This window comes from Centroberyx affinis, unplaced genomic scaffold (genome assembly GCF_046629955.1).
Source record: "Centroberyx affinis isolate AG114_WGS23_722 - 3 ecotype Tasmania unplaced genomic scaffold, CSIRO-AGI_Caff_v1 ptg001934l_1, whole genome shotgun sequence".
Lineage (NCBI taxonomy): Eukaryota > Metazoa > Chordata > Actinopteri > Beryciformes > Berycidae > Centroberyx > Centroberyx affinis.
In genome coordinates, this window is record NW_027280295.1 from 186,674 (window position 1) to 258,762 (window position 72,089).

The window sequence follows — 72,089 nt, forward strand, 5'->3', positions numbered from 1 at the left end:
ATTGTCAAGATGATGTAAATTACATGAAGATAGCTTTTTAAGTTAACTTTAAAATGTAAGTTATGCTTTTCTGAAAATAGAATTAGAATAGAGTAGAATTTTGTTTATATTGGTGCTTGCTTGCCGACTGGAGATCATAGTTTACCCACCATTTTATTTACCCCTAACTAAAAATCAGTGGAACCTTCCTTTAATATTCCTATTGGTACTTATCGCTTTTCTTTGATACTCAACTGGGTTTATGGTGAATTTATGGTATTTTTGTTTAATCTCCTTTGACGTCACTAAAAAATTCTTATATCATTCCTATATTCCTTTGCTGTATTGTTTTGCTGTGATATTTGCACAGTATACTTCTGAAAATTATTGGAGGGTTACTACTTATTTGTACTTCACTTAATGGAGAAAAGATACAAGCATCCAGAGGAGTTGCTGGCTGAAAAAATAAGTTCCAGAGTGACATCACATCTGGGATGGGAGGGGCCGGTGTGGCATGTGGACCTGTTTCCCTCGATGCATATCAGCAGCCAGCCAGCATCGGTAACACACACACTTACCGTCAACTAGGGCAAAACAAAACAGCAACAGCTGAAAAGTAGCAGTTCCGCATTGGTCCTACATATTCGGACAGACTGCCGTCAAGTCGAAAGCTGGGAGGGGGGAGAAGAAGAAGAAGAAGGAGAGGAAGAAGAAGAGGAAGAAGGTATCCGGGTTGCTGCGGGCGCTCGGCGAGAGAAATCCCCGGACAGTGAAGCCTGCAGCAGCATCAGCACCAGGATGGAGGGGGAGAATTACGGTGGGTCTTCATTCTGCTGTTACATAGACCGTATGACATGTATTGGACGCTTTGATCCAAACCCCTTACTGTACCATGAGTGCATGCTGTTTATTTATTTATTTTTTTAGCATGGGTGTCCCCAGTGTTAGTGCCATACTCTACAGAATTGACAGTACTCATAATCAACATATACTGTGTTCATGATGCTGCCAAACATGCTTGGTGGGACCATTAAAGGGACTTTATCAGCACGACAATGGTTTTTTTCCCTAAGTCACTCACAGCCTTGACATGGTCTTTTCCCCAAGTTAAATTCATGCTTGAGAATGGAAGTTAACCCTGTTTTGTTTTCACAAGCCGTCTGAAAAACAGGTAGTGTCTGAGGGGTTTATAAAAAGATCTGTGATTAATTATTGAGCATCATACTGGAGCTATGGCAGCATGGTGGAAACAGTCAAAATCCTGCACAGTAGAATTAATGCTATAAAGAATTGAGTTTTGTTCAGGGATATAAACTCCTGGAAGAGAATCTGACTTATAGGTTTTGTTTTAGATGACGCAGGCACCGTAATACCCACCCGTCAAACAGTATTATTGAAATGAACACTAACCATCTTTTACAGGAAATTCAATGACCTGACATCATGTACATGGTGACCCCCCCCCACCAAGATGATGTCAGGCCATGATTAACCGGCAGCTCACGGTTATACGATTGGAGGCTTCATCTCAATTATTTAGCAGTTTAGTTTTCTGTGAGCTTAATGCATCTCAAAATAGAACCAGCAGCAATGGCCTCATTGCAAGATTTCATCTGCTGCTCTGTCGAAGTGGAGCGGAGGGCCTGGTCCTTCACTCCACTGCCTTCAGATGAGTCACATACATGAGGCACAAGATGATGGGCGAACAAAAAAAGTTTTACACTAGCCTAAATATAAGTGTACTCTAGAGATTTGGTTGCAAATTTGCACTCCGTCACACATTTCCATACTATCTCGACTATCAATAGCTGTACATTGAGTCGTTTTTTTCTAATGTTTGCCTAACCAATCTAATGGCACAATGCACTGGGTCCAATAGTGACTTGTGGCAATGTGGCGAGCCCATGCAGCATGCTTCCCCTCACAGGATAATCATGTTTGCATGTTTGCAGCCGTCTTCCCTTGTCAGTATAGCTTCACAGTTGTACTTCAGCTCGAGATGCAGTTTAACGTTATGTAATGATCTGCTAGTGTGTGAGGCATAAGAGAAGGGACATGCTGATGCTCTCAGCACATTCAAATAACACTTTCTCTGTCCCTGACACCTCCTCAGTCAAATCAGCGGCTTGTGGATTTGAATGAGTAAGTATATGTCATATCATCCCGTCTCTCTCTGAGCGCTGTGACTGTTCAGCATAATAGAGTCTGAGGAGGAGACAGGATTGAAATAATCCGTCCCCGTCGAGACTTGACTCCGATATATAGAGAGTGTGAGACCTCCCATTCATATTATTTTGTAACAGTGGTGTTATTTTCTTTTATTGATGTAGACTAGCCTTCCCCATCAAAAGCCTTCTCTCTTATTTCCTCCTGTGCTCGAGGTGTTGCTAGGTGCCGGTGCCATAAACCGGCTATCTTGGGACTTGCTGGGCGTGGCTCTGTTTCAAGACTCACTTCAAAGGCTTTGAGCTGCAGGATGTCAGTGTATCTTTGTTTTATCTTTTTTTTTTTTTTTGTTCCTGTGCATTTCTGCCATGTTCCTGCATGTCTGTCAGTGCAGTTCAGTCTCACTTGGCTTTGCATAATGAAATGCACGCACACAGAGGAAACAGTGTAGCGGTTCAAAGGCGTGGTGCACTAGTGGCAGGTACGTGTGGTTGCCGTGGTTATAGCTCTCCTCTCTCCTGTCAGTTTGAAAGATGACCCCTCCTCCTCGGCTGAGAGATTGACATGGGAGGAGTATAGTTGTTTTCTACTGGCCTGTGTTATGTTGTTTTCTTGCCGTGTGTAGTTATTCTGAATCTGAACACATCTGACAAAACAGGTTTAACCCAGCGCTCTGCTCCTTTCACGTTCAAAGCTCCCTCAGAGAAAAAATGTCAACACTGCCACAGCAAAATCTCTGCAGACGTATACAGACATGTCATGTTTCTGATAGACAGCGTGAGAGACCTAAAACTGAAAATCACAAAAGACAAGATGTTTAAATATGTCACTTCAGAGAAGATGCAAATCACAGCAGCACTGCAGTTGTTCTTCTTACTTCCCTCTTTTAAACACTACTATCTTTGCACAACCTGCCTAGAAATAACCAAACAAAAACACCTGCCATGAATATACAAGATATTAGGTACACTTACTCTTGAATCCAGGTAAAAGCCATTATTCCTTATTGATTTCCCTTGTTGAGGAGATGTAGATAAAGAGAGTTAGAGAAGGATTTTTAAGATTTGAAACAATGGAGATGTGGATTGTACAATAGGGGCTGCAACTCAGTATCAGGAAGCTATGCTTAATGCTTTGCACATTAACTGTTCAGCTTATTAAGGTATAGTCTTTGTGGTGAGCATATTCACTTGAGTTGTAGCAGCTTAGCTTAGCTTGTACTGCTCCTACCCAGCCAGTTAGTCACTAGAGGTGATGCTAACATTAGGCTGCTATGTGGGAGTTTCGCCAACACAGAACCAAGCTCTCTGTTGGCTTTATATTCAGCTGGGAAAACCCTTTGAACAAACATTTGACTGATTTTCCTTAGAATATCTGCATTGAACTACCGTTGTTTTCCTACTGGATTCTTTAACAGTCTGTCAGCTGCTGAAGGCTTTCATTCAGTCAGCTAGTCATAATTTGTTCATGGGTTTCCCAGTCAGTTGTTGGACTTAAATTTCATAACTGGATTAATGCTAAGTGTGCTTTATGGTAAACTCCAGTCAGTGTGTGGCCGAGGCCTTACGACCTGCTAACTGGTTACATTAGAGAAAGAAGTGTACAAGTGCTGTTGCGTGCTATGTCCACCTGGTGGCATGTATGTATAACTGCTCAAGCAAAGCATTTAGATGGGTTGCAGTTCAAGGCCAGGCCTATATATACAGTACTACACAGAGGAAACCACATCTCAGCACCCAGGAGTGCTGCTGAATGAAGGTGTTGCCAGGAGACCAGGTGCACATTTAATTACTTTAATTATGGCTACACCTTATAGTCTCATGTATTATGCCTTATAAATTAGAAAATGCAGGCGGTAATGTGATACTTTATTGATTCCCATAGGGAAATTCTCTTTTCCCTTGCCACCCTGCACCTGGAGGTCAGAGGTCAGGTTCAGCTACAGAACAGCGTCCCTGGACCTGGTGGAGATTCAGAGTCTTGCTCAAGGACACTTCAGCAGGGAGGATGCTTGAACCCAGGTCCTCTAGTCATCAGGACACCCTGCCACAAACAGAATGCTATGTTTCTGTTTCACAACAAGTTACATATCCAACTGTATTAATGTCATATTAATGTCGTAAGATATTGTTCATATGAATGGGGTTGACATGAGTTGACACCAGTCTAGCGTGGAGAAAGGAGGATGTCACATGTTTTCCCTCTAGTGGCAAACTGCTGACCTTCCTCTGGCCTTTTTGGCCTATGCCCAGCTAATTGTGAGTTGAATATACTGTATGTGTGTGAAAGATGTTTAGACACATTCAAATTTAACACCATGCCAGTGTTTATATAAGTCCACACCCATCAGAGTTAATTTAACACTTTTGATAGTTTTTAACAGCCGCCCCAGAGCCATATCAGCTCTGTGAGTGGACAAACAACACTCCAATCAACACTTGTCAACTCCTTGTCAACTAAAGTCACTGAAAAATCAACACTTAATTAACAGTGGGACATTTCCTGTGTATGCTTTACTGGTTATAAGTGTGTGGAGGAGTTGTGGTTGTCCTCCCTTGCAAGTAAACCTGAAGTGTTTAACTCAAGTGTTTAACATGCTCTGCTCCCTTCAACTAATTTTGATGTCCAAATGAGTGGAGAGTGTTTGGTTACAATCAGTGCCACTCTAAGTATTATGAGGGTCAAAAGCTGGTCCTACTTTTTAAAATAAATGCCCAATAATTGATCACTCTGAGTCCTCCTGACATACAACTGACAGTGACTGCAACTGGTGCTGTCAGTCTCTAATGGTGTGTTTCACTTCACTAAAAATAACCAGTAAGCCCTTATGAGGCAATATTAAACATAATGAATTGAATTTTACTATTATTGCTTAGGCTAATTTGCCTTTATGTGTGTCATTAGGGTACTTTCAGTGTACTGTGTGGACTCAGGCATGGCCACTTGACAGCTCTGTGTAATAGATTAATATTGTTCCATTAACAGCCGTGAACTGATGTTTCTTTCGACCTTGCATGCAGGTGAGACTAGGCACCAGGCTGACAATTGCACACTACACACCCACTCGCCCTCTCTCACTCTCTCTCTTTCTCCCTCTCTCACACACTCACATCTTCACAGTTCACTCCCCTCTTTCAGCCCTATCTTCCACCCACCTGTTTACAGGCTCATGCTCCCCTGCAGGTGCTCAGCTACTTGCTGACAACGCATTCTAATTCAGAGAGGCAACGTCAAGCCCAGCGGAGGGGGGGTAGGATATGCATATTAAAAAAAGAGAGGAGAGGAGCAGCATTTGTGCTGACTTCACTGTGTGCTGTGGCACTGTCCCTGCTGTGACAGGACCGCTCCTCTTGATGACGTGCAGCTGCAGCACTTTAAACTGCGTGCTGGGGTCCGCCTCTGGCCCTCCTCCCCTGGCACTGGACTGGGCAGTGGTAGCTAGATTAGAGGTGATGTCATCCCCATGCCAGCTCTACAAGTGTATGCCAGCTCCAGCCTATGGCGTTCAATAATTACCACTGTGCTCAGTCGCTGTCATGCTGCCCTTGACGTTTGGATGCATGGCCTGATTGACAGAGAGGGAAGAGTCCAAAAACCTAATGAATGATTGACACTGAATGAGAAAGGCCACTGTTAAGGAGTGAGAGACACTTTCCATGTGATTGACAGGCAGGCGGACTCATGGTGACAAGCTGAATAGCTCCTGTGCCACAGTGGAAGTGAACATTTCCACTTTCCTCCACAGGGGGAAGTGAAAATCCAAAGTGAATTCGAGAATTGTTGATGATGAGCCTGTCTGTGGCGTCACCATCCTAATTTATTTTGTGTATGTTTGTGTGTGCATGTGTGTGTGTGTGTGTGTGCATATGTGTTTGTTTGTTTGTATGTGCTTTGTGAAGAAGAACCCCATGTGTGTTATGCGGCTCCAAGAAGAGCAAAATGTGATTGTGTTATGGTGAATAACTTTAATAGGGGAGAGAACCCTAATCAAAACAAATGCTTCACAGTGTCTTGCCCAGGAACAAATAATTTCTCCTAACCTGTTGCCAAGCAACAATGAAATCTTGATTTTATACACAAGGCTTTTGAAGCCAAAATGATGAGTGACTAAAAGCTAAAAGCAACAGAGGGTGGCTCAAAAAATACACTTCTCTGCTTAAAGACAGAGTGATGTGTTGCTGTTAGTTGCCCACCATGTTCCCATGCAGACAGTAGTGCTTTGGATTTCTTAGTCTTTGTTTATGTATTTGTTTTTCTTTTCTTTTTATTTACCTTGTGATGTAAATTTTATCACGGATACTTGCAGTAGAATTCATTCTGTTTGTGATTGCATTTGAATGATGCAAGAGAGTGAGTGAGATAGAGAGAGAGAGAGAGAGTGGGCAATAGAGAGGGTGTGAATAGTGTTAGGGAAGGAGAGAGAGGGAGAGAGAGGGGGGGGGAGAGACAGAGAGAGAGAGTGGGCAATAGAGAGGGTGTGAATAGTGTTAGGGAAGGAGAGAGAGAGGGAGAGAGAGAGGGGGGGGGAGAGACAGAGAGAGAGAGAGAGTGGGCAATAGAGAGGGTGTGAATAGTGTTAGGGAAGGAGAGAGAGAGGGAGAGAGAGAGAGAGAGCACAAATTTGTCCAGGTGTGTTTTAATATATGCTTTTAAATACAGCCTGGATTTGGTGTGTGTGCAATCTGTTAGGTCTAACATCTTGTAGAGTTATGATGTAAAGTAGCAAGAGAGCGCAAGAGGGAGAGAGAGAGAGAGAGAGAGAGCAGAGGAGGAGAGAGGGAGCCTGAGACACAGGCAGAGAAGGCACAAAAGGGGGAAGAGGGAGAAAGCAGAAGTGATTTCAACGTGCTGGAAAGTTGAAGATTCGAAACGAGAGAGAGGAAGCCTGAGAGAGAACTAGACAATTGGAGAGAGAGAGCAAGTGGAGGGTTCATCGGATCGGGGATTACTTGAAGCAGACTGACACAGAGCGGGACCTGAGGAGGAGTCCTTCCTTGGGCAGCATGGCTGGCTGAAACTTGTAGTACAATAGGAGTGGAGAGCGACTCTCTCAGCAGGGAGGCTGGCCTCCACCACTTCTCTTTTCTTCTCTCATCTGAATCATCAGGAGAAAGCAACTTAGACATTCACAAAGGCTTATACGCTAACACACACACACACATACATACATCCATACTTCCATACATAGGTACAACATTCCTCTGGAGCTATGGGGACAGTGAGTGAACTGTGCGTGTCCAGCTTCCAGACGTTCTTGTGTCCAGGAGTGAAGGCCATCCAGCAGGCTCCAGGTAATGTAGTCTGATGAGGGAACCAGCTACTGCATGTAGTAGTACAGACAGGACTGTATAGGCTTTATAATGTGTGTTGTGTTGCAATAAGGTGGCTTGTTTGTTTCAAACAAACAGTGGTTGCTTATAGACATTGCTCCGATATGCCACTGAACATACTGTACTTGCCAAAGTACCTTATTTTTGAACCAGCGTGACCATTAGGTATGAATGCGTCTGTATATGTTGTGGAAGAACACAAGGAAACCTGTTGATTTTTTGTTATTGTGGTTCAAAGCCCCACATACATCAGCTACTATTGAATGTTAGTGTGCAGAGGTGACGAGGCAGCAGTTTAATCAGTGAATGCAATGATGGAGTGTCCTGATCCTTCACCAGGAGAGAGAGAGAGAGAGGGTGTGTGTGTGTGTGTGTGTTGATTGCATGTCTGTACGTGCGCATGCCACATGGCTTCCCCGCAGATGATACCAAACAGTTGGACAGAAATAGAGAGAGCTTCTCGCTTCTCTCCTATACACACACGAACGAGAGGATGGAGCCCTCCTAATGTCATTACTGAGCAGGTCTAATCTCCAGCAGGGCACACACACACACACACATACACACACACACACACACTGGAAACGCAGAACAACACACAGCTTTGCCAGTGGCTCATATTTCTACTCCTGTCCTGCTTGACTTCATTTTTTCCTTAAGATAGCTTGCACCCTTGTGCAAGAGACGGTCTCTTCTTGTCCAGTGGTAGTTCCCGTGTCCCTAGACAACAGGCACAGCAGTGTTTACTTGAGATCATCTGCTAAACCCGGATAAGCAACTCTCAATGCTTCCACTGTAATGACAGACCGAGAGGCAGGCAGGAGGGGAGCTGGCTAAGACATTACTCTCTGTCTTCTGAATTAAAGGTTTTAGGAGTTTGTTTATCCTGACCATCTGTGTCCCCATAGTTCCAGATTTTTTCTTTCATTCTCTAGTATTAACAAGACAGACAGATCAGATTTAAATAGTGACAGAGCTTCATTGTGATATGTGTTTGTGTGCAGTCCACTGGTTTGGTTTGGTCGCTGTGGGTGGTGCATGGCTTTTCTTCGAGACTGTTCGGGACAAAGTGTGTTCGCAGACAGTGTTGACATGACTCGAGGGCTTCTCTGGGCTTGTGCATTTGGTGAATCAGCTGAGCGCAGCTGAGTGTGCACATAGCCGGAGGAAGTGGTGCTGTCTCAGTAATGTCGAAACACCTGAATCAGCACCAGGGCTACGCGTGAGGAGAAGAGGGGACACTTTGGTTTTGGGTGTTTGAGGGGGAAGTGAATGTATGAGCCAGATTGTTCTGGTATCAGGATTTGCGGTGCCAGCAGTGTTTCGCTGACTTTTGTCACGCAAACGAGAAGGAGTTATGTGGTCATACTTTGGGTAACAATGAAGAAAAAGTGAACGTCAGGATATTTTGTCACAGTTGAGTTCCAGTTCAATACAACACTGATGTGTCATTTAACGTTTTAGCCTCCTATCCAGTTTGTGGGCTGAATGTTGCGAGATTTGGTTTTGCTTCTCGCGTCAGTTCTTTGCATGAACTGTAACGACGGGATCTTAAAGTCTGGTGATGGGGACCGGTACATGTTGGACCCCTCGGGGTGAGGAGGGATTGGATGGTGTACTGTAAGTGTGTTTGTGCTTGTGTTTTTATGTGTGAATCATACCAGTGATTCATGTGTGACTCATCCAACGGTGTGACAGCAAGCTCCAAACGATATTAGCAACACCATCAGATCACTCCTACAATATATAGCCAAATGCTGTTCCACATGGGCCTTTAAAAACACAAGAGAATAAAAGAGCTTGGCTCCTTCACTGGGTGACCTCAGGCACTGACATCTTTGTGGGGGAACATGAATAAATATTTCAGATACTCCATGCTCCTTGGGGGATTTGAGTAGATATTTCAATCTTCTCATATCTGAATCACTCCCCTTGGCCTCTAAATTAATTAATACAGTGCAGTAGACATACAGTACCCTTTCATCCGTAAGTGACACTGCGAGCGTGAATGGCTCATGTGCTATGACTCAACAAGCCTAATTAATCTGCACATGGCACGGGGTGAGAGTGATGGTGACAGTGCACCGCTTAAAGCAGGCATGATAGTAATTTAGCCGATTAATATCAGTGCAATTACTAGTGCCGCCTGCGCTGTGAGGCAGGTGGGCCCGGCAAATAGCTGCTTTGCCTGTGCTCTCTGACATGGAAATTACTTGTGTGGGCTCCGGGGACAGCTCTGGATACAGTGATCTGCTCCGGCTGTGTTGCTCTGGAGGCACAAACTAGCACATCAGCAGCTTTCTATATTAGAGAATGTTTGCCAAATCAGCTTGTTGTAAAGGAGGCTAGCAGGGGGCACTACAGCAGCAAGGCTGGCTGGTGATGATGCACATGTGATTACTGGATGCAAACTGATAACGTAGTATGGGGACAAAGTAATGGAGATACACACTACTGACTGAGTATAAGGCCTATAATTGATTAGTAAACTCATTGCATGAGATATTGATGTCAAAGGCATCCATATTTTGTGGCCAACTTGAGTGCACAGTTTTGTTGTTGACTTGAAGGAAGGTCATATGATATTAATGTGTCATTAAGGTAGATTTTTCACATGTATTTTGCTTCCTCACTAGAGCTAGGTGAGAGAGAGAAGGGCAGTCACATAGTTTGATGTGTTTTGGATGCTGAACCAGACAGAGTCAGCGAGCCGCTTCAAACAGACTAGTATGTGGGAATCCAAACAGAGGCAGCTGCAATCCACAGAGCCTTGAAACCCCAAGTAAGATCTGCCAATCTGGTTGCTTGGTAGGATTTTTTTCGATAAAATGACATGAGACAAGCAGGCGCGCTTACATGCAAACATGCACACACACATGCATGCACGCACAGCATGGCTGCAGTTGTTTTGCAGCTGTTACACGCAGACAGGGAAGTGGTACTTTTCAGACAGAAGTTTTTGAGGCTCCTCAGGCTCCTCAGATAAAGTAGCTGGGAATTGGCCCGGCAGGAGGCCATTAGAACATCACCCTGGCCTTGAAATCATCAAGCTTTGATGACTGCAGACATGGCGGCATGCATTAATCTATGAACAGAAACAGAAAAAGCAGGGGTTTTATTTTGTGATTCCATACTAGTCAGACTCATACATAATTAATTATAAATGAACAATCGCTCTGTCTGCCTTTCGCCTACCAAGTCATCCCATAGTCTAACTATACTGAGGGTTGCTGCTTGTGGGAGTGACCGAACCCGGCACAGTAATGTATTCAGTGCAGAACGCTCTGAGCCTCGCCCAGGGCAGACCCACTTGTCCCAGACAGGCTCCCAGCAGTCCTACTTAGTCAGGAGCTGTCTGCATTTCACACTCTCTGGCCAAGACTGATCAGTGAATTCACACAGTGGACCAGGGCACTTATGTGTGTGTGTGTGTGTGTGTGTGTGTGTGTGTGTGTGTGTATCTAGGTGTGTGTGTCTAGGTGTGTGTGCAAGGCTTTGCTATTCTGTGGTAGGCTGCTAAAAAGCGAAAGACCCATAATACTGGGTGGCTGTGGCTGTCTGTGCTATCATCTGTACTATGGTACTGCTTTACTATACATCTTAAGGTACTTAAGGTACTGCATATAGTACAGTGACAATTTACTGTCAGCTGTAACTGACAGCATTTGACCTCCCAAGCATTTATTTTCTGACACAGGGCTAAAATGAGAGAAAGTAAGGAAAAAGGTCCAGCCACATTAGATGTGTGGAACATAATAATTAAAGAAGACAGAGCAATTTATTTGTTATTGCGTCTCTCTCTCTCTCTTTCTCCCTCTCTCTCTCTCTCTCTCACACTCACACTCACATACAAAAAGTGACGAGCGAGGGCGAAATAAATTCACATATTATTATATGACTCATGTCAGCAATTAGACTTTCATGTCTACAGCCCCTATCGCCTGGGAAATTACAGGTTGTTTGGATGGGTACATGCTGTGGATTGATCCAAAGGTCTTATTACCTCTAAGTGCACCTGTGAAAGGAAAGCGGCGGTTCCAAAATCCACATGTGCAGTGAGTCATGGAGTGCCGTGAACCTCCATCCACAGCCGATGCCAGAGGATGTCAGCTATGTAGCAAGGCTTAAACGGTAATGGAGATGTTTTTCACAGCCCTGTTTACTCGTTTTAAGTTGGTATTAGGACACTAACCTCCCACTTCCCCCACTCCCACTGTGTCTCTTATAGGGATGAGTTTTGTTAGCATTTCATCGAGCCAGAGCAAAACAGGCCTATCATCGTCTGAAATGAAACGGCTCCCTGCAGTGCATCAGCTATAAATGTTGGGAAAAATGAGGCAATTATGGAGGTAATTATATATTAATGTCTGGCCCTCAAGGATAATTTATATCGTTTTACTGATGTGCGACCTCCAGCCACCATTTATGAAACCCAGATATACTATTTTAATTTCCCTACATGATACTCTTCTTAACATTGCCCCCTCTCCTCATTATTGTGCTGTTAGAACTGTAATTTATGCAAATGACCACCAGGGGTCACTCTTAACATTCATGGTCATCAGTTGGTTAGAGAGGATTTACTTTTTAATTCAGGCCATTTAAACCCCAGATGTAAAATCTTCCCACATTACATTACACCCCCCCAACAGCTGAACCCCTTCTATATTATTTAAACTCTAGGAATTGTCCATCCATTGTCTCCTATGGCCTTATGGGCTAGTACAACCAAGCCTTGTGATTTGAGGAATGACCTCATTGTGCAGGTATAATCATCTCATCATTATGGGGAGTTGACCACTGCATAACCCCAACTGCAGACCGCTAGAACCAGTTATCCTCACCGGGCATAACACTGCATTGAGATTGGTTATTAGTATGTAGAGATAGGACGACATGCTTATCCCATGATACGATTCAATATGCAATATAGGATTCATGATTCCATACAACCACGATACGATGTAATAAATAAAAGTTCAGTTCAAGTCTGACTGTTCAGAATTATGTTTATTTCTGAGACACAGATCTTTCTAGCAATGGCATTGGTTTGCTAGAATGTAAACAACAATTTAAAAATGTCATTACAAAGTGCAAATAATATAATTTGGATGGAGAGTTTGTGAAATTGTGATGGTCAAGCCGTCTCCTTTGTGATTACTACAGCAGATTAAAAGCTATCACGATTAATGTTTCTGCCCATTGTCACATTTTTGTATTGCGTTATGTTAAATTTCAATATATGTCGTCCTATCCCTAGTTATATCTGTAACTATTTCCTCAAATTAGCAAATACATATTTTGCTTTTGACAGCTCCATACATCTTTAAGTACACACACTATACACACGCTGATTTGTAAAGTTAGCGTTGTGCAGGTCCTCAACCAATGGTTCGCCGGCCAGCCAGCCAGACAGAGGCAGACTGGCCTGTTGTCTCAGTACAGTGAAGAGGCAGCTCCTCTCTAACGTGAGAACAGTGATCTGTCCAGAGGATCCACTCTGTCGCTCACAATAACACCATAATCCACTGGCTCAATTCAGTACGCTTAGACTCAACAATAGCTATTTCACAATGTGAATGGGAGTAAGACTGCTATGTGAGGTGAAACAGGGAGAAATGTTACAGGGTTTTATTGAACTACTTGATGTTTATGCCAATATAACTGCTTAAGAATTGTTTTCAAGCTGCTGGAAAGTTGTCTGTAAAAGTTCTATCTCGACTGCCCAACCTAACTCACATTTCTCCGTTGCATAAGGAGCAGATGTGTTCTTGAGGAACAGTACAGGGAAAAACAACACAAATAGCCAGGCATAAATCTGTCCTGCTGTGAAAATCAAACTCAAGCATGCTGTGTGAGAATTGGATTTTTCACTCTGCAAACTGTCATACTGGTTGGAGCACTAGCTCACATTCAAAATTAATAACTGAGTGAAACTCAATGGTCTTTTTCACTAACATTATGAAAAAAGACCATGAAAGTGTGTTGATTAACATTACCACATTCACATTAACACATTCTCTCAGACGCAACCTGTTTAATCCAACAGCAACACATGAATAAAGCAAAAAAAAATAAAAAATTGCCTTTTGAGGAATTTGTCCAACTTATTAAACCAATCGGCTGCATGTTTTAACATGTAGGAACAAAAGCCTCCTTACACTGTACGATCCAATATGACGTTGACATGATAATTTGCGACCCATTTACATCACATTTAGTCAAGCATGAGCTTTAGTGCATCTTTTGTGCATCAGGAAGTGGCCACAGCAGAGAACAATAAACTTCATGTACTGATATCAGTTCATGATCCTTTGATTTAAAGGTCAGCCTGCTTTCTAGTTTGGCTTGTTTCGGGTTTTAGCGCACATTTACAGCAGTCCTCAGGGGAATGGATGAACTCCTAACAATGAATGCATCTTTATGTGAGCAGGGTTTGCCTCACACAACGTGCATTGTCAGCTCTGGAGATCAGGCAGCACAACTGAGGCATTCACAGGCCCTTGGAGAGGAGAGGAGAGGCCCTTGTATAAAGTGGCCATGTAGCGTGCCGTCTTTTCAAGGCAATATGATCTTCAAACAAGGGGTGAATCTCAACATTTGGCCTTGATTCCCAAATTTCTGGTTACTTGACACAGTTAAAATACATGTAAACTGCTGCAGGACCGACTTTTCCCATCGAGCCTCTTGCACCTCTTTTCTCCCAGATAGGATCGGAGAGGGAAAAGAAGAGAGAGGAGCTGTTATTCTTCTCTCTATACCTCCCCTCTTTCATTGGCTGTCAGCATTGCATTCCTCCTGGCCTTCCTCAGTTCATCAACAGGCAGGGACAGGCTCAGTCCGCTCCTATCTGACAGCAGCACAGTTGCACAGGTGTTATACAAACAGCAGGGTGATTCATTCAGCTTCAACAAGGCAGACGGAGGGCAGACTCTGCTGCCTCCCTAAAATATCGAGCTAAGAAATGGCGATGTGGTTCATTTCTAAATGTGCATGCACTGTCTGTTGATGAGGCTTTTCTCATCCAGCATAAACATGAAAAGTGTCAAACCAAAGATAAGACTCATTTCTCTTTTTTTTCCAAAGTGGACGCTGGTAACTAGGCTGTTACGTCAGCTATAAAACATGTGTTACTCAATCTCTCCATGATATGGCGGAACCAGTTTCTGACGTTTCCTTATGGGCGTAGTTGTGGGTTTGTCGGAGTGATTTGACACTCCAGTGTGTAATAATAACCCAGTGATACTAATAGCAGCCAAGACTTGAGCTGCTGGCCTCTTTGCCTGCTTCTGGGTTTGTGTGTCAACTACACTGAACAGGGCGAAAGGATATAGGATCAGTTTATATTAGCAGACTGAATGTGCATTATCCCAGGCTCAGTTTGAGTGAAAAGTCTCCTTGACTTTAAGAACAAGCTGTAGATTTAATGAGGGTTTTTGCCTTTTTTTTTTTTTTTTTTTTTTTTAATGATCCCTTAGGAAAAAGAATTATAGGATTTTAGAAGGATATTATGCAAATAGCACAGCAAAATATGAGTAAAATTTTGAATCTGAGTATAATATGAAGTGTAAGTAAAATATAAATATAAGTCCTTTAAAGTTCTGTAAGTCCCTGTAGGAATATTATAGTGATACAAATAGGAGCTACAAAAAATAGCATAACTTAAGGTCACTAGACTCACTACTGAGTATTACAGACTAAGTCCCTATGGGGATATTAAAGAGATTTTCTTTGTTAGGGACACTCAACAGGTGTTTCATAACATAACAGCAAGTATTATTTTCACTCCCTCAGACAGATGTTTTGTTGGTTTCTAGAGAATGGTTAGCATTCACCTCCGAGGTGAAGACTGTGAACACATCTCTGCTCTCAAGGCGGATGTGTGAACAACATGCGGCAATAAGCTCAAGTCAGCAGCAATGTTGCTATCTGTGTGTGTCAATCACTCTCCCTCCCTGCCCCTCTCCACCCTCTTACTTTCCCAACAACCGTTTGTGTGTGTGTGTGTGTGTGTGTGAGAGAGAGAGAGAGAGAGAGAGAGAGAGAGAGCGAGAGAGAGAGAGAGAGGAGAGAGAGAAGAGAGAGAGAGAGGAGAGAGAGAGAGAGAGAGAGAGAGAGAGAGAGAGAGAGAGAGAGAGAGAGAGAGAGAGAGAGAGAGAGAGAGAGAGAGAGAGAGAGAGAGAGAGAGAGAGAGAGAGAGACGCCCGAGGCAACAGGGTGGAAACTCACAGGCGGCGGACGCGTCATCTAGCCCATTTGCTCCACCGACAGGCTGAGCGCCGTCAAGTCAGGCAGAGATAGACAGATTTATACAGGAAGTAGGGCGACTTTTCGCCTTCAAAATAACAGTGTAAAATTTGTCACTTTTTGAAAAAGAAAAGACTTTCTTTGTGATGTGGCAGCCTAGTCTATAAAGTATTGATTAGTGCCGATTTGTTGGGTGGGTTAGGGTTAGTGTGAGTGTTGACCAAACGGCCTGAAGATGTCGTTGCAATTTGCATCTTGAGTCTGAATGCCATCCATTCAAAACCTCAGAGGAAAACTTTGCCATATACTGTGCTGCAAGAAGCAACAGATCAAAGATGGGCTCTGATGTGATGGGTTTCTGTGGGTGGATATGCTGAAAGATACATGTGGAAAAACATACAATTAAAAGTTTGATTTCATTGTTAAAATCAACTTATTTGAGTTTCTGTGATGACCACCCATTCTCCAAGTCCTGTATTTCCTCAAATTTGCCCTGTGCATGCCTCTTGCACAAAAATACTGCTTCCAAAAGTGGCTTGATACAAATTAGCCTACATGTTTTTTTTTGTTTTTTTTTAACTCCAATTAAAACAGCAATTACAAAACACGCAAAAGCAACTCAATACTTATTCAAATACATTTGATTAAAATAACCCCATCTTTTTGAGTGCCCATACATTGCCATACCCAGCTGATACCCATTTGTACTACTTGGCATTACTCAAAAAACGGTGCAAAGCGTTCGTCCATTCATGTTTTATTTTGAAAGTCATGGCCGGGAAGCGTATTTCCTTGTGGCTGACTTGACAGAAGCACTGCGGAGGAAAGATTGGCTGTCTAAAGTCCTCCGTCTCGTCTAACCACTCCCTTGAGCTGTACAGAGAACACCCTTCCTTTACCGAGGAAGCCATCCCCCGTTGTAGTCGACACACGGTGGTAGAAAAGTAAAGAGTCAATACATTAATCGATACTGGCATCGGGTCAAAGTTTTGACGCACAAAACTACTTTAAACTTCTTGATTCAGACCTGCGAGGCGCAGACAGCATGGTGCTGAAATCGGAAGACGGAGTCGGTAAGTGAAATGGTCAAGAAAAGACTGCTTTGATCTAAATGTTGTCGAATTGTTATCACGAGATTTTAGTTGGATGATAAAATGTTTAAGATAAAGTTCACCGGCAGGCTGAAGCCATAAGACAAAGTTTATGAGTCACAGTCGTACTGGGGACTAATGTCTGGACTGGACTTAATGCGGAGTCGACTCTCACTCTGGCCTTGTTTACTCTATTTACTGTGGTAGTTGTTGTACCATCAGTTTCTATGGAGATTTTATTTATTGAATCAATGATGTAAGAATCTCTGCGCTTTCCTTACGAAACAGAATTTATCCTATAAAAAATGTAAAAGAATAATATACAAATATCACAAAACTATGGACTATATTTCACATTTTATAGGGATATGATGCCATAGGAAATAAAAAAAAAATATCATGAATTCCAGTAAGATCACTTTAAACTCAGTATTGAGTACCACACACATACCAAAAGTTCTTTAGATATGTTATACTGATTTTTAGTTTGTGTTATGTACATGTTTTATCGTCTACTTCTATGTAAGTGTTATGAACAAGGTGTTACAGTTTGAAACGTGTAATCTAATATATTTGAGTTTTCACACGTCTGTCACAGCTCGATGAAATAGCTGTAAATACGAGAAATTTGCAGATTTCATTGCTTTGTGTTCACTTATTTAAATTTTAGCAGTGGGAATGTTGTTTCTTGTCTACCTCATCTACAGTTTAATAACACAGTTTAACCAGTAAGCTAGCTGTGTGCTTCAGAGAGCACGTGCACAGTGTCATTTTTCAGTGAATGCTGGGCTATCAGCAGGACCGGACTTAGCAACAGGTGTGTGAACAGACCTGCAGCTCCTCCAGTCTCAGCATGGAACAGTGTGGCACTTAAAATATTTCGTCTCCATTCAGTGTAATTATTATTAAGGCTAAATCTAAGTTTCCTTCAAGATTACTCCTGTCCTTTAATAGGTTACCCTAACAAAAAAAAAAAAAACTGTAATATTCCTATAATATTCCTACAGGGACTTAACAGTGTGCATGTGATACTCAATAGTGAGTTATGACCTTATTATAATTTATGGTATTTTTATCTCCTGTGCTCTCACTAATATTCCTATAGGGGAAAATAGTTGTGCTGTGATATTTGTGTAGTATCCTCCCTAGGATTGCTGTAGTGTTGCCTTTGACGTAAACAGAAAGCGTCCTCCTCCCTCCTTTGTTGTTCAGTCTGTCCTCTCTCGTCTCTTTGGGCTGGTTAGCCTGGCAGCATTAATCAGCACCCTTGACTTGCGTCACTATTAATCGCGTTAGAGGAACAGTGAACCTCTGACTGACTGATCCTGTTATGTGCTGCTGCCTTTGTTCCCTGATGGAGAGGGAGAACTTACACAGTCTCTGCCTCATTGGCCATGGCAGAGTCTGGCTGGCACACAGCTGCGTTTTTTTTTTTTTTAGAGATGAGAGAGGGGAACAGTCGATGCTCTGCGAGTCCATTTGTCTCTGCCACTTAGAGGTGGGTGGTCTGGGAAGTTAGAGTATTTGTCACTAATGGTTCCCTAATGAGCGGCGCTGAGAGGTCTAATGGGCCCTCCAGAACAATGTGCCCTGCCTGGCACTAATGCCCCGGCGGTTTGATAACCGTCATCCCCTCTCCATAATCATATTTTGTCCTTCTTTCTAAATCAGTTTCATCCCTCCTTTCCACTCTGGGGCAGCATGCATTTGGTGTAGTTACTGGTATAATCCAATTGGACTAATATGTATTTACAGTAGAGTGTTGTGTGTGGCTGTAGGTCCCATGTTTGGTAACTCTGCAACAATATCGTACACACACCACAGTAGTAGGTCACATTGCTGACATAGTTTTGGGATATAGTATTAGTCGGTTGTTAGGGCTGAACAAATAATCATATATATTGTGATTTTAGGTTCCACAGTTAATGATCCTAGAATACTGGCATATTATGTATAATATTCCTTATTATGTATGGAAACAATTAAATTCATTTTGACTGTTCACAGTAAGTTGAAAGTAGTCAAGATGTGACTCTAAGATGCCTGAAGTGTAGTAAAATATGACAAATGGTTGTCATTAATAATCAAAATAATACATTTTAACCATAATCGTTCAGCTCTAGTCTGAGTTTACTGCTGGCTGCTACACTTCTCCACTCATCAGGACGGTATGAGGATTAGCCTAAATGCTAGACTGGTATTACCTGATCCGCTGTAAACTTCACAACATTTACTGTGAACACTGTTGAGGCTTGTGGTTGATTTGTATTGGAGCTGTATTTCCTTTTACCGGCTTATCATTGCACAGGCTCATGAATAGCCATATCCTGTGTTGCTTGCAATATCTGTGTTCCACAAATAGATCGTCCCGTCCAAACTATTTAAGTGCATGAGGAGACAGATTAGAGTGCGGCAGGAGTTTGCAGCCATGCAGGGCCAGTTCTTTGTCTTGGGAACATTTTCCCATGGCTCACTCTCTCTGTCGGTGACAAGGAAAGTGTGCACATTAAACTTTTCTTCCTCCAGGGATGGAAACTGTACTGGCCAGACAGCCCTTGGCCTATAATTTTCACACCACGCTAATGCAAATTCAAAACTGTCTTCACTACCTAGGGTTTGAATGGGGACTAATAGAACTGGTCTGATAACTCCGACCGTGAAAGTTCCCAAAATCCTTCAGTTGCATCCCTGACTTTTTCTTTCTCTGTCTTGCACTCACTAAGTTTAGATTGCAGGTAATTTTCCTGTCTTCTCTTGCAGCACTGAGTGATTTGAGTGATTTTCAGGTCTGGAGCAGGTAGCGACATGCCTGGAGTAATTTCCTACAACAGAAACTATGTGATCAGTTCTGTTGATAGGGCCCAGAAATTCAAAATGGCGCCCAGCGGGACCTCTGTAGCAAAAGCATTTCAAGAAGTCCTGCTGATTTGCCTACCAAAAATGCAGCTCTGGTGCAGCCTGTGGTTTGGTTATGGTGTGCTGCACAGCATTATTTGTGTATAATTTGTTTGGGCAGTGGGAAAGAGAGATAAAACTGAAAGGATCGATTCATGACATTATCTTTTGTTCATGATGTGGAAGAACGGATGCTTATATTTGCTGATCTGATCTCGTGTTGACGTTAGGAGTGATGGGGGATAATGGCTGTGCGTGCGTGTGTGTGTGTGTGAGTGGTTGCTCGATGAAAAGGAAAGAATGCATGGGGCTATGAGAAAGAGCTGGCTGCACCATAGAAACTTTGTCAAAGAGGTAAACAATTCAGCCCTGCGTGCTTGGTTGTATAGCTGCCTGTGGATTGGCTATGCAGGGTCAGAGTCATCGTACGACCCCTGGCCTTTAGGCGGCGCTCGGACAGCCACAATATGTTGTCAGACCGCAGAACACACCTTCTTGTGGTGACAGGGCTGAAGGATTGCGAGTGTGAAGGAGGAGGAGGAGGCTACTTTATTGTCTTTTCCCACAGCATGGGTGTTTTTTTCACTCCTCCCCAGAGCTGTGAGAAAGCTTCACAAACAGGAAGCCAGAGAGCTCGACAATCTGCCTGCCAGGAAGTGACATCCCACAGCCTGGGTGCTGGGTGCAGTCTCTACAGCACCTTACTTCCGTAGAGAGAGAGAGAGAGAGAGAGAGAGAGAGGTAGAGAGAGAGAAATAAAGACAGAATAAAGAGAGAAAATTCTGGGCTGCATGTTGGTGGCAACCGAAACTGGGGAGAGACGGTTTCCTGCCTGGCTGCTCGATTGTATTGGTGGCCTTTGTAACTGCTCCATCATGTGATTTCTGTAGGTGTGTGTGTGTGTGTGTGTGTGTGTTTTACTGGCGAGAGAGGATGTTGATAATAGGACAGCCCCGATAAGAATCAAGGGCAGCAGCATCAGGGGACAATGGCATGCATTGTAGTTAGGCACAGCACTTCCGTATTTGAGGAAAAACACAGAGAAGCCTCCACTCTGGCCTAGAAAAACAATTAATATTGATAATACCAATGAAACAGAATTGATAAATAAAGAAAGCTGATCTTCAAGGTCCATAAGGTTTGTTTGTGTGTGTGCGTGTGTGTGTGTGTGTGTGTGTGTGTGTGTGTGTGTGCCCGCATCTGTGTGTATGGCCCTCATGCTGCAGGATGTTTATGCTGCAGAGCCATGTGTGTGTTTTCTCAACACCGAGGCTGTGTCTACTGTGGCGGTCGCCTCTACTGTATGTTTTCCAGCTCTAGTTCCCACCCCATCACGTCCCCTTGTCCATACATTCCTTGACAGCGGCTTTACCAAAGCTACCAGACTGACTGGGTACAGTGTAGGAGACATTTCTGCGCGCTCTCGGCAGAGCGATGGGGTTGTTTCTGTTTGAGCAGCCTTCCTTTGTGTCGTTTGAACCTCATGACTCTCTACTGTGAGGTAAACACACCCCATGCTAGCACAACAAGGCTAAATCAGTGATGTGTCTCGCTTTCTCTGGACGGAGTTTGTATTTTGCTCTTAGAAGAATGAATATTTAAAAGAGCATACAGAGCTTGCCAAATGTATGTCTGTATCTTCAGGCAATTGGTTCCAAAGTTTTGTCACTTTGAGAGCCAAGGCACGATCACCTGTTGTCATAAATCTCAACTTTGGAACAGTCAAAAGCGTCTATGTACGTAGGGAGATAGAAGTTCAGAAATATACGCTGGAGCCAGACCATTTAATGCTTTAAAAGTAATCAATACAAACTTAAAACTTTAGCCAGAGCACATATATGATCATGGTCTACTGAAGTTGTTGGAGGAGAAAATAGTCTCTCTGCCTCTTCTGCAATGGATTTTTCCCTGTATGATCATTGAACGTTAGTGCAAAATGGTGAATCTAGAGAAAAGTTCTTGCTCTTTGATTCTGAGGGACTGACACCAAAACCTGCCGTTCACCGAGCTGAACATTTTTCTGCAATCCATCACTTTGATTCATCACTTCCTGTGGGCTGAGAAGTGTACACACCTGACACCAAAATTTCATTTAGGCAAATTGGGCGAATCTACAAATTGGGTGACTCAAATTGGGCGAATCTATCTCAGTTAGAGGGAGAGATGAGACGCTCTTCTGTGTTGCAGCCCTACTTTGTGATTTAGGCTGATAAGACTGATCTACATAAAAAATCTTACCTAGTGCAGCTTTAATTCTGGAAATAAATTGTCATCTGTGGACAGTCAACTCCATGTCAGAACAGCCAGCTAATACTAGCTATAACTCTACTGACTCATGGGTCCCATACCAACCATAACGTCAGCGGATGCTCTGTTATTTGGGGGACTGCAGAGTGCAGCCAGCACAGCAGAGGGCTCCAGGCTGACTCATCCAACTCCGTACAGACGTGAGGAGCGTGCTCATGTCTGCTCTCCGCTGCAGAGGCATCCAAGGCAAGCGTAGACTCATACTGTACAAGCACGCCGCTTGGGACGCGACGAGGAGGAATGCTGGGAACCTTGCGCAATCAGTCGGCGTGCATCGTTTGCATGGAATGAGCGAGCCGGGGTTAGACTCATGCACTATCCTTAAAGAAAATACGCGATTGTCTTAAGCACAGACTCCATTGTTAAGCTGGGGTTTCGAGGTGATAGTGATAGCATGACTGGTCGCATGACTGGTCAGGAGAGAGAAGACCTGGCTTGGAGGGCTGACTCATAACAATAGCTCATGTTGGAGCCTGTGGCTACCTCACTGTCCCCATGGGAGATGACTGGATGTTTCAGAGAAAGAAGAACACGTCCTTATATAAATATATATTCACCATCAAGCACTATTCATCCTTGTATTTTAAGTAGGTTAGCTCTGGAGTCACTGTCTGGGGAAATATTGTATATTAATAGCTATCAGTATGTTGACACACAGCTTTGAATTTGCTCCTGTTTGAATAATGACCCATTTTTGAAATAACCCAGTCTTTATATTCTTTTTTTAACCTCTGGGCCTTATGATATAGCATATCCCCTTCTGAAACACTGTGTTTAGTGTGTGTGTGTCCATCTGTGTGTGTGTTTTCGGTGTGTGTGTGTGTGTGTGGCAGAAGAGGAGGCAGAATAAGGAATGACCACTGGGTGGAGCCTCTATGTTAATGGCAGTGACAGCAAAGGGGAGAGAGAGAGAGAGAGGGAGAGAAGGAGGGAGGGAGGGAGAGGGAGGGAGTGAGTAAGGGTTCTTCTCAGATGGACTGTGGCAGTGTGCTGCAAGCAGGCTGGGAGGTGATACAGTAGAGAGCTCGGCAGTTTTCTCTGTCTCCCACACTGGAGGAGCCGGCTCCTTCTCTCCCTCACTTGCCATGTGGACGTCAGGCTTGCCAGTACTCACCCACAGTAGCTGACAGGAAAAAAGGGACTGCTGGGTCTTTTTTTTTTTTTTTTTTTTTTTATCAAAGAGGAGAGATAAGGTGGAGATAGAAGAAGGGCTATCTGGAAAGACATAAAGCTGACACACACTTTTCAGGATTTCTCTCTCAGGTTAGTTGGCACTGTTTTATTTTAATTTGCTGATGCTTTTTATGTGTATTTCGTAAGTTGATCTGCTGTTGCTTTTTTCATAGGCTTGTTTGTGTAGGCTGTTCTCTCTGGGTATGTCATGTGGGACTTTGCTCAGTTTTCGTTGAGTCAATATCCGCACCACTTACACAGTAATGGGAACAGAAGTAGCCCAGCTTGGGATAATGCACCATGCCCAGATCAAGATTGGCTTTGATGAGAATTATAGATAGTGTAATGAATTTCCACACTCTCTTGGTTTGACTCTCTTGCCATTGGGCTGTATCTGCTGAACTACCCTGTCATTGCCCTGCTTGACCCGGGTTAAGGCTTGTTGCAGTGTGGTTAAGGCCAGGGAATGCCGTTTCATTGACTGACACACATAGATGATTGAGTACCGGTGTAGCAGGCTGACGGCTGGGTCATGTGGCGCTGTCAGTGGGGGTGAGGTGTGTGTGTGTGTGTGTGTTGGGGGATGGTAGGAAGGGGTGTATTTATTTGGCTCTCTTGGGTCATATGTCTGAGCAATAAAAGTGCAGAGGTTCATCCAGAGGCAACGGGTTTATGACCGCAGTTGTAGAATACAGGGTTTCATTTCATTATGCAGCTTTATGGCACAAAATAGTGAAATGGTGTCCAAAAGGGAGGACTTTGATATTTTCAGGAAGCCCTGTTGACCAGTGGATTTGCAACAAAGAGATGCACAGCCTGGACGGAGAAGTAAAGCCAAGGATGCTGAAGACAGCAGTCCCTGTGCCTGGGCCTTGTTGAGGAATGTCCTGAGAGGCTGTTTCTAGACACAAAGGGAGAGCTGTGATCGTCCCACTGCTCTTCCCACTGTCCCTGTGTTCTCCTGCCATTCGCCATCCCACGCCTCCCCAGCCAAACACAGAGCTTGTTCTCCTGCTATCTCCCCCCCCCCCCCCCCCCCACCCCCACCCCTCTCTCTCAAGCCACCTCCACCTCCTCTCACTCCTGGGCCTGGTCAGGTTGGACCCATTGTGGCTGATCCATAACTGGGGGGTCTAGTTGGGTTCTGTGTGTGTGTGTGTGTGTGTGTGTGTGTGTGTGTGTGTGTGTGTGTGTGTGTGTGTGTGTGTGTGTGTGTGTGTGCATGCAGGGCAGCCCACGGAGACCCCATGGCAGCCAAAGATCAGGAGGTCAGAGGTAAACAAGTGCTTTTGGGCCGGTGCCCACATTACTGACTGGCATTCCTTCACAGCCCCTGCTCTGCTTTGTTACAGGCTGTCTACTTCAGAAGCTGAAGGGGCCTGTGTGTGTGTGTGTGTGTGTGTGTGTGTGTGTGTCGTTTCTAATATATATGAGCAAGAGTACCCTTGGGATTTGCTGTAGTAATGAGATTCAGTCTTAGATCAGAGATTAGAGGATGAGATGGTTGCTTTTTAAATCACCTTTGTTGTTCAAGCAGGCAACAGCAGGGATGATCAGAAGACCTGGAAGGAATTTAATGGACCTGGGCATGCGTGTGTGTGTGTGTGTGTGTGTGTGTGTGTGTGTGTGTGTGTGTGTGTGTGTGTGTGTGTGTGTGTGTGTGTGTGTGTGTGTGTGTGTGTGTGTGTGTGTGTGTGTGTGTGTGTGTGTGTGTGTGTGTGTGTGTGTGTGTGTGTGTGTGCATGTATGTGTACGCGTACATCTAAGGTCACATAATCAATGGTGTGTGTGTGCATGTGTTTTGTGCTGAATGCATTACACCTCATCATGAAGTACACTGCTCCTTGTTACAGCAGGCCCTCTCATTGGTTTAGGCAAGGGGTCGATTGATTGGAGCCTTCAGGGACCTGGGGTAGGGTGGGGTGGGGTGGGTGGGGGTTGGCAGGGTTATCGCGGCTTCGCTTTAACAAGTTTGAAGGGAGCTTTCCATCTAACTATATGAGCGAAGGCTGTACCCCAGCAGCAGCCTTGAGCCATGGGGGGATGGGAGCAGGTGAGGGGGAGGGGGGGTTGGAGAAAACCGATGTTCTTGGTTGCATTTGGGAGATAAGATAGGCCAGAAGAAGAGGAGGAGGGGAAGTGGGGAGGGGGGGTACAAAAGAGAGATAGCGGCAGATGAGAGGAGAAATGATTGAAGAGAAAGAGAGGAGGAGGGTAATCAAGCCTAATGGAAAGTGTGTGTGTGAAGGCCAGATGGGTGCTGTTTCTGTAGTAAAGATAAGGATGAAAACGCTGTAGACGCAGAACGGATGGAGGAACCTCACTCAAAGACAGATCGCTTCTACCAGTGTCATTTATCCACCTCGATCGCTCTGTGCTCTTCATCAAAATGTAATCATGCACACGCACACACACGTGCACACACACACACACACACACACACACGTGGCTGCAGATATGGATGTGTATCTCTTTGAATATCCCCTCACTCAGCAGATCGTAGTCAGTCTTGCAGAGTAAACATATTCATTGATGTTTCTATCTGTGATCGGTGTAAAACCACCCAAACCAGTTTAGACCGTTGTGGGATTGCATTGGAGATACCAAGACCTTTGCATCCGTGTAAGCCTGACCACACACACACACACACACACACACACAGCATTTTAGTGGAGTACATCCAGAGACCTTCTGCCCTGTCTGTGCATGTGTCATACACAGCTGTTCCCATTTCACCACGTGGATATGGGATAGGCCTAGACTTTACTAAGGTGCATTTGTGTGAGTGCATATGTGTGTGTGTGTGTGTGTGTGTGTGTGAGAGGATCCCATGACCCGGGTAGTAGCTGTGCCTCTGCAGGGTGGCCTGGTGTTGAGGAGGAATTGCAGAGGGGCTTATTTTGGTTGATCAGGTTTTATTTATTTAAAAAAAAAAAAAATTATTGGATCCGTGCCTGCTGAGAGGAGCTCCCTGAATTGGGTCACATCTGAAGGGAGGGGGGCGGGGTGAGAGATCCTACAAGCACTCGGAATTCTAATTTCCTTATTTTCCAAGGAGAGTTCTCCAGTGATCTGGGTGGAAATGAGACGTCTGCTTCCTCCGCCAGGATGGCAATCAGGCTCCGTATTAGTGGGCTCTGTCGTCGTGGGAGAGGGAGGTATAATTGGCGTCTCCCTTGATGCCACCTCCCGGCGCTCTCCACTGACCCACCCCTTACTAAAAACTGCATCGCTCTGCACACGCTCTTACAAGCTGGTCACCATGGTACAGAAGCACAGGATGAGGACATGCACGTTTGAACGTTACCATGGCAAACTAAACTTGATTTTGGGCTCAAGTCAAGCTTTGGGGGAAGTGAAAGGCTTTGGTGTCTTATTCATGAGAAACGGAGACAAAATCCCCTATTCTGTCTGTCAGCAGCGCACCGTAGAAACCACCTTCTCCTAACCACAGAGCATCATTTGCAACACTCTTCAATTGCACAAACACACTGGATAACCTGTAAAAGCACCATGGTGTTTGGGTTTTACAGTGAAGTGTGGTTTGGTCTCGGGGATGCACATGTACGTACAGATGTGCGCACGCTTGTGTGTGTAGCTGTGATTATATTCAGGGAACGTATTGAGTGATTTGAGTTATAGATTTGGGTTAAACAGCACTCAGTAGAAATGAGGGCTAGGGCATGGCAGGACAAAGCTCAGATTATACTGTCCCAGTTATGGTGAAAGAGCACTTTTCAGAATACATTGTCTCAGTACCTTAACACAGAGATGCTGTCATTACCTGCCTTCCCCAGCACATTGGGAGATCAGTTTGCACTTTGCTCTGCCTTGGTCTCAGACTTTAACATTTGGACTTATATCTCACCTTCTCGTGAGATACTTACAAGCTCATCATGTACACTACAAAACATATCCATCTTAGCAAGTCATTTAATATAGTGTCGAGACTTATTTTTAAAAAAATTAATAGAAAAATTCTGCAGGTTTCCAATATAAATAAATGTTTTTCCAAGTACTTTATTGAATCAACTGTGTTAATCGAGTGATCTGCCTTGTTTCACAATACTGACCCTAGAAAATTCCTGAAACAAGTGAAACTGACTAAATATGAGACTAAATAAAAAGACGGAATTTTTTTGTAGCGTAGCCATCATTCGGTATTCGGTCTGAAAATATAGCCTACAGCCTGGGTTGTTATGAGTCAGATGGTGTTACTGTTGTAACGGCTGAAAGTTCAGATGAAACAAAAAGCGAGTTGCCGAGCGCTGACACAGCGGCAAGCACCGCGGGAGACGCACTGTGTCGGCCCCGGGCGTTCGTGTGTGGGTGTTGCGCATGCGCGTGCGTGCTGTGCGTATGCAAGTGCTGTGGAAGTCTATGTGCGTATGTGCCTGTAGGTCTGTGTGTGTATTGAATGTGTGTGTTTGTGTATGTGTGTGATTCCCCTGAATGACCTGTTTTCCAGGCAATGCGAGTCCCCAGAGGAGAGCGGACGTGGGCGGCCTGTGTTTCTCTTTCAGCCCATGGAAATCACTTCGCACAGGCTCACCCCAGTCAGATTGCTGTAGGGGCCCTCTCCATTCGAGAGGCTCCTGTAGAAGTCAGATATTGACGGGGCAGACGGGGAGTAATGCACCTTATGAATATGGAGGGACAAATACCATATTCCCCCACCCCCCATATCTGCTACCTCTTTCTCTTACCACAGCATTAGCAAGAGCTTGTGTCTCGGTGGGGCATCAGTAAATCTGTCTTAATAAACTACTCTTTCTCTCTCTGGCACTCTCTCTGCCTTGTGCTTTCTCTCTTCCGTCTCTTCCGTTACTCTCCATCTCTATCTCTTTCTGTCTCTCTTTACCTCACTTGCCCTCTCTGTCTCTCTCGCTCTCTCTCTTTCTGTCTCTCCTCTCGCTTTCTCTGCTGACAGCCTCTTCTCATTGGCTGTGCCAGTGCACATGTTTGATGAATGACAGCCAAGCAGCGCTCCCAGACTGAAGGAAAACAAGCCCCTCTCAGCAATTAGTTAAGTGGATGGGTTTTCCCCCCCATCTGCCGTGTTCTGGGAAATGACACCCACTTGGTGCCCACTGCTGCCACCCACCCCTGGCACGGCCTCGGGCGGGGCCATTCCCCTCCCTGATGTGGTTACTGGTCTCGAGTGTTTTGGGTGAACCCAGGAAGTCAGGGAAGGGGCGTACTTGATTGACTCCCTGAAAAGCCCTGATCAGCAGCGGGTGTCGGTGAACTCCTGGTATGATGTGTGGGGTGGCAGGGTGGCCCAGCGGTTAGAGAGCCTGTCCTTCACCTGGAGGACCTGAGTTAAAGCCTCTGTGTGTAGGGTTGGGGTTCGAAAGCATTTTATTGAATCTGCTTACCGAATTTGCATCCTTTCGAATCCCTTATTGCATTTCGCCATATTCTCATTTAATTTTGAGAAGTGTGCCCACACTTTCGAACACTTGTGTCAATCAGACATGTTGATTGGGGTTCGTTAAGAGGATTCGTTCGACACTGGGGATTAATGAATTGGGTATTTTGCTAACTTAGTACCTGGGGAACGGAACCCAACTGTACCTCTGTGTCATCAAGCATCTGCCCTGCCGCTGTGTCCCTGAGCAAGATACTGAATCCCTACCAGCTCCAGTGATGCTGCTCCCCACGTTCTGGAGGGAGACATGCGAAAAGAGAATTTCCCTACAGGGAGCAATAAATTACGACACGAGCATTATGAAGGAAAATGATTATGTTCCTTTCCTCTATTCCTCTCTATCCCCTTCTGTCCTCTCTTTTGGCATGAAATCATAGTCCTGTCTTTGTTCCCAGATCTCTCTCCTGCCTCTCCTGTCTGTCTGAAACTTTATGGACCTCTCTGCCCCCCATCTAAGTCAGGAATGCTGTGGGTGGTTGTGTTGTGTTGTGTTGTGTTGTGTTGTCTTGTGTTGTCTTGTGTTGTGTTGTGTTGTGTTGTGTTGTGTTGTGTTGTGTTGTGTTGTGTTGTGTTGTCTTGTGTTGTCTTGTGTTGTCTTGTGTTGTCTTGTGTTGTCTTGTGTTCTGCTGTGTGGCATGGCTTCCTTCAGCGTCCGCCAGCCACCCGGTATGACATCACGTCTCCAGAATGAGGAATTGACTTCCTGCTTTAAGCTTGTCCTCCCCGTCGCTCTTGTTTGCGCTGTTAAACATGCGGCCCCGCTCTGGGTTTACTCAGCGTGACATTAACTTGTCCAATCGATCGGGAGACAAGGCCATTAAATGCAAGAAGGCCCACGCAATCTCAGGCCTATCAGCGCTCGCAGTGTGTGTGTGTGTGTGTGTGTGTGTGTGTGTGCGTGTGTGCGTGTGTGCGCGCATGTGGGGCGGGCAGGTGTGTGCGTGCGCGTGCATGCAGGCGTGCCTTCTTGTGCGTCTGTGTGTGTATCTTAACTCCACGTCTTCCCCGACATAGAGACGCTCTCGAGGGAACTGTCTGTCTAAATAAAAAAAGGTCAGGCTACTATTTATTTTGCCGTCCGTCTTCGCTCTCTGCGCCCCAGCCTGTCAGCCGCCCTCCCCTCTGCAGGTGAGGATGGTTCTGCAGAGCCCATGGTTTCCATGGATACCCAGAACATTTGGTACTGGTGCGGCTGGTTTGTTGGTGATACTGTGGAGCAGAACGCAAGGCTGGGAGGTGCGATGTGTGAAAGGTCAAGCTTGAATGGACTGCCATGCTCTGCTCAGCTGGCTGAGAGAAAGACAGCAAGACAAGATCGCTTTGTTTTGGAGCTTTCCTCAGTCCCCCTCAAGGCCCCACTGTAAGGTTCTTGTTTTGCAGCTCTGTCCTTTGTCCATCATCCCCATGTTAAATATTAGCAGACATTCCAATGAATGTTATGGGTATTTCGCCGCAAGATATTTAGTTTGACATGCCTTCTATTATCACTCGACATCATTGTAAATGAGGGCAACCTCAATGGTTATTCGAGTTTAAATAAAGGTTTGAAATGAAAAATTATTAAAATGAATAGTTTCAATTATGCAGCATGATTTCGTTATTTGTTTTTTTTTTCTATCAGTTGAATTATGCATAGCCAGATTACACATACATTTAAGCTTTTACATTTGCATTAACTGTGCTGTGTGGGAAGATTAAAAGAAGGATGTCGCTAATTATGAAGCTTTGTGTGTGTGTGTGTGTGTGTGTGTGCTTATGTGTGTCAGAAACCACAGTAAAGCTCATAGCTTACTTTTTGGATGGCTGACCACATCCTTGCCTTATTGATTACTGTGCCAGATTGTTTTTTGCTTTTGTAACCTTCCTTTCACTGACCCTTTACTGCAGGTACACTGTGTCCAATCAGAGTTCAACCACTCTCATTCCGGCATTTCAGTCCTGCATTTTAGCCCTGCGTTTTATATTAGGATTATGTAGAGCTAATAGTCTGAGATGAACATAGTGGGTCCTTTAAGACAAGAGCGAAAAGGCGGGGGGAGGGAAAACGGCTGGTGGATGTTTTTTTTTTTTTTTTTTTTTTGGCCATCAGTTGACCGGTATCTCAGGATAGTGTTTTGGAATGAGTAACATAAGCCCTTGTGTTGATGTGGGTCAAGCGTCCTCTGCCCACGGCCTCCAACGCTCTATAACCATTGGCTTGTTAACCATTTGCGGAGATCCACCAAGTCAGCCCTTGCCACGACCCCGTTTGACCTATGAACCCTGCTGCTGAGGTAATGAGACACGGAGAGGTCACTGGAGGTGCCTACTGCCTACTGCTCTGCCTAACACTGTCAGGCTCAGGGGTTTGATTCCCACTGGGGCCACCCATGCTAAAAATGTATGCACTCATAGTGCTGTAAGACACTTTGGGTGCAAGCATCCACCAAATAGCATGTTACTTTGCAGCAGGGTGGCTTGGTGGTTAAAGTGACTGTCCCCATAGATACAGAGGTAGGCAATAGTCACTCTGTATAGACTGGAAATGAGAGGTTTCTGAAATTAGATCCACCATTGGAAAAAAAACAAAACATCTACTCTACTCTTGAAAGTAAAGCACATTATGGGTCACAGTTAAGGCAATGAGTCATCTTAACACCCTTGCTTACCAAGTAGTTCTGAGGAGAGGATCATCTGTGGTTTCTGAAGTATTGACTGGTGAATTTTGATGACATTTTTCCAAGAAGAAAAAGAGGAAGAGAAACAGAGAAGAGGGCCTCCAGTGTATTGCATTTCTAGAGCTAAGATAAATGAAACCGAGAGATTTTATCAGGCTCCCCTGATACTTTGACCGCTGTTGTGATCGAAGTCCTGATACTAGGGGTGTCACTTTATGCTTAGAATGCGGGGTATGCAGGTCTGTTTGCTTGGCTTTCAGCTACGCACACACACACACACACACACACACACACGCGCACACACACACACACACACACACACACAGCAGCAGCCCATCAATCAGGACACATTGCTCACCCCTCAGTCCTTGGCACAGACAAAGCTAATAATAATAGCCTATGGTGTGAGAGACAGGCAGACTGACAACGCTTTGAGACCCGTCACAGTTGTGCTACTACTGATGCTCAGCACTGCCAGGCTGACCTGAGCTCCGTTTCATTTAGTTGGACTGATTACACACCAAAGTTAAGTCCTCCTCAGTGCACACCTGGCTCCTGCTGGGACCACAGGTTCAGCGTTGGCCCTCGGCACTCGTGATGAATGTAAAGCTGACAGACAAGGAGAGAATCCATGGCTAAAGCCCTGCACAGTCTGTTTTTGAGATCGGGTCCATCGCACAGAATGCTGTTATGAGCTGAGTACATAGACCGGTTATATGATCACAGAGAGTTGGCTTTGGGACCCAGGCCCTGAGCAGCTTTGGTTTACTGTTGCTCTGGTGCGGATGTTCCCCACGCTGAGTGTGTTTGTAAACATGGGGCAGGCTGCCTGATCCATTACTGATGCTACAACTCGAGGGTCAGTATCCTCCACCATCTCCGAATGGAAGGCATGCGAGAAACCCTCTCCTCTCCTCTCCTCTCCTCTCCTCTCCTCTCCTCAACTCTCCTCTCCTCACCTCTCCGGTGTTTTTACCGCTTATCGACCTCCTGCTGCAAAACAAACATCTTTCATCCACCGACGTCTTTGCTTGCTCTCTATAGCTTAGCTCCACAGCCCTCGCCTTGGGCATTCAATCACCTTGTGATATCAAGGAAAATAATGGAGTATAATGTTCTGTCTGTGCTCCAGGATATCCTCAGGGATATGCCTCGGAGGAATAGATATACAGCGCGAAGGATAAAGGTGCATTATATTTTGGGAACCTCTGTCCTAACCCTTCATCCTTTGTCTCTCCTCTCTCCCCCCAGTGCCTGACGACCTCACCCCAGAGGAGCAGCAGGAGCTGGAGAATATCCGCCGGCGCAAGCAGGAGCTGCTGGAGGACATTCAGGTAACATTGAGAGTGTGTTTGTGTGTGAGTGGGCCAGGACATGGGAAGTATTGTGGAAATCTTGAAACCACCACCATGGGTCAGGTAAAAAATGCATGAACTTCATGCACTGCAAAAATGTCCATCTTAGCAAGTTGATTTAGTCTCATTTTCAGTCTTAAAATCTGTCAAGTCATTCTGCCTTTGGGGTGAGATAATTCCACTTTTTTGAAATACAGTTTTACTTGTTTCAGAAACAAGTGTCAGTATCTTGAAACAAGGTAGAATAAGGCAGATAGCTTCACTACTGTCAAGAAATTGAATGATTGATTTTCACCGGAAACAAGTATCATACCCATTTGTAGAGTTTAAAAGAAAGAAAATTAACTTAACTTAAGAAAATTGTGCTTTTGAGACTCAGTACTAGATTAAATAACTTTGAAATAGATTTTTTTGCAGTCTTCCTGACCCATATAACCTCTGTCTCATTGTGTGTGTGAATGTTGTTGAATTATAATAGCCACTCATTCCTTTGCAGCTACAGATACAGTTTTTAGGCTGCTTTAACTTGGTCTGACTATAAAAGCTTATATGTCTAATGAAAGTTGTGTGGCACTGACCCAAAGAAATGTCATATTAGGAAAAATCATATTAGTAGAACTAAGTGCTCCACCCTATAATGTGACCAGGCCTGAGATTTAGAAGCTTGAGGGGTGAGAGGGCCCTTTGTTTTTGACCTAACAGGCCCAGACACTTGGCTGACCTCCTCCAGCTTCGGCTACAACTCCTCTGCTTTTTGATTAAACATTTACCTCCTATCCAGTTTTTGCAGCCTCTGTCCAAATTCTTCTTTTCCAAAGGGTCCTTCAAACATTTCATCCCAAGTGGAATGTGAGGCATTTCCTACCAAGTACACACTTCCTTAGTGAACTGTTTATGTTTATTATTTGGCCATTTGTGTGTTATAGATGTGCTGCCTCAATGGAGACTAATACAGATCGGCCAAAAGTTATCTCTTTTGGGTGTTTTATTGAATTGCGGTATTAGATAAAGCACGCAAGTATTAAAATAATACAGGCATAATATTCTGCATGCATAAAAAATAGGATTATGTTCTTAAGAGGAATATTCTCGTGCAGCACGTAGAATTTCCCTCATGCACTCTCCCATTTCAAACTGAGCCGCGATTCAAATCAGGTTGAATTTCCCTATTTGTTTGATTTTCTCTCGGTGGCCTCTAATGATACGTATGGCCCTTTCCTTGAACCTAGAGCACAATTCAATTTTGTAGCTCCTTGCTCAGGTCAGTCCTGTCAATCTAATATTCAGCCCTGTAGTCAAATGAAGTGCTGTCTGTGATTTGGCCTCCAGATGTCCCAGAGGGCACCTCTCAACTTCCGGTGGCCCTGATAGGCAAACATTAGAGGCGTGATCCAACACCCTCCTCCTTTATGAGCCTGGGCCACCACCGCTGCCCCCAATCCCCCCCCAGGCCACCGACCCTCCTCACCTCCTCTGTGTCCCTGCTCTGCACCCAACCACCCCACCCACCCCTATTCCTCCGCATAAGCACAGCCTTAGCCTTTGTTTGTGGAGGCAAGCATCTGAGGAATGTGTTGTGATTGCGGGGCCTTGAAAACACAGATGTTCCCTTTGTGGTTTGGCCCACGGTGAGTTGGTATTATGCATCAGAAATGATACACAAGCAGTGCGGTTGGATATGAACGGAGAGCCTCGGTGGTTGGATCCTTTTTTGTTTTGCTTGGACCCTTGGATCCTCCCATGGTCAATACTAGCCAGGTTGTCCCTGTATACAGGACTGCTCTGACGCTGGAGTCTATTATTCCACTCTTTGATCAAGCTGACATCACCCTTTTCCGCCCGCTGCCCTCCTCAGCGCCCTCCCCGCGCCAGTCTGGCACCAGTGGGCCCGGCTTGATCGACTGGATCTGCCTCTAACGCCATTAATCTCTGAAACGCCACACAAAATATAATCCACTTTTACGCTCTCTCGCTCCATTTGTATTGAGGTTATCCCTGAATGTTCTCCCCCTAATCAAATTCAGAATGAGAGGATTGTTTTGGAGAGCAGAGCAGAGCACACACACACACATACACACACACACACACACATACATCCCTGTGACTATGTCAGTTTTTGGTTGATGAGTACTGGGGGAAACTGGAGTGTGGACAGACTGTACAGCGGTGTGTGAAGTTGCTGGGGGCCCACTGGAGTTTTGTCCCATTCACATGACACCCGGGGCCAGAGTCGACAAGTGACTCTGCTCTGTTTGTTGAGCTGCTTACTCTGATGTGTGTGTTTGTGTGATAAAAGGCCACCTGGCTCACAGACAAACACAAAGGCAAACACAATTCAGAGATGATAGCCTCTCCCTTGGCACTGTTCAATAGAGCCCTCACTTTTTTTTAAACAAATATTTTGCATGTTGTTTGCGTTGTCCTACACCGCATGGCACTAGGCAAATTGGGGGATAGGCTAGATAATGAATTCATAATTTCATACAGAGTATATTTTATTTTATAACACTCCTCCCTTGTCTGTGTCTCCAGCGGCTGAAGGATGAGATAGCAGAAGTGACCAGTGAGATTGAGAACCTGGGTTCCACCGAGGAGAGGTAAGAGAATGGGATCCGGGACCCCACACACACACACACACACACATTCCTCTCTCTCCGTCTCTCTCTCTATCACACCATGACCATCTAAATTGGCTTGTTGTTTGCCTTCTATTAACTTAGCAAATGACACTGTCAATTATTAATGTTTAATGGCCAAGTAGGCCATACCCTCACACTACTCCCCGAAATTGGCTATGCTTTTAAGGCAGTTTAAATGTTTCATCAGTCGACCCCGCCCTCCCCAACCATGATGGGAGGCCTCATTGAATAATGCAGTGGGTGTACGGGCAGAAGCAGACAATGCAAGGTCCCGGGGGAGGGAGGGGTCTGGAGTGCTTGAGTTTGGTCTACTCAAGTGGATAGGGATCCCATCACCTCCAGAATATTCCTAAAGCACTCTCACTTGGTTCTAAAACCCATTAAGGCTTACAGTACTTTCATAGTTTCATAGTTTCCCGTGATCCATTTATTGGAGGCAATACATGATAGGTTGTCTGCATTTCTGCTCTTAACGGTATTCGTCTTCGCAGAGCATCTGTTTAGCTGAGTGGTGGAGCTTGGCAGACAAAAGCCAAAGGAATGCTGGGTAGAGTAAATCAGTGGGAAGAAGTGGTGACCTCTCACCGGCTGGGGATGGTGACGTAACCATGGTGATGGCGGAGACTGAGGGTGCACTTTGACCCCTGAGTAACTCAAGGCCTGAGAAATGGGCCTTTCCCATATGCGTGATGTTAAGCTCTTTATCAGCGCTTTGTCATCAATGGCCAATGGGATGAATAAGGCCACTGCCAAACTAATGGGAAATGCTAATGGAAAAGATATGTTAAGGAAATTAAGTGAACAAATTTATTGTAATGGTCTGAGTCTGGTTGAATAAGCAAGATGATGGAAAATCAATTTGATTGATTTGTATGATGTAATTTGACTGATTTGTGGGAGTCATATCCAAAGGGTTTCTATATATACTATTTCAGTTTCAGAACCAGAGTTTTGAACCTTGTTATCAACCGAGGTCGTTTCTCATATCAAAAAACGCTAACAATGTACGCTCTGATGTTCCAGGAAAAATATGCAGAGGAATAAACAGGTGGCCATGGGCCGGAAGAAATTCAACATGGATCCCAAGAAGGTAAAAGTAACGATAACGAAGTCTCGATTCTCTATAAATGTGATTTCTCCCATATGTTCTCATAAGCAGGATTTAACCTGGGGCTCTTTCTCTCTCTCAGGGGATCCAGTTCCTGATCGAGAATGACTTGCTGAAGAACACCAGCGACGACATCGCTCAGTTCCTCTACAAGGGAGAGGGCCTCAACAAGACCGCCATCGGGGATTACCTTGGAGAGAGGTCAGGATGATGACGACATGACGCATTGCTTTGCTCTCTCTCTATCTCTCCATCTCACTGTCTCCCGCTATTTATGTATGTGTGTGTATGTGTTTTGAGCACATGCTCAGCCATACAGTAGGTGTGGGTCCAACTGTGCGGTTGATAAAGGCGTCAAACAGCGATGACCCTCTTCCAGATCGCATAGTTTCCGTATTGCTCTGTTTCCTCTCGGTCAGGCACACACCCATCCTTTCCCAAACACAGTTTATTGGTCCCACATTTAGACTACCCTCTAAAGACGATGTCCATTACTCAATAAGCCTCCATCTGTCTTTGATTTTCCTACTCATCCATAAGTAACATGATTAAGAGACTCACCATTCTGGAATGTCTTCGAGGCAATTACAGACCGAGTCGTGAGCAGATACCGTCTTTTTTAGATGGAACCCATAATACAGGGAACGCCCAGCAATGGCTTGCTGCATGCACTGCCCAGGGAATATAGGGCAGGCAGTGTTACAGTCAGGGTGTGGTCTGCGAGGTCAAACCAGGAAATGGAGTGCAGGCAAAAGCTCTCAATGGGCGCTCTCCTTTTGATTGTTATCAAGGTCTCTCCATGTGTTTCTGATACGGTAAGGGGGGAGTTGGAGCAGCACGGGAGCCTTGAGATACGATTGGTCACTTACCCACTGGGTGGCTGGCTGGATATGACCCTGACAGCGAGAGCTCCTTAGAGCCATCCCATGATCCCACAGGGCATATCATTAACTCTGAAGGGCATAAAGGTCTGGAGTGATGTCATGATTGAGATCAGATGATGAATGAGGGGGGAGGTCTGTCCATCCACTAGTTTTGATTAGAGAATGCAGCATATCACAACCTTTTAACCCCCTATGAGTCAGATCACATCCTGAGGTTAGATTATAATAAAGAGGCAATACGTTTGGAACCTGTCTGAGAAGCCTTAGCCATCTTTTATTAATTGATTTTTATTGTTTTATTGTTTACTTTGATGTTTCTTGCCTTGCTTTTATATTTCAATTAAATATGATGATGATTTTATTATTACTGGGTATTCAGGATATAATTTTTTCAAAGTGTCAGTGACAATTCACTAATAAGAAAATATGCCATGCTTTGTCTCCTATAGAGATGATTTCAATATCCAAGTCCTCCATGCCTTTGTGGAGCTTCATGAATTCACAGACCTCAACCTGGTTCAGGCCCTAAGGTAAGTCAAGCTGTACCATCAGGTCTACTATACACTCACTTTTTCCTTGGCTGTATCTTCATCATTACTTCCCCTTTGATGCAAACCACCTCAGCGTGATACAGAGTTAGCCCAGAGCTAGTTTTTTTTTCATACGTGTCACCTCATTTGCAATTTATAGGGACACGACAATCATCATCAATCATCACAATCATTGACAGTCTCGTGCCATAACAGAATTCATTCAGCTTATTCACAGTGTTATGTAGTTGATGATTATAGTAGTTGATCTTTGGCTGACTGTGCCGAACTGTTTCCCCTGACAGACAGTTCCTGTGGAGTTTCCGGCTTCCCGGAGAAGCCCAGAAGATCGATCGCATGATGGAAGCCTTCGCCCAGCGCTACTGCCAATGCAACCCAGGCGTTTTCCAGTCCACAGGTAGGGCCGTCATGCTGGCTGTGACCCACTGCTGTCTTTTTACATGTACTGCTCAAGATCACATACCGCACAACCCAGAGCGAGAACAAAAGGACTTCAAAGTTTATCGTCTGTCCTGATAAAATGATTGGTAGTACAGAAGCAGAATGTATATATGGGAATACATTTTGTTTACACTAAATCTAAACTCTTGCCATGTCCGTTAAAACCATTGACAATACTGAATACAGTACACATCAGTCTTTCTGAAGTACTTCGCATGTAACTTCTCCGTCGTCGTATGCAGGGTTTTTTCATATTGCGCCGAGATCTAACGGCATGTGAGAGCGACTCTATCCCCACTGCTTTATTTAGCAGACACAAAGTCTGCTGAGGTGAAGTGTGTTACAGAAGCATGTCTGGCTTTTCGGCTGGGAAATAATGTCCGTGGCAGACGACTGCCTCTAACATGGATGCAGATGGATGTGAATAATGCATTGGTTTTCTCAACAGCCTAACGGGCCAGATAAAGTGCTGCTGTGTCAGCTGACCGCATTGTCTTTTAGCATACACACACGGAAGCGCACGCACACAGAAGCCCACATGCATACTTAGCTGCCCACGCACAACCTTTCACTGCCGCCCACTCTCAGCTCAGCTAATTTACATTCATATTTAAACACTACATTAAACACAGGCAACGCTCTGCATTTTTACAGTAAACAGCAGCCGACACATTGGCGATTGCCACCGCACAAAGCTTATCTCCCTCTCTTATGGGTGTGAAAGTGTGAAAACGGTATTTACTGATGCTATACCATTGCTGGTTCCAGACTCATTGATCTTTCAAATAGCGCTGGTGGGTAGAGGTGTGACCATGCTGTGTGTGTGTGTGTGTGTGTGTGTGTGTGTGTGTGTGTGTGCGTGTGCATGTGCATGTGCGTGTGTTCCAGACACCTGTTACATCCTGTCGTTCGCCATCATCATGCTGAACACCAGCCTCCACAACCCGAATGTGAAGGACAAGCCCACGGTGGAGCGCTTCATCTCTATGAACCGAGGCATCAACGACGGGGGAGACCTGCCTGAAGACCTGCTCAGGGTGGGTTGGGCTTCCAAACTCGCTCATGTTGATTCCCCTGTTTGCGTGTGTGTGTGTGTGTGTGTGTGTGTGTGTGATCTCTCCGACGTTCCTCCCCCATTCTCTCTCCTCCCTCCATGTCTCTCCCATTCCCCTTCTCCATCCTCCTTCCCCCTTCTCAACCCTCTGTATCTACCCACTGTCATTCTCCTCGCCTTCGTAGGCCTTCTACCCTCCTCCAATGCTCCCCCCCCCCTCCACCTACAGGGGCAATCTCAAGCCTACTCTGTATTCACGGTCGAACTCTCCTCCTCCTCCTCCTCCTCCTCCTCACAGAACCTGTACGAGAGCATCAAGAATGAACCGTTCAAAATCCCAGAGGACGATGGCAACGACCTCACACACACTTTCTTCAACCCAGACAGAGAGGGCTGGCTGCTTAAACTGGGTGAGTGACACCAGAAATATGCAGGCGCAGTTACAGTGTGCATTGTTGAATTTCCAAAATGGTGGCAGGCATTCTCATCAATGTAGGTAGCTGTGCCCACAGATGCCTATCTCTTTATACCCTACAGCAGATTTTGGTGGATTATTTCAAGGTTGAAAATCAGCCTGCATAAAGTAATAACCAATGTCTCTTTGAGGTCAATGACCTGTGTGTGTGTGTGAGAGAGAGAGAGACAGTTTATGTGCATATGTGAGAGTGTGTGAAAGTGCGTGTGTTAGCGTGTGTGTATAGGTGTGTACACACCCGACTCAAGACATCTGAAGACATCTCTGCCCACTCTAATGTATTATGAATGTGGCCTTGAGATCAGACCCCCACATGTGGAGGTCTTTGAATTATTTAAGACTAGGCATATTCATACACTCTGACACACACACACACACACACACACACATACACAGACACACTGACATGCATAGCTGCACACTGTGTGTAAATCCAGTGGGTGCGCATACACAAACACACACATGCAGAACATACACAGAGGTAAGACATTAACTTTTGTTTTGTTCTGATTTTTGCCCCCTTGATCGATTTCAGCATTTTGGTTTTGCAACTGTATTGAATTATTAAATAATACATTTACATTGTATATTGGCAAGTAAACACTCAATTTGTACTAGTAAGATTCTACTGCTGACTGCGTAGCGCCAAAAATTTGTTTTACTGCTTCAGGCTGTGTATTTGGTTGTCAAAAACCGCTTCCGTTTTTCTTGCCCAGAACACACTAGAAAGAAACGTCATAGGCTTCCACGAACCACCTGCGGTGGCCCACTCATGAATATTTGACAACAACAATATTTCAGAGGTGAATTTCAGAGGCATTTGTACCCTGTTAATTTGTGACCCTGACATAAACACAAACAAACACACACACACACACACACACCTTGTCCCTGTATCAATAAAAGTGATCCACAGGATGTCAGTTGGTAATTCTACTGGTCACAGTCAGTCCTCTAGAAACGGAAAAGCACAACCCTGGACTTCCCAACTCTCCATCCTCTGGTTTCCCTCTAAGATCTCTCTCTGTTTGTACAGATTCACAGTGAGTTTAACAGAAAAGCAGGAATGTGTGAACTGGACTTGAATCTTCCAATCACTGTGAATCTTTACAACCAGTACACCAAGGAAGCACATGATTACTCTCTCTCTGCAGTGACTCCAAACTGGCAGATTTGAGTGTAATAATCAGGGTGGAAGGTAAATAATTGGATATAACAGCACTGGACCCAAGTGGAGGCGATATCTAATGTAGTGCTTTACTATAGCTGGCACAGTTATCTGCATTGAGCAGAACTCCCCCTTGTGGAGTGAAATTGAAACAGCAGATACATACAAATCAATATAAAGTGCAGTCTTCCAAAATGAATTTGTCTTTGCCAGAGTTGTAAAGTGCATCAAAGCCCCCTTGGAACCAGATTAGCAGGATTGTGGTGCTATAATTCCTTATCATTTAATTTGATTTTTTTGTTTTCTTTTCCTCCTCGTTTGTTTGTTTGTTCCCATGATTTTGGCTGTTGTCTTTCCTCAGGAGGTATGTACACCTGCTCTTCCCAACACTAGTCCATCTCTCAGCTCTCAGGTGCTTTTGGTGGTCTGCCATGCTTTTGTTCTCTTTCTCATTTATTTACGTTCGGCCGGGGTTTTGTTTGTAGTTTTTTTTTGTTTGTTTGTTTGGTTTTTTTTTTGTCTCTTCATTGACTTAGTCTCATTTAAATTTAAATGTTTGTTTGTCTGTTTGGTCTCTCATCGAGCTGGTGGTTTGTCCACATGCTGCTCTTTTTATCTCTGTGGGCAGTCGCCGGGTGCCTTTGCCACCCCACGGGCTCGGCCCGGCGAGCCGGTGCCAGGTCTTTGCTTTGTGGCCACTCTACTGAGCAGTTTGACCCTCTCTCTGTATGCTGTGGTGGTCAATCTTTCTGATCTCTGTTTTTTGGAAGCTGCATTATACCTTTATTTCCACACAGCGAGCACAACAAAAGGACTTTTAATTTGACTCTCCGGATTGATCATGCTCCTATTTTATAATTGGCTCACAAGAAATGAGCTGCTGTTGTTTGCTCTCTGATTGCGTGGAAAGGGAATAGTGCACCTTTAAAAAAAAAAAAATGGCTCTGCTCTCCTTATCTCATGCTGTAAGTGGATCTGAAGGGTAATGGCGTGGCTGCGGCCTGGCGTGGTGCTAGACCGGACTGGAGCGGCTGTGGGCCTGTGGGGAAAAGGAGTGTGTGAGAGGTAGTGTGAAGGGAGTCAGGGGCTGAGATCAATTGATTTGTGCATGCATACTATAGACTTAAAGTGCACATGAGTAGTACTTTGGCCATGCATTCCTGTAATTTGTTTAAGGAATGGTAACTTAATCATCTAAAGACACCACTGGATTAGATGCAGATTCTAAATAGTGCATCCTTCCTATCAGTATAAGTAGAAGTTTATTTATCTGTATAAAAAGTGGTAACTGGATGTGATTTATAAGGTTAGTCTAGTTTATTTGCACAGTGATAAAAACCTAGATGCAAAGTGATCACACTATAATATGGTAAGAAGAGAGGCAAATTACTAATTTGTGCTGGTGTGATAAAAAAAATTCCAAGGGTCTTATAAAACCATCAACTAACAAATGTGATTTACAAGTTGACCTGCTCCCTCCTAACTTCCACTTGCCCCGCCCTCTACAACCCCCCCCCCTTCCATGGGTGATTTCCTCCACTCAGCTCCACTCCAGCCTAGCATCCTCCACACCCCTGCAAAAATCTCCCGGGACACCCCCGCCTCTTGTCCCGGACATTTCTGCAAGGGGGGGAGGCCTTCTCTCTTTCTTTGAGTGACAGGAACTGACGTGACCATCAACCGATCACAACCTCCAAACCAATCAACACTCTCCATCAGCTGTTTGATTCTGCCATAATGCGTGTGCGTCTATTTGTCTGCTTTTTGTTCTGACATGCTGAAGAGTCAAGAGATGTGGGGAGGGGGTGCAGTTCTCTGTCTCCGTCTGTTGAGTGAAACGTGTCGATGGACAAATAACACCATGTCTAAAACGTAGACTGTTTCAACTGTGTGACCTATCATGGCCTCTGTGATATGATGGGCTATCATATACAGTGCTAATGCTGTTATATGATAATACAAGTGTGCTGTTTCTGTACTTTTATTTATTTTAAAAACCTCTATCATGGTAGATGGGTTTCTAGATGCAACGTTTTACTAACATTGGTGGTGATGGCATAGCTTATTCTAGACGTGCCTTAGGTCATCATGCTTTAGACCCTGTTTACCAATCAGATTATGCATCAGACACGTGTTCAGAAAGCAAACCTCTTCCCACACTTATTGAGGACTGCTCCTATATTACTCTCATTGTATCCCTCCTCTCAGAAGTCACTTAACAAAGCCGAAACAGGAAATTCTAGTCTGAGACGCCCATAGTGAAGCATAGCTCCAGGCGCTGGGCTTCCTGCCCCGCTCGGTTTGTCGGCATCTCATCCTCCCAGTGCGAGGCTGCCATCTGCTACTGTGATCGGGTTTCCCCTCAGAGGAAGTGGGGGTGACAAAGGGGGTCAGAGGTCATCCACAGATCAGCGAGCGCGGACTTAACCAGAGAGCTCCCACCAGGCGTGAAAGAGGCGAGGATTTCAGCCAGGGCCGTGAAAAGACCTCTCAGTCTCTCCTACCTTTCCGAATTTGGCCCAAGTATAGTAATTTGATTGTTTTCCACACCTAGAAGTGTCTGCTAGTGACTTCATTTGGATGGCAGTTCATTAAGTTCACTGAGTGCAAAAGCGCATAGCTCTATATCCTGGCTATCGATCCTGCCGTGCCTCACTGCTCTGAGAGAGACTGTTGTTTCTCTGAGTCAGCGACTAAGGAAAGAGACGCAGGGCAAAGTGGAGCGAGCACTCCGCTTCCAGACACATCTCGACATTTCGGTAGACGTGCTTTAACCTATAGCATCCATACATCCGCTCCATTTAGCCTTGATAGGGTTCTGCTTCTGGGATTACAGCCCTTAAGCGGTCAATACCTGTTAACAACGGCTTGTATCGTGGTGATCACTGTGATCCGAACAAATACAACAGAATTAGGCGATAAGCGTCAGGAGCTGCAGATAGATGAAATGCAATAGCTTTGTCTCAGTGGAATTCAGTCTAGTCAACCAATTCCTCAAGTCACCAAGGTGTAAACGAAAAGCAAAATAGGTGTAAAAGAAAGCAAAATACCCAGATAGCTAAAGGCTCTGCAGTTGTGGTGATGGCAAGCAAGCGCATGGTCTGGTGTGGTGTTGGTGCTGGATTGGGGCAAATAGTGGGACGCACTGGGGAAGGGAGTATTCTGGAGCCGTCATCTGTCTGTCTGCCCATACATCTGTCTGCCTGTCTGCTGCTCTGCCCTCCGCTGTCCGGTGCTCATCCCTCTATCTATCTATCTCTCTCTTGCTCCCTCTCTCTCTCTCTCTCTCTCTCCCCCTCTCCCACTGAGCCTCTCTGACACTGGGTGTTTGCTCCACAGGGGGACGTGTAAAAACCTGGAAAAGGAGATGGTTCATCCTCACAGACAACTGTCTCTACTACTTTGAGTACACAACGGTGAGTACAGCTCCTGACACAATAGCAATAATTGTGCTTCTGATGTGTGGCGCTATGTTATTTTTCTCTCTTCATCTGCATCATCTTTGCATATTTTTTTCTTGTGCAGGACAAAGAGCCCAGAGGAATCATCCCGTTGGAGAACCTGAGCATCAGGGAGGTGGAGGACAAGAAGCCTGTAAGAACAGCCCCCTCTGCTGGTTCATTTCTTGACAACACACACTAAGAGCAAGGCTTTTTCAGGGTTTTTTGTTTCAGGACTTCAGGGTTTTTGGACTCACAACTCACATTCATTTGTCATGGGAGATTGCTGTTTTTTTTCCTTTTATGTCTCACAGACAGACAGACAGACATTTTGTCATGGTGGCATCTGTCTGTCTGTCTGTCTGTAGACAACACAATAACTCAAGTACAATATATGATATTAACTGCATACTTACACCACAGGTTCCCCAATAGAGTAGATGATCTGATTAGATCACCTAATGCACCTTGCTGCATAAATTTGCATATTAATGAGGAAAAACAGATTTTCTTGAAACTACTATAACTCCTTAATGCTTTAAGAAACAGTTCATATTAACACTACCCATGTGTTATGTGAAGACAAGTATGTTGACATCGGAATATTGGCTAATTAATACATTAATTAATTAATTAAGACCTCATTAGCATAGCTGGTTATGTTTAATATATCATGGTGATTATTGCGGCACATTAGGCAGCTCAAGTGCTTCTTGTTTCTTACTTTTCTGTGTTGCTGTTCACTTTGCCATGTTGCAATTTCATTGACAATCTGCTCTATAACCTGTTTGACAACTGGTTAATATCCTCTTACCCACAATCTGTACTACTCATCTATCCATACCATCTGCTCATTAACTCACTTGTAAAGTAGAACCTTACTGAGGAAAGGAAGCAGTGAGGTGCTGAAACGGTTTGTTAATTTGCGATCAAGACACAGTGTGTTGTCTCCTGCTGGCGTTCCCTCTGACCTCCCTCGTCTCCGCTCTCTGTAGAACTGCTTTGAGCTCTTCATTCCTGACAACAAGGACCAGGTGATAAAGGCGTGTAAGACGGAGGCAGACGGACGCGTAGTGGAGGGCAACCACACCTTCTACCGCATCTCCGCCCCCACTACTGAGGAGAAAGACGAATGGATGAACAGCATCAAGTAGGCGTTCTTCCTCTACTTCTTTCATCACTGCCATACAAAAAAGAAGTATTACTATAGACACTTTGCAATGCAGTGTAATTTTAGAACTTATGTGTGGCGGTAGATACTAAGGCTGGGTATCAGCACTGATCTCCCGATTTAATTTGATTTTGATTCACATTGATTCAATATTGATTCGATTCAATATCAATTAAATTAGGGGTACTTCAGTTACAATACCAATACTGGTTAGATATGAAAGAAATTCTCTGAGAATTAATGCTGTGAACTGTACAAGAACCCTCTATAATATGGTGCATTAATATGGTGCAAATCTATACACATCCACTGAAAAAAGGCATAGATTAAAAGATCGATCTCTGGATCTTAAGAATCGATATTGGATTGTCCAAATGAAAATGGCAATTAATCTGACATTTTTTTCCCGGTCCTAGTAAGTATGAGCACAATCATTTGCACGCTTACAAAAATGAGCAATATACTGTATTTTGCCAACAAAGCCTACAGTGGATTGCATTTTGCTTTTGTGTTTTTGTTTCTGACAATTCCTTGGCGTCTGCTCCCACAGAGCCGCCATCAGCCGGGACCCCTTCTACGAGATGCTGGCAGCCAGGAAGAAGAAAGTGTCGTCCATGAAGAGGCACTAGAGCCACTTGGCGCTCCCCACATTGCACTTGACAGACTAGGGGGACTGGGAATCTGCTCGCCCTGCTGGGGGGGGGGGGTGGTGCGGACGCAGGGGGCCGAGGTCTGACTTAGACCTGTCCAGGGGATTTCTCTAGGATACATAGCTCTGGCTTTGGGACTCTTACTAGCTATAAAACAGGAAGCATGCTGGGGTTTCTAAATAAGAGTCAGGGCCAAAGCCTCCCCAACCTCCTGTCTGAATGTTCTCTCTCTCTCTCCTCTCTCAGCTTTGTGTGTACTTTGTGTATATGAGGCAGAAAACGGGGGGGTCTCGCTGTGTCCCCCTTCAATGAGAGCCTTTTCCCTCATGCTTTACCAAACAGAAATCCTCTATACATTACACACACATACAGAACATGCGTACAGTACACTCATGCAGTCTCCCTCGCACACATCGTTTAATCTCAGCAGGTCTGACCGAGTGTGGCACCCCAACCAAATTATTCCTAGCTTTCTGGAAGAAAAGTTAAAAGAGCTTTTCTGGTGTGCTTTAATATGTTTGGGCAATACGTGTCTATTTTTACAGCTTTTACTGTGGATTCCTCTCTGAGTCTTTTTTGTTTGTTTTTGCTTTTTTAAAAATGATCTGGTGATGAAAACTGCGGGGTGGGGGGGTTGGGGGGTTATTTGCCAACTGTTTGTGATTTTGTAGAAAACTGAAAACAAAAGGTTTCTGTCAAAAAAAAAAAAAGTTGCCACTCAGGAGATTGTTACAATGTTCTGAAACTTTGTGTCAGGATAGACGCGGACCCTGTTCACATACGACAGCCATGCAAGGAAATGAAAGCCTTGTTTGTGTCCTGAACTGAACCGTAATTGTAAATGTTTTAACCGCAGTTTGGGACGTATTACTGCAGTTCAGGCTCTCGTGACTCGTGGTTGTTTGGACGGGGTTTCAGCGTTACGGCTCTCACTGTTCATTTCCTGAAGGTCCTGGAGATGCGTCCCGGGATTTAGTGTCTCTTGAAGTGACGAGTGTCTGTCACTCTAGGCCTCTGTTCAGGGTCTTGCAGGGGGTCAGGTTGTCTGGGAAACAGCGCTGTCGGCCCCTGTCTCTTTATTTTCTCTCTTCATGCATTTCTCTCTCGCTCTCTGTCTAAAACACACACACTTTTGATTATTGTATCATACAAAAGGCTATTTAATTATCAGAGAAAGTTACTTTACTGCTACACATTGTCTGCCTGGCACTGAAATGTGATGAAAAACGCTGCTGGTTAGCTACAGTAATTCACAAAGATATTCTTTCTCAGTCAAGTTGTGTTTGACCTTTTTCTCCTACCCTAGGCTGCCTCTAAATATATTTTCCCTTTGCAGAGGGTTACCTATTTAACGGTAGAGCAAATCACATTTCATTTTCAACCCCCAGCCCAACCTCATTAAGCATACTTTGAAATCGTTGTTTCATTATTTCCGTGTGCTTCAGGCTCTTATGCATAAAGACATATGACATATTATTCTGGAGGCTTTAAAGCAGTAAATCACAGATGTTGTGATGTTCATTTCAGCTACTCCCGGAAGAGAATGGGCTGTCCCTGTCTCAGGAGCCAAAGTGTGACATGAAATAATACAAAACTACTTATTGTATCAGGAATGTACTGTATGGTGAACCAAAAGACCCAGGGGGGGTGGTGGTTTTGTCACACTGAGGGCGCAAATCAGTGACACATCATCTTGTCAAACACAAAGTTGTTTTGCAAAAGCAGAATTGTACGTCGAAGTACAATATTGCAAATGCATTCTCAGTTGTGCATCAAGCAATTGTCTTTTCTACTCTGTCATCAGTTGTCTCTTGTATCATCAGTGCCTGCTATTCATTACGCTCGCTCCCTTCCTGATTATCTTCCTTTCTGCTCCTCTCAGCGCACTAATCCTAGAGAGATAAGGCAAAATGCAAAACAATCATAATTCTAGACAGTATTGGTTTATTTATCAAAGTTGTATATACTTAAATGTATAGTGGGTATTTGTCTCCATTTTATGTCATTTTTTGAGTTCAATATCTTATTAGTTGTGCCATTTTTCTTTATCTTTTTTTCCCATGTTTGATTTGAGGTTTCTATCATTGCCCTGTAATAAAGCTGAAATAAAAGACAAATTTGTCACAAATACTGGTTGTGAATCTCTCTTACATGCAGCATAACGGGGATACAAATTGCATGTCAATATAATCTTTGTTGTCAGAGAGTAGTAGTATTAAATATGTCCAGCAGGTGGCAGTGTGTGATAAGGACACACTTGAGTCTCTTGGCCCCAGGTAGCTGAGGAACTCTAATGCAAATACAATCTAATGTAAACAATGGTGCAGCGAGGAGGGGAGATTTATGTGCATTTCTGTATAGCTTGTTAATTGAAGTTGAATTACAGTCTTCCCCAGTTAATCACTGATTAACTTGTGGCTTTACAGTGAGGCCAACATATTGTGTGCCTTGATAGTGAATGCTGCTTCCACTTGGGGGCAGCCTTAAAATTGAATTGTAGCAGCATCACCCCCTCACCCACAGCACACAACTTACGACCACATCCAAAGTTTGCATTACTCAAACCCCAGTCACAAAAAATCTAATCTGTTACTGTTTAAATGCAGTCCGTATTTACAGCACCATAACATTTCATATCTTTTCACAAGCTTGCCTTAAAAGTATTTACGGCACAACAGATGGGGCAACTGGGAAAGGTCGATATTTACAAGTGAATATGTATCATATTAAATGATGCCTGGAAAAGGAATCAATAGAAATGACTTTTCTCAATGGAACGGGCATGCTGGAAACAGCAGGGAATAAACGCTACGATACGGTGTGATGGAAGACATGTTTCACTCAGTCCTCAGCAGGAAGACAGAGAACACAAGAATCCATTTTGGTAACCCACATACGCATCCTTGGTTCCCCATTAAACTCTTAACACAAGTTCCACAGTTTATCAAGGTTGTTCAGCTTCTGGCAGATGGTATGTACTAAACATTAAACTCTGACGGAGAGCTAGACTCTGATATTATGGATGATATGACTTGATGAAAAAATCCCCTTTATTGGTACATCGTGGAGCGAAAATACTGCATGACTTGCCCTGCTTGTGCTCCTGCATTACTTTGGAAAAGAATAAATGCCTCATTAAGAAACTACACACAAAACCAGCCATTGTTTTCACTTGCAACATGAATCGGGGATGGACAGTTTGGTAGCAGTGGGGGCCAAAAAATTTTTGTGGTGACCACGAGGGTCTCAGAGGATGCTGAAGCCAACACATGAAGCTGACTCTTATATGGTGTTGTGCCTGCAGTAAACACAATATTTTTGATCTAATGTTGGAACAATACGCACATTTGGTACCAAAACAAGTCTGTTTTACAACATCTTGTGTATTACAGACTGCCATTCATTTGGGTATACCTCTCACTAATACTGAAATGGGGAAATAAATTGTCCGTCTGCCTCGGTCTTACACGGAAAATAAAAAAAATATGTTTACTTGCACTTGCCTTTAGGGAACTTGTTTCAATACCAATTGTGTATTGGCAGAAAATGCTAAATTGTGCTGACAGACTTATGCATTGTAGTTGCAGAAGACCTGCAAAAAACCTTAGGTCATGTTCAGCAAGTAATAGATAGTACAGTGATATAAGATTTGTGACGACTCTGTCTTGGGATTTGAAGGCCTCAGTTTATGGTAAACTCAAGTAAGAACATAATTATCTAAGAAGAAATAGGCAAGGTAAAAGGAGAGGATGACTTCCAAAAGCCCTATGACCTGTCAGTTTAAATGAAATATATAAAGCCTATATTTCCAACAAAACCAAATTGGCTAAACAAATATTTAATACATACAAATTTAATGTACGTTCTTAAACGTTTTACACACAGAAGTATGACATTTTCCTATGGGTCATATTTTGGGGATGTAGGTGCAGATCATTATTGTGAAACTATTTGGTCCAGCTGTGCATCATTGTTACGGGTAAGACATTTTAGTTCGAAATTTGCAAAACAGCATTCCAACATTGCATCAAAACAGTGTGGTATTGAAAGTAAATGAGTAATAGTGTTTTAGCTTGGACTCATGAGGAACTGAAGTGATGAGAGACTATCCATAATCATCTTCACACAACTGAAGTCTAACATTATTTTTTTTTTACCGCTGGTGTAAAACAAGATGATAATGACGTTTTCGAGAATTACAGACTAGGCCGAGGAGGTGACCTTGACTGATGGGAAATGAGAGGCATGTTGCCATGGCAAGAAAAAAAAGAAAAGGGTGGGAAAATGTGCCGCGGTGAAGCAGGAGGGAATTCTTTGTGCTTCTTTACCTTCTCCCCTGTTTTTCACTTCTCATATTTCTCACAGCAATGTGGATAAACAGGCGCTTGAAAAGGCAGTGTGCACGTAGGATTCTTTAGTTGTGAGGTTTACGGATGTATGCATGAGAAAGGGAATGTGATATAGGAGGGAAAGTCTCATCTGTCATGGCCCAGGCTGAGTTAATAGTGCTGTGGGAACAACAGGAGGAGGCTGCACATACAGAAAAGAGACTGCTGGAACAAAGAGCTGCTGGTCGCACCCTGCACACTGGCACCTGAAGAGAGCTGCCAAGCTGAAAAACACAATACATAATATCATCATGGCATAGTGTAGCACACCTCACCTTACTGTACTGAACCATGCTGAACATACCAGACCACACTATACAGTCATGCTCTCATGTCAGGCCTGTTTGGTGATGTGCCTGCTCTGTGGTTATGCTGATGAAGGGGAAAGGCCTGGGCCTGCAGCAGCTCTCATAGGCCCAGCAGCGGGATCCTCCGTCTCCTCCTCTAAGTGGAGACATGTGAGACCAGTCAGGCTCCAATTAGGCCCAGACCGTTTCCCAGAAGCGGCGGAGGCCTCCCCCTGCCTCGCGGCCCACCACGACGGGGAGAAGGGCGCACCCCACGGTGCCCGGGCCTGACCTCAGCTGGCATGAGAAAGGCCTTGCTTGTAGGGAACACACTGCGTCCCCTCCCACCATGACAGGAGCCCAGACAAAGAATCTTAGACACAAAGAGGCGCACACACACACACACACACACACGCACTCTCACGCAAGCATGCATACAAACACAACAAACGCAATACTGTCTGGTAGACATTCTCATGCAAGCCAATTCACAGCTGCATAGAATTTGCTTTAACAGGTCTCTCAGTTTTCAGCTGTATATACTATTACCAAGTTGAAAAATGCGCGAGGGAGCTTTGAAGTTGATGTCTGTTGGAGTCCGTCTTCATGTGCAACAAGACAGACAGACAGCCTGTCAAGGCAGATTCTGAAAACAGCATCCCGTCGCGTATCAGATCTCCAGTAACACCGCTGTGATGATCACGCTAATAAAACAACCACATCACACACAGACAGGCTGGAGCCCATCACAGCTCATACTCACCATGTAATACAGGAAAACTCAGCATTGCATAGCATGACAATGAGCAATACCCTACTCATTTTACAGTGTTTTTCGGTCTATGTATGTGACAAGTGGCGCTGTGTTGACAGACATTTTGTTGTCTTACAGGAAGGATGCTGTTGAATCCTGTTCAAATCTCTACAGGAATCTTCTGCTCCACTGAGGGACACTAAATTCATCCTCAGGGCAGGATTTCTGAGAAAGGGAGTTAAAGAGCAGCCACAACAAAGTCTCTCCCTCCCCCTCTCCCCCTCCACCTCACTCTCTCTTTCTCCCTCTCTCCCTCTCTCTCTCTCTGGCTCTCTGTCCGACATGCATATACACACAATATACACAGAACATCACAATACATTAAGCATTGTGTGTGAGCCAGTTGTTGAGAGTGCAGACACGACACTAATGAGACACCAGAAAACACCAGAAGACAAATGCAATGTAACACCTTGGTTTGTGTTCAGTGCAGGAGAATAAAACAAGCATTGCATTGTCATGGAATATGCAGGATGATTTACAGATTTAACTGCATTTCACCTGAAATTCAGTGTTTTCCCATAAACTTGCAGTTATGCAGCCTTGAATTTGCCTGTATAACAATAAAATAATCTCTTTGGTTCAGGTAAATAATTGAACATTGGATAGCAACTGAATCTATGGGCTTGTAATGGCCTGAAGGACGTACGTCATTTTATTCTTCATTTGAAATTTTGATTATCATGAAATCTTATGTTTGATCATTACAATGGTGAAAGACCAGTTGTGCCATGCCTGTTTGGATTTGATATGTTTAATGAATTGATCAGTTCAGGCATATATTTGGCACAAGATTCCTAATCTATTATCTCAGTTTCGTTTAGATGATGGGTGAATGAGTTTTCTTGTAACAAGTCATTACTTTCCCGAAGTACTAGATCTCTTTTCCTGTTAAAACCTCATGATGTCTTGTAGCTCACACACTGACCTAGATAACAGCATTAAGGAAATACACAGGTTGTATAAGCATGCTACACACTGCCTGGCTGGCCACCAGGTTAAATGATATCTTTACCCCAGAAGATAAAATCCTTTAAGCTAACAAAAGAAACTGGAATATTCTTAGAGCTATAACCCAGTTACAGACAATAAACACAAAGTTCTTTGGTCCTGAGTAGCTTATAATAGATAAATGATTCAACCAATAAAAAACTGCAGTTACTGGTATTCTTGGATGACGACTGAGAAATGATGTAACCATCCTATCATACGTCTTTGCAAGTATCTGTTCCTGAATCTAATATATATACGGAATTACATTGAACTGAATTGAATTGAACTGAGAATTAGACACCAATGTCTGGGTCCTACTTCAATTAGGTTTACCAGGAAAGGGAATCAACATTTTCTTTTATTTTGCTGCTAAGGAGCTTGCTGAAATGCAGAATGACTTGCTCCTTTGAAAGCCTGTGTGAACAAGACAGAAGGTTCACAGTTGTTTGTCCCAGAGGGATAATGTGACTGTGGGATTTTCTGCACATTCATTGAAGTGTGGGTGGCTCCCATTCTGGGAAAGCACTCAGTAGTTTTAATGTGGTGTGAAAAAAGTACATATTTCTTTTGTGATTTTAAGGTTTATCTCGTGTCTTCATGGAGCTTATATTCATTGTAGACTATAGCTTATTGTGTAGCTTGATAACAATTAAATTGTGTCAACACAGCATATCAGTAGTCCCAGATGAGAACCGCTGGCAGCGGGACAAGCAGGAGCGATTTCTGGAATAGGCAGATTGTTTGTTTACATGCAGGTTGAAGATCGGGACAGACTGTACCCTCCTTCCAAGAGTTCTAGCTAAGACCGGGAAAAGAGGGAAAAGGAGGCCGTGGTTTGGAGCGGCTCCAGAAGAATTTCCTGTCTGCAGGGAGTGCCCAGTACGAAGGACAAAAGGAAATGCCTTGGAGAGAGAGGGGCCTCAGTGCTCTCCTCTGATCTCTGATCCAGGACCAGCTCACTGCAGCCGTGTAGAGCGGGGGCGCTCAACCTCAGAGCTGATGGTTTTGGGGGGGGTGCGCAAGATGATTCATGCAATGTGAAAAAAGAAAAAAAAGACTGTATGCATATTATTATATCTTTGATCTTTGTGATAAATGTCTTTTTTCTTGGAAAATAATGGATATTTGCAGACTTTTGGGGTCAGGAGCAGGCATCAATTTTGGTTCAGGGAGTTAAAAGGTTGAAAGTCACTATTGTAGAGAACTCCCATAGAGTTTCTCTGTGAGAAATGCACAATCAGAATACACATCTGACAGATGTAGGAGAGGCACTGCATGGGAGCATACTGTCCAACCAGGCACAGACAGGGCCCCTCTCTGTTCGGCCTCTCTGGGACACTGGCTTGCTGTTTTCAGAGATCGCGGACCTCAAAGTGTAGGAGGTGTAGATCTACAATGGAGGTTCCAGAGAAAAATTGAATCATTGCATCCATTTTTCTGAGTATCAACCACACAAAGAGAAAGAGGAAGAGAATAGAGCTATAAGGGAAGGAGACATCTATAGCTACTGACCAATAATGTGTCTGCAATTTCTCTGAGGAGCAATCTAAAACACTGAAACACACACTCACAGACAAAAGATGAAAGAGCGCTGCTGCAACTCCCTCCCAAGCAACAGGAACACACACCTGCACCAACAACAATAAGCTCTATTCAAAAGGCCGCCAATGGCTCATGGTTAGTTTATAGTCCTCTGATACACCGTCATTGTGTCTGCCATCATTTCGTGCATGGTCATCTAAACATAGTCATACACATATGGAATCATTTACTGATAGAGGGGATAACTGGCATCAAAGCTTTCCTCTGGATGACTGATGCATCCTGGGTAGTATCCTCAAACATCTGTGACATGAGTCAGGCCAATGTGGAGCATGTAAGAAAAGGCGGCTTATCAATGGATGATGAGCATTGAAGGTCTGGTTCTCCTAGAATTACAGGGCGTCTTCCAGGTAAATTCTCCCTGAATAATTGCGATGTCCCTGTCCTCCACCAGGCAGTTATCACTGGCTGCTGGCAGCAGCCTTATCTGTACAGTAACAACAGCACCGGTGTGTGAACCTTGCACGTATGCACTAAATCCATCCGGAAATGTCAGACACTGCTTACTGGCACCGCTCAGGATCAGGTTACTACTACTGTGTTATAGAGGGTGCGTGTTTGGGCGTGCAGGTTTGTGTGTGCATGTGCATGTGTTTGTAGATGCATGTGGATAGCCTGGATACTTTTTCCCGTTTGCATATGAATACTCTTTGCATGCTTGTGTGTGAATGTGTGTGTGCATGCACACTTACTGTAGGTGTGTGTATGTTTGTGTGCACACACACACTTGCATGTGTATGTGTTTGGGTGCACGCGCTCTTGCGTGAGCACGTTTACACAAAGTATATTCTCAGCCTCTCTTAGCCAAACTGCTATTACAGTGCAGACAGATTATTTACCATCTGCCCCATGACATCAGCCGGCTATTTCTGGGATTTGTGGGAATCAAAGTCCATTTTGAAGATCCTGATTATGTCATTGGCTCCTTTGTCTCCAAGCATTTGATACTGATAAACGGATGGTGGCGGCAGTGGCAGGCAAGCCGAGATAGGTGGGCAGGGTCAGATCAATCATATTATCTGCCATGATGCAATCAGAATATCTGATGCAGCAGTTGATCATGATCTGGCCACTGTCCTTTTCTGTAAACTTAGCAGATGTGCATTCTCCAGACGCAATTCAGAATAATGGACCCTCATGGTGGTATGACCTCACGCACTATATTTCAGTGGTGAAAGCGACGATTTCAAAGATGGAGAAAGGGATAGACTGTAAACCTGGACATTTCTCCTCCATTAAGTTTATTACTTTGCCTCCAGTTAAACTCTGACTCATGTTTTGTTAATTATATTAAAAGTGAAAAGTCTCTGTGATTTTTAGAACTTCTGCAATCGTCTGATAAGATGATTTCATACCTTAATAATTTTCTAACCTTTTATCGGCTGTGTGGTCTGAGGTGATAAGTCTGTAATCCCCTATCATAAAAGAGAGAGACTGAGCTGTGGATCAGCTGAGATACAGCCTACAAACTAAAATACCTCATACTAGTATGTCTTAGTATTTGTACAAACATTCAATAGTGAAAGCACACCTGAATGTCACAGTGAATGCCTTTATTTTGGAACAAAAACTTTCCAGTAAATGTTAAGGTGTCAGGTGCCTGGCAACCACATGCACAATGTGGCATAAACTGGAAAACCATGACACACTGGAAGCCAGGCCTGAATGACGTTTGTGACGTTAAACTGCTTCCTCAACACCATGACTGTGCGATCGAGCTGACAGATTCACATGTTGTCACAGTGTGCGAGAGAAGTTTCCTTTGTCCATTTTCTCAAGCAAGCGTGAAATGTCAAAATGGGTATTGCCACACTGTGTCAGCTGTATGTGATTTAGAAATAAATGTTTTGAAATTCCAGTGCTGGTCACTTGAGAGGTTGGCCTCAATAATAACCCCAGAGAAGCTCCCAGCTCATTGTCACATGGCTAAAATGAAACATCATTGTTCCCTGTTGGTAAATGGCCCACATGTTCTCCCAGTATTATACCGTATCACAATAGCACTCTCCATTCCTCTTATTGTGTCACTGGCTTATACCAGGAACATAAAATCTAACAAAAGGAAACAGGCTGCGGGAAGTCACCCATCGCCGAAAAGCCTGAAGTAAACAAGTTTCTCCCTGCTCTCCTGTTGGCACATCAAAAAGCTTTTCCCCACACAACAAACAGCTACTTTCTTCTTAACCTTGAGAACGACAGAATTGGCACTGGCCCTGTCAATAGACCAGTTGTGTGGGATGATTTCAATATTGGAGCTATGCCTGTAGTTAAAAACTGTGCCGGTCAATCGCTGGCAACTGAAACACCAAACAATGCCAGAAACTATGTCACAAAACAAAGAGATCAAATAATCGCTGCAGCATTCTTGCCACTTAAAATATGCTACTGACAAAAATCCACACCTGTCTGGAGATAGATAGACACATTTTTGGGATGTGAAATCTAGTCAGTCTATGTGTCTGTGGGATTAAAAGATAATAGATAAACGAACAAACAAACAAACAAACAAACAAATAAATAAATATATAGCCTACATAAATAAATACATAAATAAAAGGGGGCTGAGGGGTAGTTTGGGGGGTAGTTTAAACTCTCTCACAAAAAGTAGGAAATATTTACCTGTACAACCTGAAAAGTGAACCTGAACAGAGAATTTTGTAGCAATTCCCACAGAAGAAAACACAATAAAGTCGTGGATGGCATTGTGAGTGTGAATGATAAGAACAAGTTAATGTCTCAGACTGCAGATCTTGGCTGTTGCCAACAGGCAGCTGTAACAGTGATGATACCCGAGGCCATAAATAGACTTCATGTGATATGGAGGAAGGAATGCTAAGTGGTGCATGTGCCTGGCATGCTACGCTGGATTGCATTGCTAACTTTTACACTCAACACATTTTTGGATCACCTAGTGCCAATTTTGCAAGCCGGCCAACACAAGTAGGCCTGCCCCCCCAATTCAGAAGCAGAAACACCCGTCTCTTGTGCAGGTTAAAACTCTCTCCCTTCTCCCGTAACAGTGGAGGAGATTTATTCACTCCCCCTCCATATTCCAGATAAAGAACCATGCACTGGCATTAGCAGTGTATGATATATTCTGCAATAAATGATTCAGGAAAAGGGTTGAATGTCAAAATAAAAATGATACTCAGCGGTATCATTTTTTGTTTTTGCATGATACAACATTAAAATGATGGATTACAACAATAGGATCTCAACTTTTCTCCAAGTTTAGAGGTACTTATATTGTAGAAATTAATTGCATACAGTCTGATTCTGTGTGAGCTTGTCATTTGAGGCCATTTCAAGTTTGTTTTTGTTTTGTTTTTTTGTCTTGTGGTTTTTACTACTATGTTTTTCCCACTAACTACAGTGCTCACTTGATACTTACCATCATTTCCTCTATGAAGAGGAAAATGAGAGAGGAATAATAATGGGATAAACTGTTCTTCCCTGTACATTTACAGTAATAAGACTTTAGACTTACGTAATCAACCTGAAGGGAAAAGCAAAACAGCCGTGAACAAAATGTTCTTGAAAAAAATCTTGGCCTCATTCCATATCTTAAGACATAGTGACATACACTACATGCACAGTGTACTTTTTAATATTTTTCTTTTTGCTTGAACAGAGTTGGAGTTTGTGAATATTCACTTGCTGTCTTTGAAGAATGAAAAATGTTGATGTTATGGTGTGTTGGTGCGTTTTTTTCTGCGGTGGCATATACTTCTCAGAAATGAACAAAGGAAGACATTGACAGCTACCCAGACAGAGAGAGAGAGAGAGAGAGAGAGAGAGAGAGAAAGAGAGAGAGAGAGAGAGAGAGTTACCAGGAAATTATTACTGGATGATTGGTAATCACACAGAGTGGTCTTGCCCAACCAACAAGGAAGTCATGCAGTCATACAGTGATGAATGGGGAATATGTGCATCACACTCTATAGCAGGCTAAATGTGACTTCAAAAAATTACAATGTACTGGTTTCCTCTGATCTTACCCTGGAATTACGTATTCCTATTATGCATCGGGACACCTTACAGAACAGGATATGAAAAACTCAACCAGTTAAGGCTTACAGAGACTCACAGAGACTCGTTACTCAGGAAGTGAAACTACAGTACACAGTGTCCATTCTGTGTTAACAGGAATTACATTGACTGATAAGCAATCTGTGGTGCCAGGAACCTTCCTGAATCTCTCAGATCACCACCAGCTACTAGTGACAGCAGCACCACAATATTGTACCTGTCATTCTGATTCATTTGATATACAGTACTTAGTTTCCATCTCAGAGCAACAACAATTTACTCTTACAACTTCTCTTCTTTTTTTTTTAACATACAGTATAATTTAAAGGTTTCACCAGGAAGTAAGATTAAAATTAAGAAATAAAAGGTTTAAGTTTTCCTCATGGATGCCCCCCCCCCCCCCCCCTTCACTCCATAATGGAAGAAGATATTCGATAAATAACATTATTTGCTCAGATGTTGTACACTCAACTTGAATTCGGGGCTCGCTATTCAGCTGTACAAACAATAAGCGGCGCCTTTGTAATTGCTAAGACCACAAATAATCTCATAAAATTGGCAAAACACACAAAGCTCTTTAAAAGATCTCGCTGCTCGGTCAAATATTGCTAAACCAACGAGCTCAAAAATATTTTGTTGAATAACATTCTTTTGCTTTTTGCTCCTCTTTTCAATAGAAAATTCTGCCTTTTTCCCTCTTTTTCCCCCTATGCCCAGTCGGCTTACGGGAACCATGAGCTAGAGTAAATTTCTGAGTCAGTGTGGGAAAACCTTAACAGCTGCCTTTTCCACTGAACAGAACGCCTCAGACCACCAAACTGCTGCACAAGACCTGGTCTCATCCTCCAACACAGGACAGATTCATTCACTTTTATGTGGGAATGGATTTTTGTGAATTTACATTTATTCACTTTATGCGCCATACTTGGAAAAATAGATAAAGATAAGGAAAGATATTAAATTACAGTAAAGAGAGCCTGGATACAAGCACAGAAATATTAATAAGAAGACAAAATGTGTTAGGGTTTTCTACTGATGTACTGTAAACCTACTAGAAATAAAAGACACACATGGACACACACACACACACACACACACACACACACAGAAAGAGAGCCAAGTCATTTCTGCCAAGCCTCACACCCTGTGCCTCAGATGTTTGTCCAGAGGCCCACAGCGCACTACAACAACAAAGAATAATAGGAAGCTTTCTCAGATCCAGGTCATTTGTTTTGTCAGCAGACTTGACTGATCAGCCATTTGAGGGTTGACCTCTGGTTAAGTACATGCTGTCTTTGATTTTTTTTTTTTCCAAGTCTTGATGTCTAGCAGCAGTTAGGTCTCCTCTCGATGTCTTCCTCCTTGCTGCCCTTAAATTTAGCGATTAAACATTTAAAAGGTCTCTCCCTCCCCCTCCCCCATCACAGAAAGTACTCTAGCTGGGAAATGACAGTGCTGCAGAGAGTAATTGTTTATCCAAATAAAAGTATTTAAAATTCCCAGTCCATATGCTGTAATGATGCCTGTGGTTTCTATGGAGACACGATGTGCTAAGACACTGTGCTGTGTGGGAGTTTCTCTTTCCCACTCGAGCCAACTCACTGCTCCTTCCCTCCCATTCACTTCCATGACAGTCCCAGGAGGGATCATTAGGACGCTGAGGACGTGGCTCACAATGATGACACAATATATTTTCTGGAACAAGTGAACTGTCATAGGGTTATCCTAGTGCTCCCCTACCCCCATCGTGCTGGTGGTCTGAATCAGACAACACCTGACTCACCTCTGTGGACACAGCTGGGCATTTACCAAAGAGCCCATCAGGCTGTGTGGCGTCAATCCCCTTCCCCTCCCTGTCCCAGCCGAGGTTTGGTAAAACTAACACCAAAACAGACACGCTGTACCCTTCTGATGTGATGGGGCTGCTGCTGTTGTTTCTGCTGTTCAGCCGCACCTCAGGTTTTCACTTACTGGGGTTTGCATCCTAAAAGGCCGATGAGTAAACCAAGGCAAGGTCTGACACAACTGCTTAGCCTGGAGTTAATCTGCACCAACCACCTGAGGCTCACAGCGGTCATAGCTGAGTCAGCAGGGAAGGGAGCTGTGGATAGCATGAGCACTCCATCAGTCACACGCATGTTGCCAAAGATTACCTTTTATTATGTTTGTGTAATGCTCTCACCCCTCCCCCCCAAAATAAAAAAATGTATATACTACAAAAAAATGATCTTGTCTACTAATAATACAACACATAGATATTTAAATATTCAATGAGATGCTAACATACTGTATTTGGGAAGAGACACCTTCCTCGTTTTATAACCCCTTTCTTTTAAATGGAACTTAGGGTAATAACCTGAATGTTAGGAACTTTGAAACACTCATAAAATATGATCATAACCATTGCAGGGGGCCTGTTGTAAAAAAAAGACATAAACCTCCACAGCAATGGGAAGTACTATACTGGCTTTGGCCACCAGCTGTTGCTTATGAAAAAAAAAAAAAAAAAAAAAAAAGTTTTTATGTCCCAGTTGTGAAGCCAAAAATACTGGCGCCCTCTATATGGAAGTGAGCGGAGCTGCATACTGTAAGCGCTCCTGTGAAAGGCATTACACTAACAGTCTCTACAATGAAGAAAATATCACACAACCTCACAGTTAATGGTAAAGTTGAACTTAAGAAAAAAAGATTTGTATCAGGTGATTTTCTCCATCTGTAGCTGATTCTAAAACTATACTCTATCCTGATGAAAGTTTATTCAAAAGGATTATTATAATGTGATTATTAAATGCATCTTTATATCACTATGGAGATAAAGGCTACTAAAGGAAAACTTGCTGCTTGGAACTCTCTCCATAACTTCATTTTGGAGGAATCGCAGGGGGAGGGGACTTCTCATACCAGGAATCCTTAAAAAAAAAAAAAAAGAGAGGCCTTCCTGGAAGGGGGGAGGAGCGATCTGCTCCCAACACATATGAACGCTACTCGGTAGCAACCACTTCACTAACAAGCAACAGAGCAACGCGGCAGCACGGGCTTGTAGCACACCGAGGAAACAAGTCACAACTCTTAAGTGCATAGCCGAGAATACCTTGAAATACATTTGTTTCATCCCGACAGACGCTGGACAGCTGTGAACTACATTAACCAGCGACTGAAACACTTGGATATAATTTAAAGTTGCAAGTTTGGAGAAACAGTGAAGGTGAGGATCGCTTTTATGTCACATTCTTATTTAAATGTACTTTAATTTTAAAGGAAAGAAGTACTGTCATGAGTGGGGTTTTTTTCTAAATTAGTAAATTTGTTTAGTGGAACCGGTCATAATATGTAGCCTACATTGCGCAATCGGGATTACGTTGTCTTTACTGGAACTGACCGTGGTGCCTGATTCCCGAGGGCAGATAAAAAAAAAAGTTTCCAAGTTTCCCCAACATTGCTAGTAACTTAAATGTAAATATTTTACTGAGCTTTGATCTCTGGATTAGTTAAAAAGAAAAGCAAACAAAAAAACAAAAAACGTTAAAAATGTAAAACCACTCCAGTGTGTTGCCAGTAAGAGAACTGTCTTGGAGAGGACTCGCTCCAGTTGGGTCATCTCTTGTTTCTAGAGACAAAAAAAAAACAGTCAGGGCACTCATGGGCAATTTCCCCAATATAACCAGAGAGCTTTTTTAGAAACATGATTCACTTCCACATTTGGAATAACCAAAGCATAATCTTTCCCCAAGAGCTGCATGGGTCGAACAGTATCACATTACTCACCCTGTCACTATAAATATATCAGATCTGGACTATCATATCGCAGTGTAATTAAAACATGGACAGAATGAATTGTAACAGTTTTTCTAATGGCTATTACAGTATGTTGATCAGTGCTACATGTTAAAGTTTAAATCCTATGCCCACAATGTTCAGCTGCTCTAATTCACTTCTCTCTCATCTTCTCAGGTGTTTCATTTCCAGACACACTGACAGCTGACCTAGAAGCAGCTGTCCTCGTCTTGCCCTCCCCCTCCTGGGAGCTGTGAACCTCTGGTTGACCCCACCTCCTCTTCTCTTGTCTGTGTGGTGCTCAGCGCTCACCAGGCAGCCTAGAGTGCGGGCACAGCGCCATGGTAACTCACAGCAAGTTTAACTCCGCAATGAGCAGCAGCCCCTTCGACGCCAGCATGCGGCTGTCTCACCGTTACAAGACCTTCACCAAGTCGCAGTACCAGATGGTGCTCGCCACGGCCCACAAGCTCCAGGAGAGTGGCTTCTACTGGGGCCCCATCAATGGCAAAGAGGCCAACGCCATGCTGGCGTCCGAGTCCACCGGCACCTTTCTCGTCCGGGACAGTTCGGACAACCGGCACCTGTTCACCCTCAGTGTCAAGACTGCGTCGGGCACCAAGAACCTGCGCATCCAGTGCGACTCTGGCTCTTTCTTTCTGCAAACGGAGCCCAAGAGCATTCAGTCCGTCCCCCACTTTGACTGTGTCCTCAAGCTGGTGCATTACTACATGCCCCAGAGCAAAGCGGCCCTGTCGGTGGGGAACACACGCAGTGGGAATATCTACTACATTTACTCCGGAGGGGAGAAGATCCCTCTGGAGCTCATAAAGCCACTGTCCTCCAGCCTGTCCACCCTGCAGCACCTGTGCAGGAAAACGGTTAACGGACACCTGGACATATCTACCAAGAGAGACCAACTTCCACATCCTCTCAAGGAGTTCCTCCAGGAGTACGACGCTCCTATCTAGAAGCTCGGGACGGACTGATGCTCTCGAAGGGCAGAGACTTAACAGTGTAATGAAGAAACTTCCTAGCAGGTGGGAAGACAGTCTGCCAGCAGTGTCGGTGTCTGTGGAGTAAAGATAGAGCAGGACAAGCTGGCAGAGTCACAGAGGAGGCTTGATCTGTATGTCAAGCGGAAGCCCAGGACTGAGCTTGTCAGAAGGAGCAGTTTTGTACTGATGAGGCTGTGGATAGTCCTCACAGAAAAGTGGGCATCAATCTCTCCGGTTCCACATTTCAGGAAGAGCCTCCAGATTGAGGACTAACTCGCCGAGAGGGCCAACAGAGAGAGCGCGCTGCTATAGATTGGTATGAAAGAGAGCCAACAACGCCACCATCCTCCTAAACCCTCACTGTGTGACGTAGAACTTACTGAAAACTTAAGTGAGGCTCACAGTCGGCCGTCTAGACTCTGATGACGCACGAGTTCCCCCCCGCTGCTGCTAACCATGGTGCTGTGGGACTGTCAAGCACACACATCAGCCTCAGAAAATTATTCATCCATTAAAGCTGGGCCGGCTTTTATGACTGGACCGGCTTTTGCTGACATTGGATGATAGTCATAGACACAATCGACCCTGATCCTGGATGTATTAGACACGTCGGTCCAGCATTCCCTCTTGCGATCCTTCTGAGATTTCTGACCAGGCATACGCTGGAAACTCACAGACGAATGGGAATCCAGATAACAAATGAGTGGACATTGATGGCCTTGTAGTGTGTGTGTGTGTGTGTGTGTGTGTGCGTGTGTGTGTGTGCATATTTGCACCCACCATGAGAGGAAAAGGCTGAACTTTTTATCCGAATATTACTGAAGTTAAAACAAAGAGCATCAATACCAAATAGGGACCTTTTTAGACAAGAAAATGTGGAGAGGAGATGTGTTTGTGATAGTTTGTTCATTTGAAGGGTTTATGCCAAACTTGCCTGAACAAGACAACAGTTTGTTCGTAGAACAACACGACTGAATCCAACAGGATCTTACTTGAGAGAACAATGTCACTGCTTCAAAGTTATAGATCTAAACATATAGATCCTTACACATCCTAAGAGTCACTTTTGTATGTCTTCAGTAGTGAGGAAATATACCCATATAAATGTGGTAGTATTTGTGGCACAGGCAGGATACTCATTGCTTGCAACTGAATGTATTAAATATGAGAATCTCTCTTCCCCTAATAAGGAGAAGAATCCAGATTTGTCTTATTTTACCTTCTTTCCTTAAAACAAGACAATGTTTACATTAGCGAAGATGAAATGGCAAATCTGTTGTTTTCCTGTCTTTTATAAAGATGTACTAACTTTGCCAGCCAAACCACTGGCTGTGGATGCTTGAAGATATTTGAGAAGTTAGACGAAGCAAGCAGACTGATACAACTTTGCACATATTTATATTTCTATGAACATTTCAGTAATTTATAATAAAGAGCACTATTTTTGTATGAAAGAAGTTCTTGTTGTTTGACTCATTTTGTGGTAATTAAAACATTATTCACACATGAAGGTAAAAATCAAAGGGTTATTTGGGGTAAGATCGTCCACATCAGAGGTTCTCCGAATTCTTTCTCTTGGGGTCTCCTACTCACTGATTGAAATTGCAGATGCGGCCTGCACATTATATGCATGCATCTTCAAATAATTCATGGTTACGTAACATTTGCTTTAGTTATGCTGCTATAGATATCAGACACAAGTTCTCAGTCTCTTTATCATGATTCCCTCTCTTCAAATTCTCTGCGCCACCTCTTGCCTTGGCCCCAGACTGGAAACCTCTGCTGTACATGATAATGCATTCTCATAAGAGATATGCTGAATTTCACTGAAACTAAACTGAAACTATAAACAAAAATGTTTATTATCATATTAAGAGCTTTGAAGTTGCTGTCTTTGAAAGGACAGCTTCTATTATAAGAGACTAAGCTTAGCTTCCAAACAGCTACGCAGCATCTCATTCTCAGTATCTGAGCTGGTCACATGTCCCCGCCTCTTAACCAGAGGAGTTATGCAGCTACTTCAGACAAAATACACCAGAACTGCCAAATGCACTCAGTCACACTCTTACCCAATATTCTGGAGAAATAGGAGGAGCCTATCTGGTGGCGTGACTCACTGGATGCTCTTTGGGATTTAGTGTGAATGGCTTTAATAAACACTAACGTGACACACGCAGACCTATAAATATGCCAGTCCCTTCACCTCAAGCCACAGGACTTCAGACAAAGACATAACACGTTGTGTTTACTGTAGTACTGTACATACCTAGCAATCAAGATGGGTGCTCCCAACTCGTTGAACAATGCATTCTTAAACTCCATGCACCACTACATGCAAGTCCCATGCTGTCTAGTCAGCTCCTGTGACAGCAGCATTAAGCCTGACTTCAGTCTTAACAAAAGGAATATATCTTTAAGGCACAGATCCTTCGTAAACAGTTAAATAACTAGCATAGAGAGACTTGCATAAGAACGGACGTCTTTCTCTCTAAACGGCTGCACTATGAATTGTGGGACATTTTTGTTCTGCAATGTGAATTATTGTTGTCCATTTTTAGAACAAAAGTGACATCCTGTGTTCCATGGCCCTCTTTCCTCTGTAAAGGTTGCCTGGTCTTCACCTGTATGTGTATGTGTATGTGATGTGTGTGTGTGTGTGTGTGTGTGTGTGTGTATGTGCGTGTGTGTGATTTTGTTTTCATGTTCTCCTGCAAATCATACTTCTCAAAAAACTATCAATCTATCAAACGTTCTCTAACAGAAAAGGATTTCTGGATTCTGGCAATCAATATATCGTACATCCCAAACCAAACTTCTGAATGAGTTATTGCTATTGTGCTGCCAGCAAAAAACAGAGAAAGAAAGCCTGAAGAATGTCTGCTAAAGTCTACTTGTGTGTGGAAAAAAAAGATTTTTCACCATCAGTATTTTCATTTTTGAATACGATGTCTGGGATGACTTTGTGTCTATGGATTAATTAATGATTTAATGACTTGACCGACCTGATGCAGCTGCATTGGCTTAGATTGCTTCACTCCGACCCCCATGAAAGCACAGATCTCTCATGTCTTTATATACACAATAATGTAAAGAGAGACCACAGCCAGGAACGCATGCACATTTACTGCAAACTGCTAAAATGATGGATGAACGGGAACCTGCAATAACCTCCACATCCAACATATTTACGGGAAGGAGCTCCCAGTCTCTGCTCCTACCTGCTTCCACAGCACTTTACTGTTTCCTCTCAGCCAATGGGGCTCAGCGCCGAGGTTTTAGAGAGCTAAGGGGTCTCTGAGGTGATTTGTGCTGCGTGAGTGGTCTAGAAGAATGCTTTTCTCTGTAATGTGTTGATGTGACACCAACATGATTCAGTTACAACAAGCATTCAGAGGATTTGGGAAGTTTATGAATCACTTTTCTTGGTTAATGTATTGTAAGGAGTGAGTGAGTGGAGAGGGGTGCAGGGGGGTTGAATAGGGCCTTTCCCTGAGATACTGGAATAGCACAGTCCAAACAGGAAAGGTAGTGCCAAATGAGTGGAGTCTACGCTGTGGGTCTGGAGTTGTGATATGAGCTTGAGCAGGAGAAACTAACCCTGATAAGAAGTTATATATCATCACATCACCATTCTTCTCCTACTGCGTGTGTCCGCGTCATGCATGGCAGTGCGATTAGATGCGGTAGAAGTGGGGAAAGAACGAAGTGCGAGAACGGCAGAGAGATGGGAAAGTACTGGGAAATACTGTGCATGATCCATTATATTTTACAATGACTGTTTTATGTTTATGTGCGCAGATGGAGAGGAGTCCCTGAAGAGTGCTGGAAACCCACAGGGGAAATGGTCTATGAAGCCACGCGGCAGGAGCTTCCCAGTGCAAACGCTCTGCATTTTGTGTTGTGGTGAAAGTGAATGCATTGTTGTCTTGTGAGGTTTTGTCTACTGTGTGTCCTTCTGAAAGAATGAAGTTGTCTTATAGAATGACTTGGTCTATGTGAAGTGTAAATTTGCGAAATAAAATTCAAACAGACAAAGAAAGTACGATTTTTTGTAGCTCTTTTTGTAGCTCAAGAAAATTTCCAATGAAAATATCAATCAGCAAGAAAGAAAGATTCAGGACTCTGATCGAACAACACACACACACACACACACATACACATACACACACACACACACACACACACACACACACACACACACACACACAAACACACGCACACACACACACACACACACACACACACACACACACACACACACACACACACAGCAGTGCCTCCTCCTATATTGTGAATTGTGTGAATAATGAACAAAATGAATTTCCATGTGTGGACAATAAAGGTATTCTATTCTATTCTATTCTATTCTATTCTATTCTATTCTATTCTATTCTATTCTATTCTAAACTCTAATGGAGCTACAAGTCATTTTATCAATAGATTTATAATCCCTAATCAATGCGATTTCAACATGAGTGGTATCACTCACTTTTCCAATAGGTTATGTAAGTGACTTTTAACCACAAGTTTCTGTGATATTTGTCAACAAAATACTTTTGTGCATGGGAGAAAATATCCATGAGGTGATTATAAAGAGAAAATTGTTAAGTGACACTTTAAAAAGTTTAAGTCAGGCTTGTAATTGTCACTGCTTTCAGGCTTGATAGCCAGCTGAAACCAGTCTGATGTTGCTATTAAAAGCACAGCAGCCTCATGCATTGCTCTGGAGAAATTCTCTGGTACTGGGTCATGTGATTCTAGAGAACTACAGAGGAGTCAGACTAGTGGTTACACAAGCCATAAATTTGTCATAACAGCACTACACTCTGTCAAACGGCCCGCCCCCAACAGGCTCGTTGTGTCTAAGGCAACAATCTGAAACCATTACGAGTCCCACATCAGGTTTTTCAGAGGAAGCCTGTCCTTTGCTGTTATATTCAGACAGTTGACACAAAACACTAAATAGATAGAGATGGAAGGAGAAGAGGATAGTATTTCACTGATGTCATAGCAGAAAGGGGGACAACCGGCTTGTGTGAACATTTGCATCAATACTTTTCTTAATTGTCTAAAAGAATATTATATTATGAGATGATTGTTTAAGGATTATAGCATGCATAGTGTCCATTGCCTTGAGAGAAACTACACACTTTTTCATACAGTACACCAGTGTTGTTTAAAATAGAAGTATCTGCTTTGTGAATGGTCATTTCACTAAATTTGGATAATAATCTATATGAGTACACATTTTTCTTGTGCTTACTGTAACATGAAAGATATGTTTCTGGAAGTAATTGTTATTTACAGTATAATACCGTCTTGGCCAGGCAGGGGACGGTTCTTATGAACTGCAAGGGGGAAGATACTTGCCCCAATGTGTCATTCTGAAATTGGTCTTGATAGTGAAATGGCTGTAGAAAAATGACACCATTGCTGAGAAAGTGTGTTTATTCTATGTAGTGCTTTCTGTGTGTTTATTCTATGTGTCCCCGGGTTTGATTTCCCCTGAACTGTGCAGGATTGACAGGAGGAAGGAAGGAAGAGCCTCATGCCTCATTCACAGTTTTACCATAAATGCAACCTGCCGACCGGGAAAAACTATTCATGTCAGCCTCGTTGGCGTAGCTACAAGTAGGGCATGTTGGATTTTTTTACAGGCTCCAATATCTCTGACCTGATGTCATGAATTTTGGAAGTGTGCCAACACAGGTGGCAGACACTGCAGCGAGCCCAGCGATGTCAGCAGTCCAAGATAATAAAAAAGACATTTATCAGTTGTATTCACACTAATATAATCAACTCTACTTATGAAAAGCGAGTAATGTCTGCTGCAGTTTGTTAATGCTTGATTTTAGATTCAGATACAGTTTTTCACAATCACTTACAGACTGAATCTGCATCTATGAACAAAACACCCCAAACCTTGGCATTAGCTACCAAAAGAAAGACTTTCAACAAACCTATAAGCACAATACATTTTCACACAAATTGCAGATTTGTTTAACCCTACGCACAAGTCTCTTCATAAAGCACAGGTTACCCCATGTTTTCATGTCATTCAATATACAAAACCCCAGTTATTACAACTGGTGCAAACACTAATGAGCATAATTGGTCAAACACAAATCAGAATCTAATTGGAATGATTTTTTGTAAAATTTTTACTTAAATTTAATTTTACTTGTTTCCTCAACTTGTTTGCTGATACAGTGCTGTAAATTTAGTTTACACTAAATTCAGAAAATAAAATTGTCAAATTTGACATTATGTATTGTTTGACTTGCACACTTATGTAGATTAGCAGCATGCTGCTGCAAAGTACAAAATGTATAGAGGTTATTCTGAAAAAGCATATGGTTACTGATTCATTTTATACTTTTACAGAAGTGTTTTTATTCCTCTCACCAGTGTGTGAATTAACATGATTTTGAGTTGAGTGGCCAGAGCTGTGCAGGTTTTTGGGTTTGTGTTTACAGTTTTGTGAAAATGGAGTATCATTTCATGAAATGTGTGTAAGCAGTTATGAAAAACTGTAAACAAAAGTTTCGGGGTTGGATTAGGAGGAATGCATTACCGGTAGGTGTGCTCTTTTCCTCCTCTCTAAACACAGTGCATCTTGTAGAGGAGGGGAGAGGAGAGGAGAGGAGAGGGAGGAGAGGAGAGGAGAGGAGAGGTGAGGATGGGAGGGGAGGGGAGAGGAGAGGATGAGAGGAGAGGAGAGGAGAGGAGAGGAGAGGAGAGGAGAGGAGAGGAGAGGAGAGGAGAGGAGAGGAGAGGATGAGAGGAGAGGAGAGGAGAGGAGAGGAGAGGATGCGAGGGCAGAGGAGAGGAGAGGAGAGGAGAGGAGAGGAGAGGAGAGGATGCGAGGGCAGGGGAGGGGAGAGGAGACCTTAAGAGGAGATGTAGGAAACGGTTCAGTGATCTTAGGTGACGAGACAAACAGAAGTTGGTGGCAAACCGCAGTTGGGCTACAGGAGGGGAGCCATCCTCCAGCCAGTGTCTGACATCTACAGAGGGTGTGGCCGCCTCCACAATCCCCACTCCGTGCGTCATGGTGCATTCTGACGAGTGGCAAGTCGTCATTGCGACAGTGATGTAAAACACTACCTCTGAGAGACTCACAGGGTTGCCAAAGTCATCAAATGTAAAATTCTACTGGTAGCAGCTTTAAAAAGTTCTAAGTTGTTTGGCTATTGTCTATTGATTCTGCCAACTTTTTGTATTAGCATTGGATATTTATGATCCAGCAAGGATTACAATTAAAAACGTATTAACTATAGGCCACATAATGAAACCCAGCCAAATTCCACAAAGTGCGATACAATTAGTTTGTTTGATATGATAATAGGGAATATAGGTCATAATTCTTTGTTCACTGTCAAATTAGCTTCTTAAATATATGAATTGCATACAGTTTTATTTACAAGCATATGGGACAACTTTCATATTTTACTCATTTCACAGCATTACAAAATGACTGGTGCAGTGTGGAATGTACAGCACATTGATAAATTACTGCAACTATCCAGCATACCACCTTATTCACTATTTACAACAGTGGAAGAAATAGCTTTGACATCTTGTACTTGCAAAGTTGCATGTCACACAGTACTGTACAAGGTCTCACTAAGGCCTTGATTGCACAGTCCATGTCAGGATGCCCAAGGATGTCAGTCTGACCAGCTGAAGTCATTTTGCCTCCCTGCCTTTGAGCGTGGCTGTCTGTATAAGCTGACAGGGCCGCTGGGGCGCTTGAACGCGTGGTGGGGAAACAGCTAAAGCCTAATTCCTGGTTGGCTTTCCAGTTGCTCAGTCTGTTTACAATTCCACAACTGCTGGTTGCCATGGAGCGGTAGTCAATGAGCTCCAGATGCCAGATGTCAGAGCCAACCAGGGAGAAGCAGTGAGTCATCCCGCAAGTCCCACCCTCCCAGACTGTTCTACGGGCACGCTCCTCCTGTTCCTCCTCCAGGCCTTCAGATTTACTGTTAATACTCCACTCCCCATTCTAGGCTCCGCTGCCTGGCCATGGTACTGTAAATCCACACACGCATCTTCACAGTTTGCTTATGACAAACTCCCATAGTTACTTGGACAGCAGTCTGTGAAGACTATTATTCTTGAAATTCTGTTATTCTTTCCTTCAGGGGGGCTTTCCAGGCAGAGGGAGTATAAAAACAGATGAGGCAGGACTACAGGCAGAATGCAATAGTTAGACCTTGAATATGAGCCATTACCACAGGAGGGATTGTACATGAGTTCGACTTTTGGCAGTAACCCCTCTGTGTCCTCGAAACGACCTCGGCTATCTTACTCTTATCGCATCACGATAAGATTTCTAGGAAGCATTATGCACAGGACACATACGTTCAGAACGAAAACAAAAAAAAAAAAGAAAAATGACTGTGCAAGATTTTTTCTTTTTTTTTCTTCCACTAATAGTTTGTGGTCTACATTTTATGTTTCTACCCACTGTGCCTCATGCTACTCTACATTCATAAAGCTTAGATTATAGGTTCCATCAGTGACTATGGTTGCTGCTGGACGGCGCTAGTAGTTTCAGTCACTATGTTATGTTCACCACTATGAGTGCGGTGCATCTGCATAACCTTTTTTGCACTTTTCCAGAAGATTATGAATTCTACAAACCAGCTTGAACTGCTTCAAACCAAATCATTTTTTTTCACTTCTATTGTACTCAGTGCTTAATAGTTGTAGTGAAGCTGTGGGTTGAGGCTGGGATCATGTAAAAATTCTATGAGTCACTGCTACTCCAATTGTAGCTGCTATTGTAGTATGAAAAACTACCTACAGTTTCAGTGGAAACCGGCATTGCAGGTACAATCAGGCCACTGTGAGATATTCAGATTTCCATGATACTTGGAGCTTGCTTGTTATACAGAAGTTACTGGGTAAGATTGGGCTTAATATGGAAATGCTAACTTTGAGTCACATAAGAGTTACAACCAGACTATGTTTGTGGTTCTGCACA

At 43.7% G+C, this 72,089-nt stretch overlaps 2 protein-coding genes across 5 annotated transcripts; both read left to right on the forward strand.

Moving 5' to 3' along the window:
• The first annotated feature begins 649 nt into the window (after positions 1–649).
• On the forward strand, positions 650–46,247 carry cyth1a (cytohesin 1a). 4 transcript variants are annotated; one of them, XM_071530499.1, is made up of 14 exons: positions 7,109–7,436; positions 32,528–32,610; positions 35,164–35,228; positions 36,294–36,360; positions 36,461–36,579; positions 37,712–37,792; positions 38,098–38,210; positions 39,143–39,291; positions 39,607–39,718; positions 41,313–41,315; positions 44,291–44,367; positions 44,477–44,545; positions 45,387–45,541; positions 46,113–46,247. In XM_071530499.1, exons 1-14 carry the CDS (start codon positions 7,355–7,357, stop codon positions 46,189–46,191), a joined length of 1,254 nt encoding a protein of 417 aa, XP_071386600.1. In that variant the 5' UTR covers positions 7,109–7,354; the 3' UTR covers positions 46,192–46,247. The 4 variants fall into 4 exon arrangements, with proteins under 4 accessions (XP_071386602.1, XP_071386600.1, XP_071386599.1 ...); XM_071530501.1 differs by lacking the exons at positions 7,109–7,436; positions 41,313–41,315 and adding an exon at positions 650–796 and having other exon boundaries at positions 39,607–39,719; positions 44,289–44,367; XM_071530498.1 differs by lacking the exon at positions 41,313–41,315.
• A 15,092-nt stretch (positions 46,248–61,339) lies between these two features.
• LOC139653623 (suppressor of cytokine signaling 3-like) lies at positions 61,340–64,554 on the forward strand. The gene is made up of 2 exons (XM_071530517.1): positions 61,340–61,530; positions 62,277–64,554. Exon 2 carries the CDS (start codon positions 62,441–62,443, stop codon positions 63,068–63,070), a length of 630 nt encoding a protein of 209 aa, XP_071386618.1. The 5' UTR covers positions 61,340–61,530; positions 62,277–62,440; the 3' UTR covers positions 63,071–64,554.
• Positions 64,555–72,089: the final 7,535 nt, after the last annotated feature.

What these genes read in the sequence shown, in the direction of transcription:
- LOC139653623 (XM_071530517.1), top strand. Translation starts at nt 62,441, where the DNA reads ATGGTAACTCACAGCAAGTTTAACTCCGCAATGAGCAGCAGCCCCTTC.
- cyth1a (XM_071530499.1), top strand. Translation starts at nt 7,355, where the DNA reads ATGGGGACAGTGAGTGAACTGTGCGTGTCCAGCTTCCAGACGTTCTTG. An exon ending in AGGTGGAGGACAAGAAGCCT is followed by an intron (nt 44,546 to 45,386) that starts GTAAGAACAGCC and finishes CGCTCTCTGTAG; the next exon opens with AACTGCTTTGAGCTCTTCAT. An exon ending in GAATGGATGAACAGCATCAA is followed by an intron (nt 45,542 to 46,112) that starts GTAGGCGTTCTT and finishes CTGCTCCCACAG; the next exon opens with AGCCGCCATCAGCCGGGACC.